We start from the raw sequence: 72089 nt of genomic DNA on the forward strand, positions 1-72089 counted from the left end.
AAGGCAGCCCGAGGGTAAGCTCTGTTTGGCCATTTATTAAAGGCAATGTAGCTAGGGGCAGGTTGTGCTCAGTCAATGCAGCTGACTTGGAACTAAGCTCGCATCACCTCATCATGTGGCAAAGCTCGGGACCCCTGATGGGCAGGTATAAATTAGTAAACGTGAGTGGTGAGCACGAAATGAGCCAGATCTCGTGAGTTAGCTGTACCCTATGGCTGTGACCTCTGCGATCATTGACTCTTGCTCGCTTGTTCTTCCAAGAACTCCCTTCTCTTGGTGACGTGAAGCTGGCGCCGACAGCCTCAGTAAGGCTGACGGTGTCAGCGTAAGTTAAATGGCTTTCCTGATAACTGCCATAGCCCTTATCAAGGCATCTGGGACTCAGTCATGTGCAAAACAGGGATCCCGATTTCAGTAATCTACGTCAGTGAGGCGATGGGGAGGAAAGTATGAAGAGTTAAGTCCTCCTAGAATGCAATCCAAACGGTATTTTGGTAATGGGAGATGGCTCCAGTATTGATAATGTCAGCAGTGGTTAAGAATGTAATCTCTGAAGCATGCTTCTGTCTGAATCCTGACTTTGCCGTTCACTAGCTCAGTTACCTTAGGCTAGCCTCTTAGCTGGTTTGTGCCGCTGTTCCTTACATGAGTGGTTCTCAACCTGTGGGCTGCTTTCAGAGGGGTCACCTAAGACCATCTGTATATCATGTATTTACATTATGTTTCATAACAGTAGCAAAGATAGTTATAAAGCAGCAACAAAAATTATTTTATGGTTGGGGGATCACTGCAATGTGAGGAGCTACATTAAGGGGTCACAGCATTAGAAAGGTTGAAAACCACTGCCTTACGTAGGAAATGGAGTGACAGACGGTCATCCACAATACAGTTGTGATAAAGAATTAGTTAATATGGATAAAGTTCTTAGACACACTAAGCCATTGTCTATGGATGTGAGCCTTGAGCACATTACAATCCCACCCCACCCTCACCCATTACTGTTCACAAAGCTGGTGTAATAAACAGATCATACAGCATTGTTGCCATTTACTGTTTGGCAATACAACAACTCAGTATCAAGGCCTAAAGTACAAATTCTCTCAAATGTTGAACACACATGAAGATAAAGAGCTCTACATCAATCCTTCTATTCAAATATTTTACTGGTAAATAACGTGAGCAGCCTTAATTTCCCTACATCTTTTTGTTGCCTGCCACTGAACTCAACATTTTAAAGGTCTCAGTAGGCATACATCACTCAGCCAAACCACCCACAATTACCAGAGGCCTTATCCACGCCTGGTGTGCCACAGCTCCCCCAAGTGGCAGAAATCAGTATTCTTTAATTGGGTATTTTGGGAAGAAATTCAAACACTGTGGGCGTAGAAACAAGTTTTACAATGAGCGTGTTCCTGACCTGGTTCCCATCTGCTAGTGAAAACCTCCTGCTTTGTCTCAGACGTCTGCTCCCACGTCTCTGCTCTCTGAGCAGAGGAGCGAGGACAGTTCTGAGAACTGAGCATTATGGAAGAGGCAGGCCTAGGGGAAGTGGGGGCGAGAAGCTTTGCCTAGGAGCGGTGGTATCCCTGCCACTTTTTTCAAGAGTAAAGGATTGTATAGCCACAGAATGAGGAGGACAGCAGCATCCACAGACTGGAGTGTGCTGGGATGTAACCCCATCACTCTGGAGATTCCTAGAACAACAAAGACCCGAGAGTCTAATATTCCACATGCACACTAACACATCTCCCTCTCTTTCCTTCTTATTCGAACCACCCCCCCCCCCCAACTTAGGAGAGAACCCAAACGTAAAACCTCTTTCAAAGGCAATTTTCCTCAAGACCATCTGTCTTTACATCAACCCACAGGAAACATTTCGGCTGTGTAAACCAAATATCAAGTGTAGGAGATGAACTGGTACAAGGGTGGTGTCCGGCTGGCATGACTATCCACGAGTATATTTCTGATGCAGATGCGAAGCGTTGGCCTGGCTGCTTATGTCCACCTCACAGGTGCATCTGAGAAACAATCTGTGGCTGCACTAAGGCTGGTGACCTGCGTGGCACGAACAGCTGGAATCACTGAGAGTGGTGGATTGGGCTTCACCTGAAACCCTCTGGGGAAACAGCGAAGAAGTCCCTGTCCCCAGTGCCACTGCTGGTCTCACAGGAGGCAGTGACATGCCACCTTATTAGCAGCTCTAGCCAGTACAGCTCTGAAGACCGCAGCCCAGCTGCTCTCTCCCTTCTCAAAAGTGCAATACAAATTAATTTGCCAAAAACATCCAAGAGTCATCTTTGCACTAAATGATGCATGATTAAAAAAACACACATGCTGGCTATTTCTACCCTCGCCACATTCATTACCATGATTTGCTAAACATTTATGAGCTCATCACTATTTGAGGGTAGCAACAGCTTGATAAAAGCCAGAAGGACCTAGAAAATGCACGGTGCTGCTCCTTTTGGGAGGCAGAGCCTCAGATTTATCTGTTGCTATTTTCAAGCGAAAAATATTCCAATGTAATCTCAAGGGCTAGGAGAGCAGGCTTCCCTAATGACGCTATTGGTTCTCAGCTCTCAAGTATGTCGTGATCTCGTGTGATAAGGATTTGTTACAAAATAATAATAGAACAAAAAAAAAGTAGTAACTAAATATGGAAAATACAGAAAAAGGAATTTAATCAGAAAAGAGGGAGAGGGACAGAGAGGATACAGATCAGTCACAGTTTGTCTCTGCTTTGCTCCAGCAAATGGGAGACACCACACGCAGACCACAGGGAAGGATGTCTTTGGAGTGAAAGGAAGCAGTTTCTTTTGACTTTGAGACTCCCTTCATCTCACAGAACTAAGAGGCTACTTGCTTTCTTCGAATTGATTAAGTATTGAAAGGGGGCTTGTCCTTGCCTGGTGTGTATGTAGTCCAGAAATTCTCAAGAAAGAGAGCCGCTGCATCCCCGCCAGACCCAGGGGGAAATGTCTGAGCAGGGTCAAAGGTCACTCAAACGTTTCCTCCTGACATAAACATCTTAGGCTCCTGTTTACAGAAGGGTCAAGATGTGGCCCTGTGCCTGCCCACATTCTCTGTGGCGTTCTGAAGAGAAAGGCCAGAGCTGGCTTTTACTTTGGAGGCCGTGGAAGACTCCACTGTAATTAAATAGTACAACATCAAAGTTGGCTCTGCCTCCAGCAAGACAGACTATGCTAGTCAAAGGTCTTTGTTTCCTTCCTTAGAAGTCACTGGATTCTATTTTTCTGTAAATGCAAAGGAGGAAAAAGCCCTACAAGGCAGAACAAGACCAATGTTGAAGAAAAGTCAATAAAACAATTTGCTCTTCAAGGGCCTAGCAGAGGCAATTTCCACTTTGATCTTCCATATCTGCATCCTGGTTTTGTACCTGATTCATCAATTTTGAAGACGAACCTCTATATTGAACTTTTTGATTATAACCTGTTTTGTTGGCTGAGGGTGCAGGCTTTTAATTATCTCCAAGAAGAATGTCCTTATTGGATTTCAAAAGCGAAGGTGTTCCTACATCCAGGGATGAGAAGCATATAGAAGCCTGTATTAATTCACAGGAAAGACAAGAACTTTCTTGTAAATCATTTGTACTTGTGAGTCAGTGAGTACATTGGAAGGCCCAAAGAAAACAAGCATTACACGCTGAGCCTGTCTGGCAAGATGCCAAAACATCAGGGCAATGTGGTCACATGACTTAAAGGTGAAATCAATTATCTGCATGCCTATGGGGCCTGGTGCCAAGTAACCAACTTGGTAAATGTTTAAATGTTTGAAGCTTGGCAATCACCTACTGTCTGGAAAGTTGCACTTTCTTTGCATTAAACCCTGTCCCTCCTGTCCTTCTGGGGATTTTTCCTTCTCTCCAGTTCCAAGGATTTCATGTCATCAAAAAGTGAAAACATCGCTTCTTTCTTCTTCCGATATCCAGGAGATTAAGTTGATTATGAGCATCTTACTGGTTGAGACAAGAGCAATGCAATTACGTACTTGAGGATTTCCTGAGGGAAGAGGAGGCTGCTGACTCAGAGCCATGTTCCACGTTGTCGGCGACCGCCACTCTGAGATTCTATTACTCAAGACACTCACACATAGTCTTGCCTGAAAGGCTCTAACAGAGACATACCAGTGAGTGAAGGCTGCCAAACTCCGAAACAATGGGAAATAGAAACTTCCAGAGACTTTCTGAGAGAGGGGGGCAGCAGAGGGGTCAGAGTGGCCCCTGCCCCACAAAGACAAAGCATCTAAGGAAGTGAGAGAAATGATGGCCAAAGGCAGCAGGCTTTCCACATTCCGTGGTCCCTCCAGGCAGTGTCTGCATCTACCTGCCATCCTAGGCAAACCTTGGAGAGTACGCCATACACGTCTGTTAATGGACAGATCACGGCTAAGTGTTTGAGAGAAGCTGAGGGGGATGGGTTGTTGAAAGCAATGACTTCCCAGTAAAGCTAGGTTTATCCACAAAATAAACCAAGCACAGCCATTTTGGGAGGAGCCACTGCTTGCCATGGTCCCCTCAACCTTACCTTTGATGAGGCAGGAGCCTAGAGTAGAGAGTGAGGCCCTGGAGGTCTCACAGCAGTGTCGAACCATCAGCATGTGAAATAAACCAGTAATTGACCGAAGTCATTGGTACAGACAGGTTTTTTAGAGTATCCCTGGAGGTCACCTGTGGCTCACTATAATACTAAAGCACACTCCTGGGCAGAGATTCCAGTGAGATATGTTACGTATGAAGTTGTATGTAGAATTACATACACCAGTCAGAATGCAGGAGGAAGCCTGTGCCGTGCAAATGACCCAAAGGCTTCATGCAGTCTTGTCTTTGGGCTGCTCGGCTTTTCCTTTGTTCAAGCATGCTTCCTCTGTTAGAAGTCCATCTTTTTAAAGGCAAATGTCCCTCCTTCTGTTACTACTATCCATGCGTTTCTGCCCAATTTCTAATTACAAGTCACAAGCCAAAGGAAACACTGTGGAGGTGTCCACTGCCTTCCAACATCCACCGATATCATTGGCATCTTCTGCCTCCTCCACAGTACAAGAGTGTCACAGAGTGAACTAACACCATTTGGACCGATGGTAGCTGCTTCCTGGAACTGTTGAATTAGATGGAATCCAATTTTCCAAAGAGCAAAGTTAAGTGATAATAACGTTGTCTTACAACAAACTGGGAAACCACATAATTGCTGCTGCTAATCTGGGACCTATGACGTCAATGGCCTAATCCAAAGAAGAGGGTCAAGCCGATCAATAGCATAAGGCTGATTTTATACTCTGCCTCTCATGCGATCCTGCAACCAACTCTGCAGGGCAGGAAGAACAAGGACAGTCGCCTCACATTGCGGACGCATGAAACAGGCAAGAAACAAGGCTCACAGGCTTAAGGCTTGCTCGAGGTACTGCGTGTGAGCACAAGACAATAGAAGTACAGGACTCTGCCCTCCACATGTCTCGTCCGGTGTCCTCTCCATTTGTTCACACTGACTCCTAACCTTGAACTGTGAAGTAAGTGATAAGGTCCTACTCACAGCGTCTTTTCCAATCAGATCCTGCCTCCCATGGTCTTAAGCTAGGAATTTCATCAGCTGTAGCCCGAAATTCGAAGACTCCTGTGCTCAGGTCTGTCTTGTGCTGGACTGGTAGGAAAATGCCATGCTCACACCATCTGGAATTCCTAGTGCCAGTTTCCTATTTGCAAGAAGGTAGCAAATCCTTCGCCTGGTTTGAGAAACCCCTCATTAGAGAAGCAGGTTTAATTGATTTAATTGTGGAAGCAAGGACTCTTAAAAGATTCCAGAGGTTGGGGAGGGTAAACAATTTTCAATACTATTATAACAGGTGAGAGGTTAGTTAGAACACACACACACACACACACACATATATATATATACATATATATATACATATATATATGTATATATATCGAATAAACATTCCCTGGGTATTGTGCGTGCCAGTCATTGATGGAACAATACTGAACAGAATGTGGCATCCACCCTTCGTACTTGACAGTGGGGGAGACACACATGAAGCAAATAATTATCAATAATATAATTCAATTGTATAAGCACTTCAAAAGCAGCATCAATTATCAATAGTCACGGAGCTAGAAATAGAACATTAATAAACATATAAAGGATTAGAAGCTTTTGAGAGTTCTGGTGTTGAATAACCAGCTTGTTTACTGCAGAACGCTGCTGAAAGTGGAAGACAAATGAGAAAATATTTATTTTGGGTTTAAAGGAGGTGCCTGAAAAGGGTTGGGAGTCAAATCCCTTAAGGTTACCAGCTTCCTGTTGTAATCATTGCCCTGTTCTCCGCTAGGTATGAAAAGAACAAATAAATGAAGTATCGCACTGCCAAATGGAGGCCAAACGTAAGAGAAGCTGTGACAGTGATACGGCAAAGTAAACCACATTGTGCTACAAGAGAGTCAAGCGAAGTCTCAAGATGCATTATTCACTTGACTCTCTTTTGTAGCACAATGAGGTTCACTGGGTGATTGACAGGTAGACGTGCATGAGGCTTCTACAGTAAAATGATCCTTCGCTTCATCATCATGCAGCTCAGCAAAGCCGGATCTGTGAAGCTGGGCACATGAACTCTAAGCTGAAATCCATTGGAGAAGGAGAAGCATAATGGGACCTAGCTGGAATTTCAACTTCACCTACTCCAGAAATGGGCTGTGGGCAGGATCCAGTGAACACTACCCTTTGTTTTAAGGTTTGCTTCTCTCCTTTTTCATAATGATCAGGTAGCATGGTTTAGGGGAGTTACTAAGTCTTCCTCTAGACCCAAGGACAGATAAGTGTGTTTACTCTGGACCAGTTACAATACACCCCACCTGTCCTTATCATTTAAGACAGGGCTTGACATACAGGGTGTACTCTATTAAAATAGTATTGTGGAATCAATGCAGAGAATTCTTGGATTGTTGAGGCTTAGGGGATGGGGTATACTACCTTCTAAGAGTAATAATATAACAAAATCCCAAAGGGGGTGGGGGTTATCACTCAGTCTTCACATAATATTTTTAAGTGCACTGTGCACTCCACAAAGTAAGGTCTGAAACAAGGTTGATAGAAATATAAGTAGGAATCAAACATGATGTTTATTCCTAAATACCATATTTTCCAACAAGAGAAATGCTTAAATATTATTTAATGCTAAAATGTTATGAATATATAAAATGGAACATATAAGAGAATATGGTCATTTCGAAAGAACACAGAGGACTCATATCTGTTGGCGCAAGGACGAAGAAAGTCTTCAAAGAAGGCTCCGTTGGTTTTCATTTTTGCTTTTTCCTTTGAGTGCAGGGTAAATATGATCTCCACAGCTAAAACTGGGGGTAAAAATCTTTATTTAATCCAGTCAAAGAGGATGGAATTGAAGTTCATCAACCTCAGTCTCACAATAGCAGAAGAGAAAGAAGTGTGTGAGTCACTGAAAATTACTCAGAAAAAAAGAGAGCAAGAGGAAGTAGTTCATTGGCCCTTTGCTTGCCTAGCATGTGCAAAGCTCTGGGCTCAAATTCCAACACAGAAAAAGGAGGAGGAGAAAGTGAAGGAGGAGCAGGAGGAGGAGGGGGAGGAACAGGAACAGAAGGAAGAGGTAGAGGGGGAGGAGGAGCAGGAGGAGCAGAGGCAGGAGGAGGAGGGGCAGGAGGAGGAGAGGCAGGAGGAGGAGGTGGAGGAGTGGGAATAGGTGGAGGGGGAGGAGAACAAGAAGAATTGTTATTTAGGAAGAAAGAAGCACACATAACCGGCACAGTGGGAAACAACAGCTCCATCATTTGAAGCATTCAAAGAATCAACCAAAGGCTCTGAGTTTGCCCTGGAAAACAAAGTCCATGGAAGAGAGTATTTCTAAGAGAAAGAGAAGGGGAGGGCAGTGCTGGACTGAGTACCACCACTCAAGGATGTGACTTGTCCCAGGAGTCACAGCAGAACAGACACACAGGCTAACAGAAACGAAACAGTGAGTTAGCCAGGAGCCTGGGGTTGGAGAGAGAAGAGCAGGAGTGAGCAACTGTTTTGAGAAGAGGAATAAGGTTAGCGGAGCTATGGAGGGTGGAGCAGAGACACCTCAGCCAGGGGGAAGCTCAGACTGAAAGAAACACAACCATCTGTCTTCTCGTTAAGGCTCCCTCCACTGTCCTCATTTCTTAGCTCACAACGCCTCTGGGAGTGACGTTCCACACGGGAAAGCAATCATATCCACAGTGGGGCAGGAGTTAGACTTCCTCTTGTGCTTTTCTGCACCGTTTAAACGTTTGTGTAATGGATTCAAATGGAAGGTAAACTTACTGTTGGGTTCTAACTCATGGTGGGACAAGGTCATTGGCATGGCGAGCTCCTGCAGGTAACAGCTGCCCCCACCAGCCTTCCCCACCTCCTAACTCCCCTTGAAGCTTCCTCAACCCTCACCAACATCATCATTCCCAGAGAAAATCATTTCCATCTCCCATGAAGCACATCTCTTGGCATCCAATTACCACACTCCAAACTTAAAAACCCTACATTTTTGGAGTTTTGCAACACTGAAGAACGTCTGCATGATACAACAAAGGAGAAACCAAGAAACTAAAAGGATTACTGTAGTGTCCCTGCCAAGCATATTGATAAACATTCCATGTTTTATAAAAACTCAGCAAGTTAAACGTTGCTGTTTTTATTTTCTGTAACATGAATCTTAAAAGGTCTTATTAATAAAAACAAACCTGAAGCCAGGTATTGGGGTGAATGCTGGAAGATCAGAGAAGCAGAACAAGCCACAGCTACCTCACCTTGCCAATTCCTCAGCTGATACTGTTTCCTCAAACTGGAAGCCTCTGTGTCCTCATCCAAATGGGTCTCAGCTGAACTGCTGCTCAAACGCCTAAAAGCTTAACCAGCTCTAGTTTCTGGTTTTCATGCTTTATATACCTTTCTGCTTTCTGCCATCACTTCCTGGGATTAAAGGCATGAGTCACCATGCCTGGCTATTTCCAGTGTGGCTTTGAACTCACACAGATTCGGATGAATCTCTGCCTCCCAAGTGATAGGATTAAAGGCGTGTGTGCCACCATTTTCTGGCCTCTATGTCTGTCTAGTGGCTGTTCTGTCCTCTGACCCCTGATAAGTTTATTAGGATGCACAATATATTGGGGGACACATTATATCACCACAATTTTATCTGTATACTGCTAGATGGTGTAACAGGAATTATTGGATAATGTTAATATAAAAATATTGGCTGGAGAAGCAAGTGGGAATAAGGTCAAACCCGATCCAGCTTTGGATAGCGAAATGGAAAACAGAAGAAAGGTGTGTGGGAGAAAGCCAGCACAGCTCTTGGGAAGTAGCAGCTGGTACCCAAGGCATCATCTGAATATAAAGCACTTCATACTAAAGTGTATGATGGAGAATGATCAAGCTGTCCCAAGCGATAGATCTTTGAGAGTCCTTAGTGGTGGTTTTCTCAGGTGATGTGAAGGTAGGCAGCTGCTGTGGTAACTAACTAAGAGGAGTTGAGAGGCACCAATTGTAACTGTGAATGTGACAGTGACACAGCTTTGCCGACCAAAGTTAGCCAAAGACATGAAAATTGGAGCTGGGTGAATGTGTCAATAGCCCAGTCTCAGATTGATGCATGCAAAGCAGAGGTGCAGGTAATCCCACTAAGTCAGTAAGCTCACTAAATTACCCCTAAATCAGTGGGGTTGGCTATCATTCCATCGTATCATTATAAATGTGTCAGCCTATTTTATTCTATGAATTTTTATTTAAATTCCTCATAGATTCCTTATGTGATGCTATGCCAAAAACCGTAATTCAAGAATCAGTCTCGATAATCAGATGGCGATGAGATACTGATGAATGGGGCAAGACGAAGTTTTCCTGCTTCTCTTTCTCACATAAATGAGGAACGAAAAAGGAGGAGTCCAAGTTAAGCAATTACCCAGGAAGCCAATCCAATTTCTTTTATGTGTTAATTTCACTAGTAATTCTAGAAATATTTTTCTCAGAGCAAATCCAATATAAGCCAAAGTCTGCGTTTATCACAACATTAAGTGCTGATCCTTCTAGGACTTGTTTGTGTCCTACACACACACACACACACACACACACACACACACACACACACACACACACTTCAGTGTTATTTACTAAGAATGGATAGCATATGCTTTTTTTTTTAGGGGTGAATATTGACCCCAGGGTCTACTGTATTCTAGGCAAGCACTCTATCACAAAGACACATCCCAGTATACCATGTGTTTTCTTAATATGTCTTTAAAACATAATATCAAACTATACTAATCTATCCCCTCCTTCTAACACCTATGTACTATGTGTATCAGGGTAACATTAGCTACTTTAAGAAGTGAATCCCAACATGGCATGGCTATCACAGTAGAATGGTATGGCTTACTCATGCCTAGTTCATTGCGGCTGATCAGCAGGTTGTATCTCCCTTCAGACTCCTGTAATGCTTCCATATTACAGTCTGATGATTGGATCCAGTCAGCAGAACATGAAGGAGGACTCCCCGGAGTTTGATGGAAAAAAGACTTTATGTAATTTCCCTTTGCTGGAAATGATCCAAACAAAAGGAAGATGTGGCTTGAATTTGTCTTCAGTTCTATTCTATGGGCCACATGGTAGGGTAGGGATTGAAGCATTCTGGTGGAGGGGAGCTGGAAGGGTATGGCTTTACAGTAGTGCCCTGAAAGAATACATTTGCCATTGTCAACGTGAACTGCATAGGAGACCTCAGTGATGGGGCAGAAGTGATCTCCATCAATCTCAAATATGACATACACCATACAGCTCTCAACATGTGATGTTATCAGTTTACTAATAACATATCTACCTCTTCCCTCCCAAATCCTCTTTGACTCTGGAGGACCCTCAAGCATATTAGTAGGTGGAAGAAGAAAGAAGTACAGGCTGAGAGAACTGGAGTCTCGGGGAAGGACTGAGTCAAGCTCATGGCTGTGTGAGTTGGCTTTGAAGTTTGTATTCCACATGATCTCCACAGACAGAAAAACCTCACGTACACTGGCCATGTGAGACCAGGAGAACAAAACAAAGGCTCTTCCTAATTTTTCCGAGTTTCATCCCTGAAATTTGTTCTAGACTTCTAGTTTCCTGGTATTTTATGAAATGGAGTAACAGCTGGCAAAGACACACATTCTAGTTTGCAGCAGGCTGAGCAATATGAAAGAGCCATGATCATGTGGACAATGTACACACGGGGCTGGCATCGCAGGGACAGCTGCTTCTGTCTATTGACCTCTGGGTCCTGTGAAGATGGACAAAAATAATTCACCTCCACAACCTGCCAGACCTGAATTTCCAGAGAAGAAGGAACAACTTGGTGACCGCCTGAATTCAATGAACACACCATGTGCGCCTGCATTAAGTACTCTGTCTGGTTGATTTAATGTGCCTCTTAATGAGTCATTCATTTTAACTGCTGAGAGTGGGCCAGTGAGAGAGGAAGTAGTAAGTGTTGATGAAAGCAACCAGATTCTAAATATATAAAAATTAAAATTTATCCGGGAAGTGAGTTTGTTCAATGCTCATATTTTAATATTTTATGGAGATGTGAAGTATGTATGTAGGGTGTGTGTGTGTGTGTGTGTGTGTGTGTAACATTTCAAGCAATTATTGAAATAAGCTAAATGAAGCCATTTTACCGAATGAGAACCTATAACTGTGCAAAGTAAAAGTCGTTGTATTACTGTGAGAGCCAGGTGTTGGTTGGTGTCAGCATTATACTTCAAAGCCAGCTGTTCTCCCCCAGTAACTGTGCCATGAAATAGGCATGAAAGAGCGGATACAAGCGAGGCAAGCTGGAAAGAGTGCTATTACCTGTAATGAGGAGCTGGGGTGTAATAACCTCGGGTAGTGGAAAGTGATCCAAAACAAAAGTATAGTGGAGCCAAATTGACTTGGGTGCAGATGATTGACAGTCTCTAGTTATCACAAATGCTCAGCAAAGGATGGCAGCAAAACCCAGCTCCATTTAAAGTTCCTCTTACCTGTGGAAAGGAAGTTGAACAGAGAAACCATCTGAGGGCTGGCTGCTTCTTTGGGAGTAACTTGCAACAGTTGGGCAGTGCCAAGAACAAACAAACAAACAAAAAGCCAGCCTAACAGATGTGCCAGGGACTTACGCATAGAGTTTGTCTTCTACTTGGCTTGCCAAAACTGATTCCCTTGGAATCTTGAAGATCTCACTGGTAACCAAGACCAGTTTGTCTTATGAATGAGACACTAACTCTTAAGAATTGTCCGTGCTAGAAAATGCAGCAATAACCAGCAATCTCTTCTCAGAAGTCCAGAAAGAGTCCCAAGATTCCAGAAACTCAAGTCCTTACAAATAGAACTTGTTAGAAGTCCTACATTCTGAATTATGTCTCACACATAAGAGTGAGTATTGTGAGGGTGAAGGTACCAGTCATTACCAGTTTCAGTTCTGGTAGCCTCACTAGTAGACACCAAGTAGGCTTCCTTAAATTGGTGTATTAGTGCCATTTGGCCCATCAACAGTGTGTGTGTGTGTGTGTGTGTGTGTGTGTGTGTGTGTGTGTGTGTGTGTGTGTGTGTATGCTGTCTGTAACTTGTGTATATAGTCCAGGCTGATCTCCAACCCAAGGTGATCCTCCTGCCTCAGTTTCCCGAATGCCTGAGATTATAGGCATAAACCTATCATGCTCAGCTAAGGCTATAATATTTCTTAATATTTTACATTCATCAATACAGTGGTATATGGTCAACTTTTCACACTTGCAGACAGATAATTGATATTCTTGGTGAATATGGGAGAGAACCCATGTCTTCCCAGGTGTATGGAAGATCTCTGCCATATTCCTTATAAGCCACACTGAATTCTTTTCACTTAAGTGTGGACAGTGGAAGGCATGGGCTTGGCCACATTTGTGCATGTACTAAATGTGATCATAAAAGATGTAATATCCCCCCAAGCATCTTTCTACACACTCATTTTTTAGTGACAACTGTACCTTGTTCTCAGGCGTAAATAAATTAGCATGGCAGTTTTTAGCACAATGTTTATCACATACTATGTAGTGTACTTTTTCTCTAGGGTTCAACAATCTATGGTTTATTGATTTTTCAGTTAATACACAAACTAGTATTTTATGACATTCTTCTCCGTGTAGCTTTGTACTTTGCTCATATCCACACCCTTCATTTTCTTGTTTTACTCTCCCACCTCTTGTCCTTCTGGTCCCTTCCCCACTGCAAATAGCCTCCCTTCTGGATTTCCTGCCATCTATATAGATTCCGTACATAAGAGAAAATAAGTGTTTGTCTTTCTTCCCTCCCCCACTCTTCTCACCTATACCCCTCAGTCACTTTGTCCCTGCAAAAATCATGCTCCATTTTCATACAATATCTAGATTTAATATAGACATAGTATATGAGAGAATGTATGTGATAATCTCTTTATGACTTTGGCTTATTTCACTTAATATCATTACTTCCATCAATTTTCCATATAATGTATTATTTAATTTTTTTTTAGATTTCAACAATATGTGTCTGTGTGTGCACGCCTGTTTGAATGTGCATCACATGCATAGGTGAGTACATGTGCCAACAGAGGCCAAAAGAAAGAGGGTATCAGACCCCCTACAACTGGATTTTCAGGTTGTGAGCCTCCTGATGTGGGTGCTGGGAACTGTACCTAGGTTGTCTGCAAGAAAAGCAAGCGCTAAGTGCTGAGCCATGTGTCTAGCCTTGGAGCTCAGCAATATTTTTGAAGGAAACAAAAGAGCAGAAGAGAAATAAGACAGGGGCAAGGAGGGAAGTGAAAATAAGGACGGAGTAGAACAGCTGAAGTCATCTAGCATGTCCCTCTCGCCTTGCAAATGAAACAGGATCCAAGGAACCAAAGGCAGCCAAGAAATTGGTGTCGTCCTAAAAGAGATCGTTTGCAATAGTGTAGACTACGCGTTGGTTTGTAGTAAATGGTGCTTAAGCTTGTGCTATGGCAATATTAGAAAAGTTATATTAAAAAAGGAAAATTAATGTTCCTAGACTACACTTCTCTGGAGTCAGTGTTTGTGTGTTCTCCCAAAATGCATATGTCAAGACACCAGCATCCAGTGTGACGGCACATGAAAGTGGGGGCTATGGGAAGTAATTGGGGTTAGCTGAAGTTATCATGGTGGGGCCTCAAGAAGGGGTTAGTGTCCTTAAAAGAGCCACCATAGAATTTGTACTCTCTTGTTCATATTTTCTCTCTTCCTTTCCCTCCATTCCCCTTTCCCCTGCCCTCCCAGTTTCCCTCCTCTCTCTCCATCTTCTTCTCCTTATTTTCTTCCCTCCTCTGGCCCTCACATGTGAGAAGAGAGGGAGGGAGCCTTACATAAACCCCAAAGAGAATCCTCATCACAACCTGACCATTCTAACACCCTGGTTCTGGGTATCCAACCTCTACACCTTTGAGAGAATATGTCTCCATTGTCATCGATCTGCAGCATTTTGTAGTGTCCATGAGAGCAACCTGAACCTCGTGCATACATATCCATAATCAGACTTGGAGAACCCAAGGACACTTCTTGACTTCCCATTTGAAATATAGGGCATCTCCTCGCTCCCCACCAACATACCAAAATCCTTTGTAACTATACACATGCTTTGTGACCTGTTCAGTGTCTACAGTTTCCCAGACCCTTCTCCAATCAGAATCATTGAGAATTCTCTCTCTTCCCCAAACCAAAGTAATTGTAGAATTGTTTTCTTTTATTTACACAAGCTTCTAATGAAAATGTTTTACATTAGCTTCCCCTGGGTTTTAAGTTCTTGGAATGTAAGAGTCTAGATCTCATTCATCTTGTAATACTTTGCTGTACCTTGCATGATTTCTACCACCAAGCAGCTTCCCTATAAATATCTGTTGGATATAATGGAATCCACTACTGAACACTTATTCAGCCCCTAGATAAGGCTCTCCTGCCTGACAGGAGAAGATTGACAGGTCCCAATAGGGCCAGAATGCTGCTTTTCCTCTCGAAGATTTAGGAAACTGCCCGCAGATTCCACCAACCTTCCAAGTATCAAGAAATCGATGACAGCAAATAGTGTTGTCAAAGGGCCAGGTCGTGGGGGAACATCCACACAGGGGGATCCAGTGAATGGTCCACAGCTGCAAACCCACATAGGCTTATCAAGTCCTCCATCACCTGGCCCCACACACAGAAACAGGTCAGGCTGAGGCAAAGAGCAGCTAGCTGATGTCTTCACTCCTGGAGTGATGCCTGTGCCTGCCGGTAAGTGAAGAAAAGGTGAATTTTCTCCATTCTGAGCTGCAAGGCCCAGAGAGGACCAAACAGACTCCTGTACACCTGCAAGACAAGGGAAGAAGAGGCAGGGTGAGGGAGGAGCAAATGACTAGCAGGCTGGAGTGCACAAATGAGCACACTCCAACTGTGCAGAAGAGAAAAGAGGATGCCGCTCGGCACGAGGAATACATCATCGTTGTAATCCTCACAGGCAGGAAGGAGCTTGCAGTATTGAGATGTGAAGTAAGCCTAACATGACTAGCCTTGCAGTGTACATGTTAGCACACTGGAACTGGAAATGAGCTGATTAGAAACTCAGAAGTCCTCTAGTAGGTGCTTATGTGTGAGCTGGCCTATCACGCTTCTTCTCAGTACCTGCTCTGTCCACTTTGACGCCCTCCTCTGCCACCACCCCATCCCCTCTCTGCTCTCCCCTCCTTGGAGGGGCACCAATCTCTACAGAAACACTTTCTTCTGAAGGTAGCAAAATAGATTAAAGTCTTGAGCAAGCTGCTTGGAACCCTGGGGTGAAAAGACTGAATGGAAATGGAGAGAAAAGAAGGAGCAATAAGCAAAGTTAATTTAAGGCCTGAGAAAGGCAGTCTGGCAGTCTCAGGCCCGCATTATCTCCCCCTGCAGCTGCACCGATTCACCCACTTTCATCGCTGGCATAAACAGTCCATATCTCCAATTACAAGTGCCTGGGGAGCAAGCATTAGTATGCTGCATACAGTCTGGGGAAAGGTGTAAGTCTGAGTTGCTGCCTGCCTTAGAAGTCCCTAGCAGACATGTCCAGGAACAAAGGGAAAAAGCCAAGCCTCTCTCAGATGTCAGAGCTCATGTCTGAATGATGAGGTCAAGTGCTTGTGTCAGAATCCAAAGAGAAAGGGAGAGAGAAGAGGCAAGAAGACGCAATTGGCCACTGGAGTAATTTCATTAAAGTGCTCCGTAGAGAATGACCTGACCGCTAAGAGCTTTGGTCTAATTTTAGGGGGAGGCAAAACAGTAATAACATGGATGAGCATGTCAGCTGGGAGCCAAGTACACAGGGAGACGCTTGCATACCCTCTCCTTTTCCCTCACATTTTAATTATCAGTTCCTTTTTATCACCTTTTTATCAGTTTAAAAGAGCACGGCATTGCATCTAGAACAGAATAATTCAGTGTATCCTACCTGGGACTCCATCTCAAACCAAGCTCTCTACACACCACAGCTGCATGCAGCGACTTGGTCTAACAAGACTACAGGCACTTCATTTGTAAAGACTCTCAGTCAAAAAAATGTAAGAAGGAAACAGATGAAAAATAGGAGAGTCTAAGTGGCTAATAATGGAACTAGTTAAATAAATCACAAACACACATTATAGTACACATTGTAAAATCAATGATTTAGTGCTGCTTTCCTGAGCGAGTGGCTAATGTTTAGCTACAAAATAAGAGCTTCACATGGGGAACTGGTAAGACAGCTTTTGAGATAGCTTTTGTCTGATAAGATGCAGCAGCATGTCCAACCGGAATGGAGAAATCAGTCCTCTTGCATGCTGTGGGGGTGTGTACACCTTCACGAACACATTGATATGGGCCAGGACCTCAAAACAACCTTAATTCTTCACTGAGGTCTAAGCCCCTGCCTCTGATGAACCCTGGGAGACTCTGGGGACAATATTAGTTTATTTTGGTAGCATCTATTTATCTCTTCCTTGCTAACTGCCATCTCAACAGTTATGTTGCATCAGTCTTTCCTGTTCAATATAGCTTCAGGTTTTTTTTTTTACCTTCTTGGCATAAAACATGGTTCTGACTAATAAGAAGTGAGAAAGCATTGGCATAGGCCAGTATGAAAATGAGGTAGGAAGGAAAAATCAGTCCTCACAAACCTTTGGCCCACATGTAATGCTGAAAAGGAATGGCCATCTTGTGCTTTGAGACATCAGAATCCACACGCAGGGCACAACTGAATAGGGAGCAGATCATTGGCTCCTAGTTGGTGCAAGGAGGCAGAGTAGCTGTCATTTACCATTTGTCTTTAATTTGGGTTACATGCAAAGGAAGAAGATTATGAAAAGAAAATGTCATTTGGGTTCTCTTTGGTCTCATCCAGTCAACTTCTAATATTGATAACAGATACCCATTAAAATCTTGGACAGTCAAAACCATCCTCTTTCTCCATCTTCACCCAAAGAGAAGCCAAATAAAATAGATGGATTGGTTTATTTACTGGGTTAGATAGTCATATACTATACACCATGCATTCTCTATCTATCTATCTATCTATCTATCTATCTATCTATCTATCTGTCTATCTATCTATCTCATACACACACACACACACACACACTCAATTCATCTACAGCCCTCAAAACCTAAGTGTGTAAACTCATTTGGAAACAGGGTGTTGGCAGATACAGTCACACTAAGATGAGGTTACAAATATGTGTAGAAACCCTACTCAGTGGGATACTGTGGGAATTGAGTATAGAAAATTGTGAGAGTTAATTTATATGACTATGAAAGATCAAGCTGCTTATTAATGAAGAAGTGTAGGGTCCCTGTAACCTTTTAAGGAGAGGAAACTTCAGACTCAAGAGACACTGGAAACAGAATAGCATATTTCGAATAAGATGTTCCCCAGGCAAAGGATGCTAAATATCATATCAAAAGCTGGAAGAGGAATTCAGGACACACTGTTCATCATGGCCTCTGAGGACCAATCCCATTGACACCTTGATTTCAAGTAGTTTACCTTTCAAACTTGAAGTGAATAAATTTCTAGGGTTATTTTGTTGTTTTTAATTTTTTACTATTTTTATGTGTGTGGAGGGGTTATGCACATGTAAGTCTGTGTACCATGTGAGTACTTGGTGTCAGAAGGCAGTATAAGATCCCCTGGAACTGGAGTTACAGACAGTTGTGAGCCTCCCTGTAGATGCTGGAAATAAAGCCCAGATCCTCTATAAAAGCAGTCAGTGCTTTTTAACACTGAGTGGTCCTCCAGCCCCTAGAGTTCTAAGCCAGTGTGTCATACTATATTTAGACAGTCCTAGGGAGCTACAGCAATTGCTTTGTCTCCATTTTATTTACAAACATGGACTTTTATATCCCATGGGACACTCTTAAACTGATAGTAAAGAAACTGCATTCCCATCTTGAGTCCTATGAGATATATCAGAATTCAGGCTTCCTGGAAATTTTTCACATTATGGTCTTCCCTCTTGTGGAGGTGACCAGAGAAGAGGACTCTCATGCTGCAGAGTTGTAGTGGTGTCCTTCACTGGAGGAGGGTTCTGGACTGTCAAAGTGATAACGCTGGGCCAGTGGAGGCGATTACATGACGCAGAGCTACATGATTTCAGAATATATGTTAATTTAACACAGGAATAATAAATAATGACCAGACTATCTATACTCCTTTGTCTGATGATGGCCCCCTTTTGGAAAACAATAAATCCGCATATATACTATACACATCACAAATGTGATGAATAGGGATGGAAACTCTTTTAGTGGATTCTGGATAACTTACCCAGAGAATTGTAAGAATAAAATAATGTAAATACTTAAGAGCTAAACTTACTACAACAAAGCAAGTATACTATGTTTCTATTTGCCTAAGAGAGAAAAAACTAGATGGCAGGTACAGAAATAAAGAAAGTGAAAAATAAGATGAGAAAAGTACCAGTAACCCCTTTTACCACAGAATATCTCAAGAGTGTCCTGGCTAGTTTTATGTCAACTTGACACAAGCTTGAGTCATCTAAAAGCGGGGAGCTTCAGTTGAGAAAATGCCTCCATAAGATCCAGCTGTAAGGCATTTTCTTAATTAGTGATTGATAGGGGAGGACCCAGTCCATTGTGGGTGGTGCCATCCCTAGGCCAGTGGTCCTGGGTTCTATAAGAAAGCAGGTTGAGCAAGCCACAGGGAAGCAAACCAGTAAGTAGCGCTTCTCCATGACCTCTGCATTAGTTTCTGCCTCTGGGTTCCTGTCCTGACTTCCTTTGATGATGAACACTGATGTGGAAGCACACTTTTCCTATTGTGGAACCCTTTCCTATGATGTGGAAAATCCTTTCCTCCCTAAGTTGCTTTGGTCATGATATTTCATTACAGCAATAGTAACCCTAACTAAGACACAAGACAAGTAATTTATCTAGAACCAACTGTGAGGTTTTGTTGATGCCTCCAGATCTAGCACTGAGCATACAATGAATCACAGTTCTCAGAACAAGAGCCAGAGACCATCTTTTCTAAATAACTCTACAAAGAAAGCAAATATTTCTTCCTTAGCATATCATTATGCAATCTATGTAAAATTCGTCTGTCTTTGAATGTTCTTAGTGAGTCCCCCAATCTAAGCAGTGTGCCAGCAGTCCTTGATGGAACAGCAGTTGGTCTTGCTGGAATAGAAGGAACCTCATTCTTTCCTTTTACGTGACTGAAACTCCTCTCAAGCTTGTGAATCCATGTCTCTCTAAACACTAACATCTAAAGACAAGGGCAAGTTCTAGACTGCTAGATACAGGAAAGAAGTACAATGCAAGAGTCTATTTGCAACCAGAAGGCAATTCCTGAAGGTAGATGGTGGTGGACTTGTCCGTCTGGTAGAATTCTTCGGAGAAATTAATCAAGACTAAAGAAAGACAGGAATTGTCCCCACTGTCTTATATTGAAAAGGCTACAAGTGTGAGCAAGGAGATGTGCATGTTATAGCTGGAAAAACAGAAACATGAAAGTGAATGTTAAAGGATGCTAAGGAGGTCGGGCGGTGGTGGCGCACGTCTTTAATCCCAGCACTCGGGAGGCAGAGCCAGGTGGATCTCTGTGAGTTCGAGGCCAGCCTGGGCTACCAAGTGAGTTCCAGGAGAGGCGCAAAGCTACACAGAGAAACCCTGTCTCGAAAAACAAACAAAAAAAAAAAAAAAAAAAAAAGGATGCTAAGGAAAAGGTATTAAAAAAAAAATTAGGTTGAGCAACTTTTTTTTCCTGCACAGAGAAGTCATAAGAGGGAAACAGACAAATCAGTACTTTATGGGCCCCACACTTAGGAAGAAATTCACCAGCTCTATCTAGCCTTTTCCTCCACCTAATGAAGAACAGCCTCTCAGCCTTTCCTACCGCTGTCTTTGATGTCATCAGAGGTCTGCTCTGATTTACAAACACCTTCGAATGGCTGTTCTCTGTGCTTAGTTAAACTCTACTCGTGACTTTCATTATATGAATGCAAAGTCTGATGCCGAGGAGCAGACACAGCTCCCTGGATGAGCAGAGTAGGACCCTCCACCTCTTCAAGTTGCCTCTAGAAGGCCAGCCTCTCATCTAAAGGCTGGAGTCACTGTCAGTGGCAAGGACACTGAGGCTGGCTCTCACCGCAGCAAGGTCGGCAGATGCCAGGTTTCTTACAGAGTCATTGGAGGCTTAAGGATAGAAGCCTGGTGTGGAGAAAATAGAGAAAATGTCACCCAATGCAGGCAAAAGGGGCAGGCAGTAAGTGACTTTGTTCTCCCAGATTTAACATATTCATTTGCCAGTGTAAGCTCACTTAATGAAGACCTAGAGGCCATCTTGTATAACATGAAATATTTATGAGGGTGTTGTATATTACCAAAGGCTGAAACCAGAAAGGATCACAAAAAGAGAATACGGAAGAGGAACAATTAGCATCAATAATTTGTACTACTTCCAGATGGCCAAAGCAAAGAGCCCTTTTACAAGTCAAACTGTAAACTATGTAAATTGGTCAGGAAAACACATCACTAAAGATTCAAACTGGAGGCCATATCCAGTGGAAACTCTAAATAATTCAGAAGCAAGTTCTTAAGTGGAAACGGAGGACTACAATGGCATGCTCTGACTTTTCCAGGCCCCAGCAGCCAATGGACAGAAGGAGACCCACACAGAACAGTTCAAACCCTCCAACTCTACTGCTTTATAGTTTACTTGTATGCAGCAGCGTCTGTGGGCATCAGGAGTCTATCTCTATTTCAGCATTTTGCTCTCATAAGAGCACATGTGCTTTATTTGGTTTTGGTTTTGGTTTTTCTTTCCTCCAGCTGCTCTTTATTATATTTATTGTGCATATTTATTATATTATATGTTAATAGATACAAAAAGAAAAAGAAGCAAAGACAAACTAAAAAAACAAAAACAAAAACAAAATCTGAATGTAGCATGTAGTTGCCGACACTAGGACCAGAATGAAAGCAGGAATGCCAGCTTCCCATCAAGGGAGCCTTGAATTCTGTCCTTTGTCATTTACTCACTCTGTGTCTAAAGCACCAGATTGGACTCTGAAGGGACAGGAAGTTCCCCAAACTGGTATGACTTTGTTGCCCAGCCTGGTAGCAGTATATATATATATATATATATATATATATATATATATATATATATATATATATATATATATATATATATATATATATCTCATGTAGCTGAGCTTCCCAATTATAAAGTTCATCTGCACCATCTGCCTGTGAGTCACCTCTCCTTTAGACTCAGATGTAAATCTGCAGGCCAGAAAAGCAGAGCGGTATTTGCAGTAAGCATCATGCTGTTTCCTCCATCATGTCTCCTGCACATACAGACATATAGATGGAAGCCTTTGAAGAGATCACAGTCCTCTTATTCATGTATTTAGTAATACAGTGGACCATGAATGGCCTACCAGCCTATCAGATATGTCCCTCATGACCTGTGTTCTAACAGTGCTCATGAGACATTCAATAACTCAGTCAAAAAGTACTTATTAGAAGTCTATTGGTGCTGCCGGGCGGTGGTGGCACACGCCTTTAATCCCAGCACTTGGGAGGCAGAGGCAGGCGGATCTCTGTGAGTTCGAGGCCAGCCTGGGCTACCAAGTGAGTCCCAGGAAAGGCGCAAAGCTACACAGAGAAACCCTGTCTCGAAAAAAAAAAAAAAAAAAAGAAGAAGAAGTCTATTGTATGATGTACAACACTAAAGTGATGATAAACAAAAGTAGATCTTGTTTGTATTCTCATGAAACTTAAGAGTCCAGTGAGAGAAGCAAGCACTATTCAAAGACTGATACTAATTGAAGAACATGCACACATAATGGCCATAAGAACAATAAATGGAAATAAACCAATAAAAGCTAAAAAAAAAACACAACAGAGGACACCTTTCCATCATGGGGAGGGAGAAGAGTTCCTGACAAAGTAGCTACCAAAAAAACTGGATAGAAAATGGGAGGTGAACTCATGCCTCTCCAGCCAGTTCCAAGAGGAAGAGCAGTATCAGACTAAGAAGTTGGATAATGCTCAAGACTCTGCAGGAGTTGAGGTGGAAAATGACCCTTTCCCATCATATGCTCATGTAGTTGACATTAGTAAGTACTGCGATGACCATGCAAATAAAAAAATATTTTTATATTGAAAAGGTTAAAGCCAATAGGCAAAGTATGAAAACTCAGTATGATAACTATCTCAAAGGTCTAAGGAACCCCAGACTGGATAGACAGCATCATTTTCTGGCTGGAGAGGCGGCATCACTTGCTGGCTGGAGAGGCAGCATCACTTGCTGGCTGGAGGTCATGGAGGAGAAGACAAAGAAAATCAGATCCAGGGAGAGCAAAGGGCTTCAGCAAAGCCACAGTGGCCCGAAGCAGCATGACTTCCTCAGAGGCCACAGGAAGGAAGTTAAGTTTGGCATCTGAGAAGGCTATGAACAGATGGAAGTCAAGAATGTGGCAGGAGATGAGTCCCGACAGGAGAAAAATTGGAGCCCCCAAGAGGAGACGTTGTATTTATAAAGCTACAGTGGAAGCTTATCCAGAACGGAGTGGCGAAAAAATGATGGAGGAGTGAAAACAGACAGGGAATGACTTCCTTGTTGTTCCTTTTGCTCTCTCTCTCTCTCTCTTTCTACAACAGAGAAATGAACTAAGATTCAAAGCAAACCCAAAACCCAGTGATTGATCCTGACTCTGCTTTGTTGTTTCCACAGATTTATTTCCTGGTGAATGTTAGCACATAAAATCCCAGGATGCTTATCAATGTACATTACATTTCCTCCAGTTTAGCAAATTGGAGTTTATTTGCTTTCATTACACGGCTTTGTATTTTGCTGGGCAACAAGCCATTCTGGCACTGAGAGGAAAAAGTGATGGGTTTTAGCAATTGTGTGGCCACATGTATGGAATAGATAGATGCTACATAGGGAACAGATTTTCTTTAGTACCTTGGTTTATTCATTGAACACCAAAAAATGAAAGCAACATTGGAAAAATGACAGCTCTTGCTATTACGCAAGCCAAACATTTTTCAATCATTTCCCATGTATCTTAATACTATGTCAGAAAAATTTAAAAGCTTTATCAGCATATGTTTATGCTGTAAAGCATAAAAATATATTAAACACTCATGAACATCTAGTGAACATAATTTGCATTTCTCTGATTGCTAAGAGATAGAAATGTAGTTTTCTGTTTATTGGTTAAACATTTCCATACTATTTGTCCATTTTTCTATTTTGTTTGTATTTGTTTTCTATCAATTGGTGGGAGCTATTTGTATATCCCCAAATAGCAGATGTTGGGTGATAGTATACAGGACAAATTTTTCAACTACTTTTTTTTCATTTTCTTTGTGGTACTTTTGATAGAAAAACATATAGCATTGAATTTAATATAGTTTAATTAATAATTTCTCTCATGGTAAGAATATTGTTTAACAAAACATTCTCTACCCCAAAACTAGAAGAATCTTTTCCTATACTTTTCTCCAGGAGTTTTTCTTTTGGCCCCAGTCTTACCTGCTTCAGTTGACTTGTCTACACAGTATAAGTGAGGTCTTCAGCTCCCCTTCCTTCAATGGTCATCCACTCAATGGTCATCCATCCATTCAATGGTCATCCATTCAATAGTCATCCATCCATTCAATGGTCATCCATTCAATGGTCATCCATTCATTCAATGGTCATCCATTCAATGGTCATGCTTCCCAGTGCTACTTCCAGAGCAGGTCTTCAATTCCCCCATTGAATTGTGGGGCCTTTTGTTGTACATGTTTTTATGGCCTTTGGTAACTACTGGTTTCTCTTTCTTGTTTTTTCCTGATATCACAAAAGTTAGATTAAATTTTCTTTTTGTTTTTGTTTTTCAAGACAGGGTTTCTCTGTGTAGCTTTGTGCCTTTCCTGGAACTCACTTGGTAGTCCAGGCTGGCCTCGAACTCACAGAGATCCGCCTGGCTCTGCCTCCCAAGTGCTGGGATTAAAGGCATGCGCCGCCACCGCCCGGCTAGATTAAATTTTCTAAACATCTTTGTTAGTAAGAGTCAAGATAAGACTAGGTATTGTCCAAATGAGACACTTACATAGATTTAGAAGAGAAAGGAAATTGAAATTATTCATTCCCAGCACCAAGGACAAAGACAACACAATTTGGGGGGGGGGGGTGTTCATTTTACAGAAGCCACATCCCATGCAGCCCACAGTCTTTGGGTAACAATTTGGGGTATGGTGTTCTCACTTCTTCTCCCATGGTCTGCAACTTGCATTTTTTGAATTCATAAGACAAGAACTTGGAAACCACTGACTGAGTGAAATTTTTGTATCCAGAACCCTAAGTCCTGAGATGAGAGAAAACTGTAGACATTAAAAGCCTCTTGCTTTTTCCTATAGTACCACCTTGCCGAATCCGTTTACAAAGTCTTAATATTTATTGAATTTGCCTCAAATTAAGCTAAGCTTTTTTTTTAATTGACACAACCTGCATTTTATATTTTTGTAAAGATTTATGCATTTGTCTTGCAGGGGCGGGAGTTGGGGGTGGGTTGGGGTGTGAGGGAGGTGCCTGTGTGTTTATGTGCATTATGTGCATGTAGGACTCCACAGAGACCAGAAGGTGTTAGGCCCCCTGGAATTAGAGTTCCAGGGGGTTGTGAGCATTCATATGGGTGTTAGGAACCAAACCTGGGTCCTCTGTAAGAGCAGCAAGTGTTCTTGACTTTTGAGTTATCTCTTCCAGCCCTTGGATCTACAGTTTAGAAGAATGGCTTCAGCAATTTGTATGTATTAGTTTTTGTGGGGTCAGAAATAAAAACAATATGATCAGCTGAAAAGGTGTGTAAGAAATCAGCTGAAGGAAGACAGCAACAATTGGGAGGGAATAGTTTTATTTAGCAGTTAAAAGGTACAAAGACGTGTCAGTTTAGGGTTAGATTTCCTTCTGGACTCTCCTTCAGAAATGCCTGAGCAATCTACTGAGAGACGATGTCTCTGAAATGAGCTGAGGGCATGTTGAGGTCGGGTGAAGCCCTACTCACGTGACCTGAGTCTAAAACTCTCACGAAGGAATGAACTACATATAAAGATTTATGAGTCATCCATAGATAAATAATTGCTGTGGAAGACAGCAATACAAAGTGCACACACAGTTGGGAAGACGCCTCTGAGAGAAGGCTTTTCTAGAACTCCCAGGAAAGGGAGCTGGAGGGAGACTGGGGAAAGTACCCAGAGCTAAACATCAGCGAAGCCGGGGATGGAAAGCGTCGTGAAGCCAAATGAGGAGAAAGAGTAAGAGGGAAACGATTAACGGTGTCACACAATAAAGGGACTGAACTCTGTCCACTGCCTTTAATAATGGGAAGCTGATCGCTGGAAATAATTTCCCTGATGTTTGAGGGAAGGAAGATAAATTATTGTCAGTTGAGGAAAAGCTGTCCAGCGGGGATGGAAACGGCAGATGTGAACTGCAAAGCAGATGCTGGAGGGGGGTGTAGAGTCAGAGGACATTCTTTTTTTTATTTTTCAAGAATATGTTTATATGGTGAAGAGAACAGCAGACTACAGAGGAAGGGAAATGGACGACAGGTAGCTCAGGGCCTGTTTGAGCCCAGAGAAAACTTCCAGTGCAGGCGGTTGGAAGAGTGATCCCGACTCTGGCCCAAGAAGGGACAATCGTTGCTGGAAAATAGAAGAATGGTAAAAGCAAGAGTAAAACTCCCAGAGTGCTTTGGGACCTTGGGAAGGAGGGTAAAAGGGGAAATGCATTTTGTTATTCTGAGTGAACATGAAGGTAGAGTTCTACACTCAGAGTGAGAGAGGATAAAGCAGAAGAACAGACCGACGATGACAGAGTGTTGAGCGAACAGGAAAAGGCAGATGGCTAGCATGAAAATGCCTCCAGACATCCAGCAAGTGCAGCCTCGGTCGGAAGGTGTGTCAAAGATACTGGACAGTCTTCCCCGAGCAAGGCAGCCCCAGAAGCAGTCTGTTCTGTTTTTGTCCTGAACTTTTTCACACAATTCTCATTGGTAGAATGAAATTAGAAACAAGTTAGGTATTTGCACCTGACTTTGATTACAAAATAGACTAGGCTGAATGGCTACAAAATGTAGCTCAGACTGCTACAATAAGAACTATGAGGCCAAACAGGAGGGAAAGACTGTGTGTGATAGTATACGGTAGACTTAAAGGGCAAAGGGATGCATTAGACAAGAAAAGAGTCATTAACTTTCCTGTTTGGGGCTACCGCAGAAGGCAGTGGCATGTGGCTATGAGCAACAGTTAGTATTCAAATGATGTTAGTGAGACAGTGCTCTGTTACTAAGGACAGCTGAAAAGGATATGGGGGAAGCCACCATCCTGAGATGAATTTGTACAGAACAGTGATTAACCAACTCCAGCCACCGGATCAGATATTGCGCTCTTTAAGAAACTTAATAAAACTGTAGGACTTATTGATTTTGCTTTTCCTCTAGGCAGAAATATGCCAAGAATATACACAGAGAAAATAAATAATCTCAAGCTCCTGCAAGAAAGCTTGAGAAAATGTGGAGTTATAACTTCCCAAAGTGAATTCAGAAATAGGGCTGGTTCAGCATGCAGCTAATATTATAAAGATTAATTTCCAAGCACTTGTGCTAACAAAGATGAAACATCTATCATATGACCTGGAGGTTCCTTTTCTCTAAAATATACCCAGGAGAAATGGAAACAGGGCATCGACTCATAACTTGATGTACGGAGAAGCCATCTATGAAGCAGAATCCATCAGGAGCCCCAGGAGAGACTCTTCTGGAGTGTTCAGGGGAAGTAGTTTGATACCTTGTTAATCACTGAGACTCTAACAGAACAGCTGTTACTAGAAAATGTGACGGGATGGGAAGGAATACTCCAGAGAATGTGTCCCTGGTTGCTCTGGGTGAGGTCTACAGACATGTGCTGTGTAGCTCAGGAAATAGCACTGACTAAGTCAGTCCCCTGTCACCTACCGTTACAAGTAGTTTCTCAGTTGAGATGGACTATGGAACAACTAGAGGAAACCGTTCTATTTGATCTATCCAGAACACCTGGGAATTGAAGTCTACAGCGGAAATTAGGGGAAGTCACATAAGAATGTGAGATGAACTCAGAGAAAATGAGAAACTGATTAAAAAGAACTTTGTTGTATCCTCAGTTATCCCCTCTTAATGTTTTTTCTATTCTTAATTCAAGCAAGATAAGAGGCAAAAAGATAGATAGATGATAGATAGATAGATAGATGATAAATAGATGAGATAGATGATAGATAGATAGATAGATAGATAGATAGATAGATAGATAATAGATAGATAATTTTTTGTCCCCATTACCTTTTCTCCTATTCCTCTATGCACTACTGAGCAGGAAGACACTGTTCTGGAATAATGCTTCATTACTGACTTTTACTTGCTCATCTTGAAAGGAATCTGGGTGATTTATCTGCCTTGTAGATAACTGTACCTTAGCAATCGAGGAAGAGGTGAAAGCATCCTTAATCTTATTAGAGCTTACTGAAAGTACCTGTAACAAATGTCATATTTAATCGGAATCTAATTGGAGTTTAATAATGACGTATTAAAGGCCTCTGTCTTCCCGCCTAAGACCTGGAAGAGAGCAAAGACATTGGTCATTCCTGCATCTTTAAGTTGTTCTGGAGATCCTAGGTAATACAATAGGAAATATAAGTCTAGAGGATATATGGCATGAAAATAAAACAAAGTACTCAGGTGCCCATTTCCACTGGTGATATAATTATGTGCATTGAAAACTTCTTAAGCTACAATTATCAAATGAATAAATAAATGTAAAAGTGTTTTGATTATAATTTCAATACTTAAAAATCAGTGAAGTTTATGTATACAGTAGCAGCATATAATTAGGAAGTAATTTTTTAATCAAAAACCTGTAAAAATAGCTTAAAAATCCTCCAATGCTTGTATGCTTAAGGAACAAATAAGGGGGTGTATCTAAATGTCACACAGAAAAAAAAAAGTATCGCCAGAGCAAGGAGGCTTCAAAACACCTGAAACCTGACTAGGAAGTTCATTATAAAACTTCTTAAATACTCAGTAGAGTTTGAATCAAAACCCCAACACCCATTGTGGAAATGGTCAGAGCCAGGGATAGGAAAGAGGAAAGACTGTTTTGAAGAACAAAATGGGTGAGTCTTTCCTACTAGATATTAACATATTCTAAATCTTCCACGACTCAATGAGCAGAGTGTGGGCACATGATTCGATAATCAGATACCAATGGGACAGAATAAAGACTCTTAATTAGACCCACATTTGTACAGCTTCTTTCTATTCTGCAAAAGTGTCATTATAATGGAGGGAAACAATCATCTTTGAAACGAACAGCGCTGTTCCGACTGGACATGATATGGGGAGAAATGTGTCTTTGTTTCATTACAGATCATATATAGAAATCTGTTCCAGATAGATTGTGGGAAGATATAGATGACAAAATAATTCTATAGGAAAATATATTCATGGCCTAGGGGAAACCAATGATTTATTAAACAAGATACAAAGAAATTGCTATTCAGAGTAATTGAAAAAGTATTCACAGGCATGGAGAAAGTGCATTGGATTGAAAGCCATGTGGCAGTAACCTTCAAAACTGTATATATGCATATTCTATGAACCAGAAATTCTATTTCCAGAGGTATTTCTAACTGAAAGCCCACATGTGTACCAGAGGAGTGTACAATTACTCATAGAATAATTATGTGATAGATCCACATTGAAAACAATTCAAATACTCATAGACACCACAGTAGCTAAATTACCCAGAAGATATTTTAACAATAGCTTCTTACAGGAAATGGTAAATATCAAACTACCACTGCATGCTGTGGTGTGGTTGAGTAATTTTAAGAAAAAGAAGCTTGACTTAGAACAATGAATTCATAAAACTCAAAAGATATGTCAAACTAGTTTGTTTTTATGTTACTTTTATGTGTATGAGTGTTTTACCTGCATATGTCTGTGTACCATGTGTGTCTAGTGACTGCAAAGGCCAGAAGAGGATGTCAGATCTCCTGGAGCTAGAGTTATAATAGGCTGTGAGCCACCATGCAGGTACTGGGAATTGAACCCCAGTGTTCTGGAGTGTTCTTAACCACTGACCCATCTCCCTAGCCCCGGGTCAAACTAGCTCTAGTTTACTGAGCTAGAATGGTGGTTAGTTTGCAGAGGTTATAGTTACTATTAATTTACATGAAAGAGGCTGCCGAGGAGTTCACAGTGTTTATTTCTTGGTGAGAGGTATGTTGGTTTTGTAAGACGATAGCAAGCTATGCATTTGAGGTTAGTGCTTTAGTGCCGGGCAGTGGTGGTACAAGCCTTCAATCCCAGCACTTGGGAGGCAGGCTCTGGATCTGAGACCATCCTAGTCTACATCGTGAGTTAAAAAAAAATAGTGCTTTATATGTGGTTCATATTTCAATAAAAAAAATCACACGCAAAATAAGAATCACAAATGTAATTTGTACTTTTGTAACACCTATCTCCCTAAGACTCTTATGCCTTCTCAAATTCAATCATGATGAATTTATATATGTGCTTCTTTCTCTTACAGAATATATAAACATTTGAAATTCCTCAGGACAAATCATTGGTGAGCGTCATGATGCCATAGCAATGTCATCGAATGCCAGTGCATCAACAGGGGCCTTCCATCTTTATGATGTCAGACAACCCTAAGTTGGTTTACTTCGGTTTCTTCATTTATTAAGAAATAACAACTGCAAAAACCAGTCCGATGGTATAGGCCTCTAGTCCAAATGCATAGAGACAGAGTCAAGAGGATCTGAACTTCAAGGTCATCTTTAGCTACACAGTGAGTTTGATTCCAGCCTGAGATATATGAGACCTTCTCCATAGAAGGATGTAGATATCAACACAGACAGATATGTGCATGTATCAACCCAATAACTACTACCAGTTCCCCTGCTCTCTTACTTTGCTATTCACCTTTGCTCAACCTGTCCTAGAAAATGCTTTTCTTTCTCATCTTAACACTAAATGCTTGCTCTCTTCTTAAAACTGTTTCCAGCTGCTACCCAAGTAAACTATTGCAATCCTTCCTACTTTCTCTATACTCTGTACACACCTACTGCTGTGCTACCAATGTTGTTCCATAATTCATGTGGTAAAATCTAATCCGCAATGTCGTAGTATTAAGCGGTAGGAATTGTGGAGTCAATTAGGTCGTAATTTCTCTACTTTCATGACTGGGATTGTGTCCCTTGTCAGAAGGCTTTAGGGGGGTTGCTTGTTTTCTCCATACCTTCTACTGTGCAAGGGTATAGAAACCAGGTACCAATACAGAAGGAGAAAGTGTGTTTTCGCTACATACCAAACCTACTGATACTTTGTAAGTTTGGGGCTTTTTGTATTCTAGACCTGTGAGAAATAAATTCCACTATTTATACATTACCTGGCATAAGATATCTTGCTATGGCACTAAAATGGACAGAGATACGTTCTTTAAATTTGATCTTGTTAACACACACTAAATATCTAGAGCAGCAGTTTTCAACCTGTGGGTCATGACCTCTTTGGGGGCCGAAAGACTCTTTCACAAGTGTTGCCTAAGATCATCAGAAAGCAGATATTTACATTACAATTCATAGCAGAAGGAAAATTATGGTTATGCAGTAGCAACAAAAATAATTTTATGGTTGGAGGTCATCACAACATGAAGAACTGTATTAAAGGGTTGCAGTGACAGGAAGGTTGAGAGCCACTGAAGCTTCTGAAAGACAAGGACTGTGGTTTTCATGTTTTCTATCTCAAAATCTATCCCCATAGCTGGAACATTAGTGCTTACTGAATATATGAATGAATAAGTGAGTAAGTTCTTGCCCTACATATCTAAGTGACTGGAACAATGTCGAGTCCCACCTGACCTGTCAAACAGTTCTGAATAGGAGAGTGAGGATTGAGGAAAAAACTTATAGACATAAAAGAAAAGACAGAGACACAGAATAGGTTTGGGAGGGCTCTGAGTCAATACCACAGCAGCCCTGAGTTTATTTCTCATAACCTTTTTATAGCCAAAGCAAGGGGGGCAAAAGACCTCCCCTCTCAAGGACATCATGGTTCAAGGAACAAATAAGTGCAAACACCTTCTTAATTCTCAAGACATCTGGTAAACACACCTTTGGCCAAACATCATGCTATTTGGCCTTTAAGAGCAAAATATCTAGTAGCCATGCCTTTGGCCAATCACCCTGTTATCCAGCCTTAAAAAGCAAAGGCAAGCTTGAACTCTCTGACCTTGAGTCAAGATGGAATCAAGCCACAAACTGGTGTCACTGTGGGCTCCCACGGAACAATCTATAGGATCATTATGCACGAAAAAATAAAAAATAATTAACAGGTATTAATTTTTGCACACCAAACACATGGAACTGGATCACAAAACTGTGTCTGGTTCATGTTCTTTACTCACAAAGGAACACAGAACATGCTAGTTGATTTTTGAAAAGTCTTGATAAATGAAGGGTTTTTCAACTATTTACAAGCCTTTCTTTGAAATTCAGGAAATTTGCAAAGACAGACAACTGACTAACCAAAATAGCAATCCAGTCAGAAGTGACAATAAAACCCTTGTCATGGTGACAGAAACAAGCAGCCCCCAGGATGGAAATACAGTCCCCCATCTACCTGAAACCTCAACTGATAAATAGATAATGTGATTGGAAAGCCACTTGATCACCTATAAAGGAGGCCATTAGACTCTCTGCAGAACTCACACTGAGGAATAGAGATGAGGGCAAGTCTCTTTTGAAAATACTTTTGTTTCTTTTGTATAGAAATACATAATTGGGCTGTTTGCTCTTTGTAAAATCAAAACATAGGTTTTGATTTTAATTTGTTTTAAATTGTCTTCAATTTATGCCATGCAAGCTTATTTTCACTCTATTATAATAAAATAGAAGCATTGTGATCAAACTGTGGTATATCGATAATGTCATTGATGACAATACTGTGCTTTTCCTCGGGGCCACTTAATGTTGCTTCTCATGACCCAGGAAAAACAGAAAATGTTTATGAAGGAGGACTGATTGACTCCCCGGGATTGGATCTGGTCTGTAGAAAAGAATCCCTCACAGTTCACATCAGTCAACAGTTCAAATCCAGCCTAGGGCAAAGAGGATAAAAATATTTACAGGTGCTATGGCCTTAAATCAAGTTAAATCCCTAACAGAGCTCCCGGAGGCAGGGATTGGCAACTCATTTCAGCGTGCTGTTCACAGCCCTAAAGCAAGAACACGGTTTGCAGGTATCAGGAGTCTGAACCACCCTTTATCCCAATATCCGGGGGCACTGTGTGGGCATCACCAGTGTCCTTTCAGGCACCTCTCCTGAGGAAGCAGGAATATATTCACTCACAACTTCCTGATATATAAATTATTGCTGTCTACCACTGGGATTCTGGAAAGCAAAGCTAGGGATAAGAAAACTAGCCAATGCTTGCTTTCTCAAAAAACAAAGTGAGAAAACAGAAGACAAAAATTAAGTTCAAAATCGTAAAACTTCCTTTATTCATAGTCATGAATACACAGTCATTTTCCTGATAAACTTCAAGATTTTGCTCAGGGGGGAAAAACCACTCTATTATAAATGTAATAGAATTCCTATAAATATGATGCATGACCTACTAACTCACACACCAAATTAGATGCCAGAGACATTGCTGAGTCACAAATACTTGTCCCTGAACTTCTGTAAAGATATCAGCTATTGCATCAAAATGATGACCAGCAGCAGTAAATCATATCACCATCACGCCAGACGCACCTCGCGGGCAGATAGATACACATCACTAGGTAAATTAAAATGCTGATCTACGACAAGTGCTAAAATTTGCCAAACACAATTACACAGACTCTTCTATTTTCAATATAACCTAATTTCAGCTTCGTTTCTGAGACGACTTGATCACTTGACCATAGTGAATAAAAGCAGAGTTGTCGGGATAACATCCAGTCGTCACTCTACGCTCTCTTCCTGGATGCCATCAGCATGAGCTTTACCAAGAACTATCTACTGTTTGGTAAACTTCGTCAGCAAAACCAATGCAAAGAAAGGGTAAAATAAGGCACTGTGGGTTAATTCCTGCAGCTCTGCTTTCCAGAAAACATGAAACAGGCTTTGACAGGCTTTATGACCATTTCTGTATGTGTATCTAACAATTCCATTATTGCAAATTGTCTTTAAAGAGGTCTGTGAGAGATGTTATATACGACTACAGTTTTAAATGCTATACTTTCACAGGAGAAAGGTGTAGGAGAGAGAAAGAGAGTGAGGGGGGGGGGGAGAGAGAGAGAGAGAGAGAGAGAGAGAGAGAGAGAGAGAGAGAGAATATGCAGGTCATAAAGGAGTGTTGGATCTCTTAGAACTGGAGTCACAGGCCTTTGTGAGGCATATGTGGGTGACAGGATCTGAGCTGTGGCCCTCTGATAGAACAATAGGTGCTTTTAACAGCCGAGGCACCTTTCTAGCTCCTCATTACACATTTTTAAAAAACAGTACTTAATATATATTGTCTGGCTATTTTTTAAGAAAAAAAATGTTTATAAATATAGCTTTACTCCAGACTTAAGGCTACAAATTAAAATATGTGGATTCCATGAATGCCACTTAGTCACAATCTAATCAAAAACCTTAATACGCCACTCCAAATATTTCTACCAAGGGAGAGTAGAACAGTACAGAGTATCAGAGTTATTTCTATGTACTAGAATGTTCCTAAATATTGTATCAAGATCATGTTTATATTTTATTTTCTGTATGGAGAAAATGAGAGAAGAGTTCTAGAGCTGGGCGTAAGTACAGGTACACCTTTTTATGAGTTGTAATTATTCTAGAACATTTGAATTAAAACCCATATCACCGCAACAAGGATGAAGAAAACCTTTAGTTTTAATTGTGGAAAAAGCCTAAAAAGGTCTTTAGAGTCATCTAGTGTGGAGGGTGGACAGGGCTTCTTAAAGTCAGACAAGTCCAAGGTTAATCATAGGTGTCAATTTGACTAGATTATTATGCCCAGATATTTTATCAGATAATATTCTAGGCATCCCTATGACGAGTTTTGGATGGGGATAACATTCAAGTTGTGAGTTTTAAATAAAAAAAATTGTCCTTCATAATGGGGGGAGCCTTACTCACCAGAGGAAGGACCAAGCAGACTAAGACTGACCACCTCCTGGCAAGAGGAAGCCCTGCCTGCAGATGACCAAGGGGAGTCGCCCCCACCAGCCTCAGTGGCGGGTGTGTGTGTGTGTGTGTGTGTGTGTGTGTGTGTGTGTGTGTGTGTGTGTCTCCTGACTGCTAGGATACCCTCTAATGATGAACCTGGTAGCCTCGTGCTCAACTGCTTACAGTGGATTCTCTTCTCTTTCACGATGAAGCCCATTGCCAACTTTCTTACTCGCTAATCCTCCTCATCATGGTCATTCTGAGACTTGGGTCACTTCACAGTGCTGTGCCAAGAAACAGTGTCAAAGCACGGACTCCCAAGGTCACTCTGATTCATACATTTCTCAGTTCCCGCATTACTTAGCCAGCTGGCCTGTGTTTACTTAGAGCCAGCGTATATGAGGCCCTCTGCCATATGCCACAGTTACAAAGACCAAGATGTACTGGAAGGAGGAATTTACACTCTCTTCAATGATTTGACAAAAACAAAACAAAACAAAACAAAAACCAGGTCAACTTAGTCCTGAGGAGACCCCAACCACACAACTCAGATAAACAAGCCAGGAAGAGAAGAGGGTTATATGGAACCGTCTAAGGCAAATATTATCTATTTTGTGTCAACTCGGTGTCGGGACCTGGAAACAAGATTGCGGTCACTTGGTCACTTGTCATAGCTGAGTACCTTCAAAGTCTGTGTCTTTAGACTTACCGCCTGGTTTTTATTTTGTCTTGTTTTACTCTGTGAGGTTTTAGACTATTTCATGTGTTTTAATCTGCTTGCAGTCACTTGAAGACAAAGTATCAATCAATCAATCCAGACACTGACAATTTACACAAATATTAAGTCTCAGGTTTGTACAACTTTAACTTTACATAAGCCAGAAGTTTCCCTGCATTCATATTGCAATTTTTATTGTAAATTGGCCTTCTTATGCTGAGGAACTGTCCCTGTACCTTGGCCAGAGTTGTTTGATTCTTTTTCTACTAATAGGGGTAAAAGGGATGGAAGCAGTAACCTAGTACATAGTAGGTATGGGCTAGCTCAGAGAGCAGTAACCTAGCACACAGTGGGTGTGGGCTAGCTCAGAGAGCAGTAACCTAGCACACAGTGGGTGTGGGCTAGCTCAGAGAGCAGTAATCTAGTACACAATGAGTGTGGGCTAGCTCAGAGAGCAATAACCTAGTACACAGTGAGTGTAGGCTAGCTCAGAGAGCAGTAACCTTGCACACAGTGAGTGTAGGCTAGCTCAGAGAGCAGTAATCTAGTACACAGTGAGTGTAGGCTAGCTCAGAGAGCAGTAACCTAGCACACAGTGAGTGTGGGCTAGCTCAGGAAGAGTAATCCCTGAAACTGAAACAGCAGATGGGGAACACAGGTACAAAACACTGATCCTAACTTTGTATATTCACATTGAGATATTCCGGGGTTGGGGATTTAGCTCAGTGGTAGAGCACTTGCCTTGCAAGCACAAGGCCCTGGGTTCGGTCCTCAGCTCCAAAAAAAAAGAAAAAAAGAAAGAAAAGAGATATTCCTTCACCTCAAAATTTTACATTGTGACCCATGACACCAGGCTGTCCAGTCTGTGGCCACGCGTGACCTCTTTTTCTATTTCCATGCCTTGTGCCCATGAAAAGATGACTCTAAATGCTGCTGACAGACACAAGCATGAGTGCCTAGGACAAGGACTGACTCTAACACATTTTGTTCCTTTCTCAAACCTAGTAGTGCCTGGACTACAGTCAATCCTTAACCAGTTTTCAGGGATAAGAAACCACACAAGCTCCAGGGAATGACTCATTCAACCAAAAGACTCTTAATTTTGTCAACAGACCTTGACATGGAAATGTGGGGCTTCCTTGAGCTTGAAGATCTTTCCTCTTACCTTTTGGCTTTAATTGGAAATGAGGCTTCCAAATCCTCCCAGTCACATAAAACAGCCTCTGAGTTGGGGGCCTCTGTGTTCTTGTCCCATAAATACAAAGAATGAAAATCACAGACCGTGGAGGATGAATTGAGGAAGAAGTGTATTAGAAGATCCATAGGTAAGTGCTTAAGAGGAAGAGCTGAGAGAACTACTGTCAGAAGGTATGGGTCCCCAGAAACAGTGTACCATTGGGGTACACTGCCTCAGAGTAAACACAACTTTACTGGATGGAGACATTGGGGGCAGGGCGTGAACTGGCCAATCCAGTTGGCCCATTTACAAAGTTTCCAGGTGCCTCTCAGCCTCAGTCACATCCTCACTCTAAGAGGTACTCATTTAAGGGCAAGAGAGATAAAGAAAAAGCAGAACTTTTTGGTGGCATCCCTGGCTTCTGGCCAGGGCCGAACCAAAGACATCTTGGCTCAAACACTTCTGATATCTCTCTGGTATCTGGCAATAACATTTCTAGCTTTTAACCAAGAAAACACATTCACTCTCATAGCCTTGCTACCCTAGGCTGCCAATTTCCATCTCCCCGTCTCATAACGCAGTTTGGTTGTCTTCAGGGCTATTCTTTAGATACTCAATGGTTAGGATAAATTCAGGAAAATTAAGGGTGTAAGAAAATTTTGTTCAATTTTTTTAATGTATAGTTTTCCCCTTAGGAAATGCTTTAGTGATAAATTAATTTCTCTGAGCAAGTTCGGTAAGCTGCAAAGATGATAAAGTTATCTTAAATTGGTTCCAGATGTCACCCTTTCTGTACAAGTTATTAAAGCCAGGATAAGCTATGATGGCAATGAGGGAGGGAGTGAGTGAGACGGGAGAGTTCTTTTTTCAGTAGATTCTGTACTATTCAAATAAATTATTCAAATCGTATCTTTCATTTGATAAAGGAATGATTTCCTATGTAAGATTTCAAAGGTGTAAACTTTCCTTTAGAAATGTCATTTGATTTGGGGTGACCACCACCTATGGAGACGTAAAGCTGTGTATAGATTAGTCAGGTCTTACAGGCTTCAAAGACATTTTAGAAGCCAAGTTGATTAAAAAAAATCATTTCTATGTGTAGATTCTTATTCAAATAACAAGTGCAGAATCAGGCTGCATTGATAATGGAAAGGTCTTATGTGACTAAACATATACTAAAGTCTAAGGTAGCCATAAAACTAGACTAAGAGTGAACTTGTCCTGTTGCCCTGAGGATGCTACACGGTCTTTCAAAGGGAAGACAGTGCTGGGAATGAGCTGCGTGGGACATGGCTGATACGCAGCCACCTGCGGGCAGATACCACAAGGTAGCCTTCAGCACTCAGTGCTTATGGCTGACAGTAAGAAACAAAACTTCTTAAAACTTGACCAACTTATATGCTGGACCTCATGAGAGTTTAGAATCATGATAATAAGGTCAAAAGCTGAGAATTCTGTGATCAGCCTAAGAGTCACTTTGAAGTTGATCCAAACGCTAAAGCTATTCCATGTAGATGAAGATGGATATTCCAGGGGTTGAGACTGAGAGATGGATAAGATCCTATAGTTTTGTGTTTCCTGTACAGAACCAGAGGAAAGCCTCGCTGTGAGCAAAACCAGTTCTTGCCTTCTTCTTCTTCTTCTTCTTCTTCTTCTTCTTCTTCTTCTTCTTCTTCTTCTTCTTCTTCTTCTTCTTCTTCTTCTTCTTCTATTAGGCTCACTAGTGGTCTTGAAAGTAACTTCTATGAATCATGGCCAGCAACCAAAAGGCTTCTTAGTTTAAGGGTAAGGAAGAGCATTCTGACTCCTGTATGAGAAACTGGGGTGGGCTTCAGATGCAGGGAGGTATCCTTAGTAAACGCAGTGTGAAAACAAACGGGAGGCTAGAGAGTTGGGTACTACCAGAGTCTCAAGTCCTGGGAACTACCGTAAGTAAGTTCAGGTTTATCAATCTGCCTCCCAAAGGCAGTGTTTGGGAAGGGCACTGCTGAAGTCTTAGTCATTTCCAAAGGAAAGACCATTTCAATTGTTCCCTACTGTGTCTCAAGACATTTTTTCACGTCTTATTTAGAATTTTACGTCATTTATATCTCTGAGAAACATAATAGCAAAGGGAACTCTTAAAAAGAGTCCTAACTCTCCTTCAGAGAGTTGAGTGCAAATGTTTCCCCAGGTTGGCCCATCCTCTTTAAGGTCTATAATTGGCAGTGTGAGCTTCCACTAGGAAGCCATGACAGTGACTGGAAGTCCCCATCCCAAAGCACCAGCACACATTTGAAGTGTTGTGGTGCTGAAATGGGACTAGAGAACTTAAGATCCTCATTGTTCAGCTCCTTTCATGCTCCAGAGGGCAATGCCAAAGCAAAGAGGGACCTAATCCTGTCAATCAGAACACCTCATCCCTCAGGGCAGTCATTAAGTTAGGTGCAAAGTGAGGTGTTTTAACTCCTAACCCCAAGGGCTACAGTCAGAGCCCTTGAGCAGTCACTTGGAAAGCATAGCTTTCACCGATTTATTTGTTACGGTTATATTCTTAGTTCTTCTAGTGTCCCTTCCCACAGGGAATGGGACTCTAGGCACAGAAGGATTTCCCCATCCTGCTCACAGTGTAATTTCTTTCAGGAGGGGACTAAACATTTTATTCCAATGCTCGAGAGACAAACACTCCTAAGAGAGCTAAGGTTTCCAGCTAAGAGCTTCCCAGAGGCTGCTCCATGAGCCTTCCCAGATCCCTCCAAGAGGTCCCTGAAGGTCCCCTCTAATGTGCACACCACAAGTAATCCCCCTCTTACACAGGAAGGGTCTGCAAATGAGAAAAGACAAACTCAAGGGTACAAGGACATCTTAGGAAAAGAGAAGGACAAGAGGCAGAAAGTTGGATTGTGGCTGGTACGAGGCTCCTCCTGCTTCACACAGGTGCCTCTCCAAGTAGACCACTGACATGGTTGATTCCAAGAATATCCCCCAAAGAACAAGAAATACCCAGAGGCGAGGTCTTTCATCTACCTGGCAAGGTTTATGCCAAGACTATTATGATCACTGAAGGGGAACAAAGACATAAAATAATGCTTTGCCAGGAAATCAAAGCAAGAGGAAAAAACCCTTCATAGCTATAATGAGGTATCTGGCCTCACTGTATTTCAAATTGAGGTTTCCAGTGCAGGTTTGTTCTCTTTTTGAAAGGGCTAATTATACTGATGCTCCCCCAAAAAAAACACGTAACAATGGGTCTATTAGCATGTTTTCCAGAGAGCTGGTATGATTTAGAAACTACACCAGTTTCATTCACAAATATATACATATACATATATATACATATACACACATATACATACACACATATGCATATATATGTATATATGTATATATATAGTCGTCTATTTTCAAGCCCTGAAAGTGAGAGACCATTCATATTTATAGATCCCCATGAACACATAGAAATATGTAGAGAAGCTGCCAATGTCTGCCTTTGGCTGCACTTCCAAGGAAAATGGAAGAATCATTCATGCACAAAGAAGTATATGAAGTCTTTGGATTCATATAGAACAAACTTGGAAAAATGCAGTGATTTCAAGTGATACCAAGGTGCAAAGGCATATGTTTGTTTACTTGTTTACTAGATTTATGAAATTGTGCTTTTTAGTAATTACAGACTCCTGAGGGAACCCATGCAAAATAATGTTTAATTAAAACAGACAGCGAATGACATTTGCCAGATACCAGCATCAGTAACTTGCCATAATAAGAAGAGGGCTTTTCTCACTGGGACTTTGCCAGTCAGGCCAGGCAGAGAATATTTTACAAATGAAGACCCTGCATGGGAACCTCTGCTCCTCTGGCCCTGGAGGCTGGCTTTCTATACTTTAGCTGAGATGTTTCAAGGCTTGCTAATTGTGAGGATGACCCAAGGGGAAAGTTACAGTTTCTAGGAATGGGGCAGAATTATTTAGTGATATACAGAGAACTGTGTCTTCCTTAGGAAGCACTCAGAAAAGGCAGCTGGAGCCCTTGAGGCTTTGAATCCCCACAGCTCACACCAGTGAACAGCCTTAGATGTCATTCTGCATTCCCAGGGGATCTGAGAGGTACTCACAGGTATATTACAACTAAATATTAATAGATCCCCCAGGAATGGGCAAGGCATAAAATCACCTACAGTGCTACACACCAAACCTTCCTAGCCTGTGTTGAAATCTAAGTTCTTATTTAGAGAGGCACCCTATTGGTCATCTCTCTTTGACTTAAAGAAAGAGATCCAGATAGCATTACTTTGTGTGTAAGAAAGGAATGGAATTGTGGAGGGAAGACAATGCGACTGACTAGATTTAACTGCAAGGACCTGTTTGGGAATATAAGCTGAGAGGTCCATTTGTAAAATCCTAGGGCTGTTACTTTGAGGTATTCTGCCCCATTTGTGGCTAAGATATTTCTGGATATGAGGACTTTCATTGTTTTTGCCTTCTGAGCTATCATTTCCTCTTTTCTCAGTTTTCTTTTGTGGTGCAAACTCTCTCATGTTCAAAATCTCTGTGGTTCACAAAGAGGAAAAAGCCATGTACTGATAAGTTTGGCCCCTTGACTTATATAATGGCCAGAGCTTCTAGGTTGTGTGATCAAAATGATTGGTTCCCATGTGTAAACATACACAGGACCAGTGAAAGCGTGAGGACTGGATGCTCATCATTACTAGGAGGAAAAGGTTCCTCCAGAAAGCTGAGTAGCTCCTCAGCTCAGGAAATGATTGGTAGTCCTAGAAACAGGAATGAGCCAAACTAGTCAAATTCTTATTCTGCTCATCAGGATGAATTGGTTCCCTTTGTTTATGGTCCAGAAAGTACTAACAGAGTAAAGGATCTACAAATGTCCCTTAACGTATGTGGGCTGGTGGGGTGCTGGCTTCAGTGAGAAAGACAAAAGGGACCCACGTTACCATGGACCCCTGGTAGGTGTTAAGCATCATTGAGTCACTATTAGTGTTAATGATAAGTTGCAATTATAAACACTTTCTCTGATTCATATTTCCCTATAAATACACAAAGACCTAAGGGGATAGGGCAATGTGACTCCCTTATCGACTGCCATTGGATTCTTTTTTGCTGCTTTAGTCTACCTTACGGAAAATGACTATCACTCAAACAGCCAGTCCACTCTCCCATCAACATCAATCATCTGGAATCACTGGCACCTGGAGAAAACCTTACAGATGCAGCTCGTTGTCCCAGCTCCTCAGGCTGAGGCCTTAGTGGGGGGGGGGGGGGGGGGGCACTGAAACAATGTCTATCAGACTTTTCACCACCATAAACCTTGTGAAGTCTAGATGAGTCTGTAGCCATTTCTGTCTATGCCTCATGGTAAGGACTTCTACTGCTGGTCCAACAGGACTGCTTTGACGGGTGATGACTGGTTCATGTATACACTCCTGGGAATGGGATTTGTGCTGAAAAAACAAGTCATTGTTTGGTCCAAACTACAAGCCAAATGGCTATGATTGGTGTCTAGAGGCAGGACTGAAATTGTTCTAATACAAAAGACTGTGATTAGTACAAAAGAAATAATTGCCTTGGCCCAAACACCTCTTCTCAGGCTGCATCAGGAGGCTGCTCAGGCCCACTTAGCAAATGGCCTGGGAGACACACTCCTGCAATTGCTCCCCTGGTGCTACATTCGGCCGATGAGGGGGCTGATTGGTCTTTCCTTACCTACTTTCTGTAGTTCTGGCTGAGTAGGTCACACAAATAAAGGAGAAACGGGGACAGGAGAGCAGCAGAGCAGTTAGCAGGGCAAGACTGAAAAGGGGCAAGGCCTGGGGCCTTCTGACAGCAGCGGCGTAAGAGATGAGTAGGTGGGCATCAAAAATAAAGAGACAGCAAGGGAGGGCAGAGAGCCAAAACCGCAGAAAGGAGAAGACCTCAAGGAGCCAGAGAAGAGTGCCTCCAGGTCTCCTTACCATCAGAGTTCCAAAGAACTGTCTTGTCATTAAGGCCAAGGGTCTCAGACCCAGGGCAAACAGCTATAGCATGGGCTGGTGCTAAGTGCTGAGGATTTCTGACTTCCCAAGAGCTGTAACACCAGATAATGTTAGGAGTTGAGGAATCCCAAGACCTGGAGGCCTCCCTGGATGCTAAATCACCAGCCATAATGAAAGGCTTAGGAGTCCCCAAATCTAGGCCCATTCAAGAGCTATAATATTCATGGGACTTAGGACCCCAACATTAGAGACCTGAAGGAAGGCTCCAAAACAGTCTTATATAACATTAGCAAGACTTACTGGCTCAGTACCAGAGAAATGCAAAGATACCATCTGATGACGTGCCAAGACTTGCTGATGCAAAAGACTGAGGGACGCAAAAGCTGCCGAGGACCAGCACTTAAAGAGCTTCTCCTTGCCGACCCACAGTTTCTATCTCGATAAAGAAAAACAAACAAACAAAACCAACAGATTGGTAACAGCATGGGCCCTTCAATGCTCACTTTTCTTTTTTTTTATTTTAAAAAAAAATTTTATTCATTTTACATACCAACCACAGATTCCCCCCTCTCATCCCCCCTCCCACTCCTCTCACCCCTGCCTTACTCCCTGCCCCGGACCCACCCTTCATCCCCTCCTCCAAAAAGATAAGTTCTCTCATGGGGGAACAGCAAAGCCTGGTATTATTTGAGTTAGGACCAAGCCTCTCCCCCCTGCATCAAGGGTGAGCAAGGTGTCTGATCATAGGTAATAGGATCCAGAAAGCCAGCTCATGCACCAGGGATAGATTCTGATCCCACTGCCAGGGGCCCCTCAAACAGACCCAGCTACACAACTGTCTCCCATATGCAGGGGGTCAAAGAGAGGGAAGAGTGATTATGTGAGCAAGAGGGGGGTCAAGATCATGATGGGGAAATCTACAGAGACAACTGAACCAAGCTCATAGGAACTCACGAACTTTAGACCTACAGCTGTGGAGCCTGCATGGGACCAGACTAGACCCAATGCTCACCTTTCACATAGAGCAGCTTGGAATTTACATATTACTGACACAAAACTCTCATATACTTTATCTACAGATTACTTATAATACCTAAAATTATAAATGCTATGCAAATAATGGTTGCATTGTATTCTTTAGAGACCATCAAGAAAAGTCTAAATATATACAGTGTGGAGGTAAGGCTTTGCCAAATCTTTTTGGGCTGTGATCAGCTGAATCTAGAGACAGGATCTGTGCACACAGAGAGCCAACAGCGACTGGCAGAAATGTGAGAGGCAGAGCAATGGGCTGAGAGGCAGACTCCCAAAACTTATCCTCACAGGGGCACGAACTACAGGTCAACAAGCAAGTTATAGGCTTTATGTCTGTAAAGTTGGGGAAAGAACTAATAGTAAAATGTTTTAAAAGCATTTTTACAACCATTGTTTTGAATCAATCTTCCCTTAGCTCCACTCTCTGAAGTAAATAATTAAACCAACAGCAGGGATAAGTATGCTCCAGAGCAGCTGTTCTCAACCTGTGGGTCTCGACCCCTTTGGGGGGGTCAAAAGACCCTTTCACAGGGGCAGCCTAAGACCATCAGAAAACACAGATATTTACATTACTATTCATAACAGTAGCAAAGTTACAGTTATGAAGTAGCAACATAAATAATTTTATGGTTTGGGGGTTACCACAGCAGGAGGAACTGTATTAAGGGCCACAGCATTAGCAAGGCTGAGAACCGCTGCTCTAGAGCATGTTTCCTATAGTGCTTGGTTCTCACTGTTTCCTGTGACTATCACTTGAATCTTCACATTGCTCTTCTTAATGTCCTACAACCTAAAAAGGTTATAAACTGTACCAGAGAGATTAATACATCCCCCCCAGTTACACAGCCCTATAGAGGACCTGGGATGGGGAACTGGCCGCCGAGTCTTGATCTCACATCTGGCTTCCAGAAGGCTGAGACAGTGAGCTTCTGTTCCGGCTGAAAGTCTGTGGTTCTTCATCATAGCAGCTCTAGAACGCTAACACATGGGGGAGTAAGTATATGAATGTTCTCGACAAAGGAGTCGAATGAGGACAGTACTAAAACAGTACGAGGCAGAAGACAGAGCTTCAAAGAAGAAATGATCCTTCAGCCAAATGCTCCAGATGCTGTGGTAGCGTGAAGGACAAAAATGTCCTCTGAATGTCATTTGGCTTCGCCTCCTTTTTAAAAAATAATTTTTTTAATTCATTGTACATACTACCACAGATCCCCCTCCCCTCTCATCTCTCCTCCCACTCCTCTCCCCTCCTCCCAACCCATCTCTCATTCCCTCCTCCAAAAGGGTAAGTTCTTTCATGGCAGGACAGCAAAGCCTGGTACATTCAGTTGAGGCAGGACCAAGCCCCTCCCCGCTGAGCAAGGTGTCCAACCATAGGTAATAGGATCCAGAAAGTCAGCTCATGCACCAGGGGTAGATTCTGATCACACTGCCAGGGGTCCCTCAAACAGACCAAGATACACAACTGTCTCCCTATGCAGAGGGTCTAGTCCAGTCCCATGCAGGTTCCACAGCTGTAGGTCTAAAGTTTGTGAGTTCCTCTGAACTTGGTTCAGTTGTCTCTGTAGATTTCCCCATCATGATCTTGACCCCCCTTGCTCACATAATCCCTCTTCCCTAACTTCAACTGGACTCCCGGAGCTTGGCCTGGTGCTTGGTTGTGGATCTCTGCATCTGCTTCCATGAGTTACTGGATGAAGGTTCTACAATGACAGTTAGGATATTCACTAATCTGATCACCAGGTTAGGCCAGTTCAAGCACCCTTACCAATGTCTAATCTGGGGTCATCCTTGTGGGTTCCTGAGAATTTCCCTAGCACCAGTTTCTCCCTAATCTCATATTGTCTCCCTCTATCAAGACACGGCTCTGCCTCCTAACACTGTTGAAGTCAGTGTTAGTGCAATGGTGGATGCAGAGCCTAATAGCAAGTGGGGAGAGTGAGGAGGGTTAGCCTCCTTCCAGAGCTACATAGTGATAGAAAGAGCACGTAACTGTAGGCATTTAAAGGAGTTTTCTTTAGGAGAGTGAAGTATTACACCTATCAGCAGGGGGCAAGAAAGAAGCCACACAACAATTAACGATACAATATGATTCAATGGGAAGTTGTAACACGGCTGTGTTCCCTATGCAGCTTCTCTGCTTAAGGAGAAGCCCAGACATGAACCACAGCTTCCTGTCTCATCACCACTACATGGGCAACCCTTCCTGAACCAGCAACAGAATTGTCTTTCAGGCCCGGATGACTCTGAAATCTGTTAAGAGACAGGCTCTAAAGGAGATGCCAGGCTCCAATAGTAGGGTGCATGCTATTGTCCTTACACACCCTCTGCCTCCCACCTCTTCTTTCCCACAGGGTGAGTCCACCTGCGTCCTTTTCTTTTGTATTATTTCATGAACTAATCTCTGCTGAAATGGCAGCTAGACTGCTGGAAGCAGCTAAGCACATGATGGTCCCCAGTAGAGAAGCTGAACCATGGGGCTCGGCGACTTCCAAACGAATCCTTGGAAAGAAGAGAGCCTGTAGCTGAAGATAGAATAGGCTGAGGAACTTGTCTAACCTCCTCGGAATAGCACACAGACTCAGCCTGAGCCTCCGCCACCTTGCTTTCTTCAAAGACACTCCTTCATCCCCAGTGCAGTATTCCAGCCTGACCCTGAGATTTCAACAACAAACAATTCATGGCAACGGGAGCAGATTTGGGAGTCAAAATGCTGGTCTTGCCACCTTTTAATGAAGCAGCCTGAGGACAGCTGTATAGCATTGCTAAGTCTCAGGTCATCGTCTCTCTAATAACGTGTTAATAAGATTCACATCTAAGGACTGCTATTACTGTTACTCAGGAAGACGATACAGCTAAATCTGCTCTCACCTGACATGCCATTAACTGTTCTTCCAGTGCCAGCGTTCTCTGTGTCCCCAGCACAAACGACACTCAAAAAAAATCAATACATAAATCAGTTTGTTTTACTCCAGTTTAAGATTTTGATAATGAAGAAATAAATGTGCTCCTACTTTTCAAGACATAGTTTCTGAAAATACATGGCTGGAACATGTGGATGAGTCGGAGAAGACACAGATGATGGATGGCAGCACTTGGAGGAACATTTTCCCCTTGCTTTTTGGAATTCTACTATGGGCCTCTTTCAGTGTTTGAGAACTTCATCCATGCACATTTGATTAGGGACACAAGGCAGGTTGGGACTGTGGAACCTCATGGAGAAAAGGGACTGGAAGGCGGGGCAGCAGCTTTCTTTACCCACTTGCCTATAGTCTCTGCTGTGGTGGTCTGCATGAGACAGGACCCTATACACTCAGATATTTGAATGCTTGTTCTGCAGTTTGTGGAACTGTTTGGGAGGGATTGGGAGGCATGGCCTTGTTGGAGGAGGTGTGTCACTTGGGATGGGCTTTGCTGTTTTAAAAGTCCATGCCATTCCAAGTCATTCCCCTACCCTTGTCTTGTGGCTGTTGTCTCTAAGATAACAACTACATCTCCAGTACCATACTTGCCTGCCTGCTGCCATGACAGTCATGGACTCACCCTCTGAAACTGTACACAAGCCCCCAATTAACTCTTTCTTTTATAAATCACCTTGGGCATGGTGTGTCATCACAGTAGTAGAACAGTGACTAGGCCATCTCCCCTCTGGAGATGATTTTGGTCCACAGTAAGGAGAGGGCATGGTTTAGAAGTGAAATGCAACAGGGTTTGCCCATCAGATTATACTTCTGAAGCAAGCAGAAGACCTCAGTAAATGCCCCAGAAAAATCTAACCTCACAGACTGCAATAACCAAGACAACCACTTCTTTCAATTGAAGGATCCTGTTGGCCAAAGCTACCAACTCCAACACAACCTGCCATCATGGTAATGTTTGTTATTAGATATCAAAAGACATTTTGGTGTGATCTGGCATGGCAGTGGGTGTTTGTTGGTGTATTTTACTTTGTTTCCAGTTTACGTCTTCCGGAAAGGAGGGATGACATGTCACATGATGGAGTAAAGACAAAATTCCCCGGGTCACAACAGAAACATCCTCCCTTTTTGCCTCACAGACAAAAGCCTCAGATCATTGCACACTGGGAACACAAAACAGGCATGTTTTAAATCTCACTCACTCTCCTTGGAGGCTGTGAGAGACAGCGCTATATATTTTGATTTACAAAACGAAAGATGCAAATGTATAAGAACATTTGTTCAGTACTCAACGCTATGGCAGTTGTTTTACGCATATCACTTGCCTTCTCATTGGACCTATTGCCAACTGAGTTCAATGTTGGTAACAAAAGAAATACTTTCATTACCTGAGAAACCTGAGCTGCTTCTGTGGCACTGGTTTCAAATTGAGTATGATCCATTCAAAATGCATATTATTTATGTTTTTTTTCATCTTAGGTGTTCTAATCATTTCTCTTCTTTTGTTTGTCTAGTGGACCACTTTTTTTAAAAATAAACTTCTTTATATAAAAAGAAAAAAAAAAGGCCGGGCAGTGGTGGCGCACGCCTTTAATCCCAGCACTCGGGAGGCAGAGCCAGGCAGATCTCTGTGAGTTCGAGGCCAGCCTGGGCTACCAAATGAGCTCCAGGAAAGGCGCAAAGCTACACAGAGAAACCCTGTCTCGAAAAACCAAAAAAAAAAAAAAAAAAAAAAAGAATGAAAGTATAATATTGATATTTAAAAGTAGAAAATTTTAAATAAAAGTAGTTGAGCATCAAATTCATGTCATAGAATATTGTTTTGAGCCTATAACGATTCTGAACCCTGACCTGAAAGAAAAAAAAAGACATCCTAATCTCATGGGGTTTATATATATGCATGGTTATGTTTTCACTGAAGCAGTGCACAAGAAGGTGTAGATTCATATCTGAAATTACCATTTTTCACCTGTGTTTTCAGAAGGAAAGTCAAAATAACTATTGTAGACGAAGTTTTCCTATGTCATGCCTGACCTGAGGTCAGGACAAATCTCTCTCACCCACCACTCCTACAGTTGCTCAGACCCAAGTAAACACACAGAGGCTTATATTACTTATAAACTGTATGGCCATGGCAGGCTTCTTGCTATCTAGTTCTTATATCTTAAATTAACCCATTTCTATAAATCTATACCTTACCATGTGGCTCGTGGCTTACTGATATCTTTACATCTTACTTCTCATGGCGGCAGCAGCTAGCAGCATCTCCTGACTCAGCTTTTCACCTCCCAGAATTCTCTTCCCTGCTTGTCCCGCCTATATTATACTTCTTGCCTGGCTACCAGCAGCATTTTATTTATCAATCAATCAGAGAAACACTCACAGCATACAGAAAGACATCCCCAGCAAACTATCCTACTTAAAAATTTAGTAATACATTTTTAGACTGCAAGTAGCCATTTGGAGCCACATTCTCAAATAACTTCAAATTTTGTTTCCCATATATTATTTATGTTTACCAAAAATTATATACTTATATATAAAATATATGCAAATGTATGTGTATACACACATATTTAAATAAAGTTATGCCACTTAGGGTAATAATGCTCCTCCCCAAGGCAATAAACTATAAAACAAAAATCCCATTTCCAGTTGCCAAAAAGGGGAATCTAAGACAACCCCAAAACAATATACTCTACTGGTGTTGTTCATGGGTGACTCCCAGAACTTGGTATGCCCAATCCCTATTGCTGAAGACACATTATATTTCAAATATAGAACTTCTAAAAATCTGACATGGAAGCTTCCTCCATGAGAATGAGCTCCCATAGGTCTGGAAGGAGCCATGCAAGGTGCCAAGGGAGAAAGTAATTAATAGTCCTGTGCAGCCGCAAAGCTTATGAACCACAGCCAGAACCAGGATGGCAGAATATCCCTGAAGGTGCAGTAGTGGCACTTACATGCTGAGGGTAACCAACAGCCATCTAATTGCATTTAAGGCTGGTCGATAGGAATTCGTTCATGCCTGACATGGTAAATCTAGGTCACTGCCCATGGTTGGTGAGACCCTAGAAGAGAACCTACTAATGAAACTTTCCTAAACAAGTATAATTCCCAGCTACCTTTTAAATACTTATTTTTATACTCTTAACCTTTATCAACAAAGTGTCCTTTTACAGAAGAGGGTGATCATTAAAGAAATCCACAACTAGTTGAAATGTAGAGTTGATACATCTACAACACAACTCCTGTACTAAAGACTCCGGGGACAGTTCAGAGGACAGGACAGAAAGATAAACATAACAGATGAGGGGACAAATGACAGTAAGAGCCAACGGGCCAAGATTCCTACTGCTTGATAGTGTCTTCTATAAATGACAGGAAACTGTACCCATGAAATTTCAACAATAGCAGCCTAAACAAGGCCTGAAAAATGATGATACCTGTTCACAGGCCAGTGTGAATGAGGGAAATCTCAGATCACAACCCTAGATGGAGAGCTGTAGGAAGTTAATGACCTCTGCCAGAGGAGAACCAGTGTTCCTGAGGTCTGAGCCCCCTCATTGATTATTCAATATCAAGTGGTCAGGTCTAAAACCATACAAACATACAAGCAACTCTAAACTAACTCAGAAAGCTGTAGTTATATATTTATAATACACACTTACACAAAGATAATAATGAAAGAATGAGAGAGTGTGTAAATAACTAGGCAACATTTGAAATAGCAACATATTGTTCCACCTTCCCCTGTAACCATCTATGCAGTATCACTGGAAAGATAACCAATAATGGACTTATTTTCCTTTAAAATAGTTTTTCAAAACACAAACAAACAAACAGGAAAGAAAGGCTTATTGCCTAGAAAGTAGTGTCTTTACAAAAGGAAAGCAATAAAGATATTGTCTGTTTTACAAACATTTGTTTTCTTGTTTTCTCTTTCTACCATTTTAAACTCCAAACTGGAGGTAGGAGAAAGATTGGGGGGTGGAAGTTAGAGATTATGGGGAGAAGCCTTTGGGAGGAATGAACAGAGAAGCCCTAAGGCACTGGAGAATGCTTTTTTTGAGATAGTGAACATTTTCTGGAATTAGATAATGGGAATGGTTGCACAATTGAATCTACACCATAAATCTACACCAATTTTGCTTTTTTAAGTATTAGTCCTGTGTTATATAAATTATATCTCAGTAAAAAGGAGATATTCTATGTTTGCACATAAATCACTTTTATATAAAACTAGTTTCTTCATGGTCCATGATACCAGCTGAGGTTGTCAGTACAATGAAGCCAAACTGACGGGATGGGAGCAGATTGTTCTGCCATTTTTCTAGGTCTTTGAGTTGCACATCAAATCTAGGGCTTATCACCCCACACTTGTTCAACCCATGAAGAAGCAAGACGAAAACACACAGGAGGAAAAATCCTGGGATTCTTTTTCTAGAGATGTAAAACACATTAATAAAAAGCCTCCATGGACTAAAAAAAAAAAAACTAGTTTAAGGGGGAGAGCTAATCATCACCAGGTGTCAATGTGATTTCCCAGCCGGAACAAGCTGGTAGCCATCTTGAGGCAAATTAGAATTCTTCTGGTCCTCTTCAAGTGATAGTTTATGGTTGGAGAAGAAAGTTGCTTTATACACACACACACACACACACACACACACACACACACACACACACACACACCTGCCCCCAGTGGTTCTTAATAAGCCAGCTCAAATAGCAGGATAAATGCTACATAATCTACCTCATCCCAGCTCTACACATTATCGGAACTGAAATAGTTGCTGTGCTGATACTCTAACACTGCCCTAGAAAACGATGGAAAGGAAAAGATTTCTCCTTTAAAGTATTCTGATGCTATCATGTAGGTAAGAGAATGAGAGGCTCTGGAAGGAGTTGTGTGATAAAGGATTTAGATGTTTTAAAGAGACTGAAGAGTAAAAGTGTGCAAAAGAAAGTGATAAAGATACCGGAATCACATACCCACCTACACAGCCCATAGAATGACAAGGGAGGAGAGGAAATGTCCTTGAAAACGTCCTCCCAAATTCAAAAGCAAGCCTTGGGTCCCCCAAACAGAGGGAAAACGCTTAAATAGAAAGACTGTGGCACAAGTCTGAGGCGAAGCATGGGTCCTTTTCTCACGGCAGTTAAGTGTGCAGTCCCTTTGGAGTGTGAACAATGTTATTACTCTGGAGGGGTTCCATTAGGATGCACACTGGTTCATATTTTAGTTCAGTGCAAAGGTTCTGAGGAGTGTGACTTATTTCTGAAGAAATAGAAAGGGTTTTTGAGAAGAATAGAAGGAGTCAACATTATTATGGGGCATCGACATAGCAATTTACTTGCAAATGATTTTCGAAACTGCTGCTAATAATACACCTTATTGTATATAGTACTCTCAACAAAGTCGCCTTGGGTAATCAAATTAATACAAGGCAACGGAAAGGGAAAGGGAACAGGAGACCCTATAGCATTACCAGCAATGACTATAATTAATACAAGCACATAAAATAATCCAATGGGACCAATGGACAACCCTGGGCAATAGAGCAGTTTCCCCTAGATCTATTCATTTAGCACGGCTGTACAAAAAAGTAAGGTGAAGGGGTACAAGAACACTTACTAAGGAAAGAAAGTGATGCACAGATTGAAAGCTCAACAACGAGGCTTCATCTGTGTGCTTGTCTTGAGAGTGACTTTCTTTGCTTTTCACTGATCAGATCATACACATTCTCACACACATATCCCATGTCCAGAATGACTCAGCCAGTGGAATGCCCATGTCACTGTCGTCAGAGCTGTGGCATCTTCTCTACCTGAATGAGGATATCAAGGTCTTTCTGTGAAATGTAGAACAGCACAATGATAAGACAGAAAATGCTTGTGATACATTGAAAATGATGAATCACACACATGTATACATAAAAGCATGCCAGTCACATTGGAAGCATGCTTTCTTTTAAACACAGTATGTCAGTAAAGGATGAAGCCTCTAGGTCCTGTTGTACACTCACAAGCAGTGATAGTTCCCATCCTTCGGTGAGAGAGCAGATTTTCTGTCTATGGAGAAAAATGAAGCAAGCCCCCACCCCTAGTGATGCTTTCAGAGACCCACAATGCAAGAAGTTCTCACTGAGGTCCGTTAATCGCCACATCCAAGTCCTTTTGTTCTCCTAGACTTCCCAGGTGGCTAATTGGCATTCTTCTCCAATGTGGCACCCTTGACCAAGTGGCTGGTGAAGAGGACCCTTGGTGCTAGTCACACCTATCATAAACTGTCTTCAATGTATCTTCACTCTGGCCCTCAGCCTGTCCACACTGGCTTCTAAAGAACACAGAGGCCCACATTCAGAGCATTTAAGCAGAAGCACGGACACGACAGTGACGGGAATTCCTGACACTGTGTTGCTCCAGAGCTTGAAACAATGGAAAATGTGGGGGCTGGAGACACTTCTGGCCACATAATGGAATTCCTTCTGGAAAATATAAAGAAGAGCTAGCACTGCCTTGCCTATGGAAAAGTCATAAAAATGTGCAGAGGCTAAAGCGCCCACAGCCTAAATACAAGACTAGTCTATTCTTGCATCACGCCTCTGCAGCTGCTCAGGGGCCGCCTTCGACCACTACCAAATATACAGTATATTATCAGGACTCGTCCACAGTCCCACATTACTTGCTCAGTTCTATCTGCTTTTGAGTAATGACGTCTTCTCAGATGTAGATCACTTGTTCCACCTGTGAGTCTTCCACAGCTAGCGGGCTTCCAGGCTGTGGAAGTCTACAACTCCCCCCCACACACACACACTCACCGTGTCTGTGATCAGCTTCTTCGGTCTTGGGTTTGCCCTGGCTACCCCACCAGGGCCCAGTGAGTCTGTCGCCGACTCTCTCGTGAGGTGGGAGACTATTCCACATTATAAACTAGGAGGGAAAGAATTCTAAAAGTAAAGTGATTGGGAGCAATGTGAGAGAATAAAGGGCAAGCATGGTTTATGGGATTGCTGTTGGGAACCCATGAGGGGACTAAAGGGTAGATGAGTGAGCAGGAAGTGAGGTTGACACAGTGACGACACATCACACCTGAGGAGCAAAGACACAGAGAGTAACTCCTTGAAATGACAGTGGCTTTAAAAGGCCAGCTGAAAATTGTAAAGACTTAGGATTGTGTGAAAGGTTTGACCTTAGAAATGGAGAAGGGTCTTCATTTTCAGAAACCCAGAAAGTGTAAGACAATGTGGAGAATTTTTTTACAATGCAAACAAGAAATTGAGGCAATTTTTGTTCATCCTTTTTGATGTCTAAGTGAAGCAAATGTATATACCCACCATTTGGTAAACACTGCTCTGTGTGTGTGTGTGTGTGTGTGTGTGTGTGTGTGTGTGTGTGTGTGTGTGGTGTCTATATGTGTGTGTGCATGTGTCTGTGTCTATGTGTGTCTGTATCTGTGTGTGTGTGTTTGTTTGTGTCTGTGTCAGTAAGTGTACATTACCTAGAATCTATTCCTTTGACAAACAACCAGTATGCAATCCAACAATTCAATATTGTATCTGTAATCCTTATATACGATACTTTCATATTTAATAATCTCATGTGCAACTTTGTCCCTTGGATTACACTTACCCATTGGTCTGCCAATTTCCACAGAAACCATTGTTTTTACTCTCTGTTTCTATATATTCAACTAAAAAAGAGATTCTGCATATAAACGAAGTTTTATAGTAGGCATCTTCCTGTATCTAAGTTAGTTCCCTTAAGATAATGTTGTATAAATTAATCAATGTCATTGCCAATGGCAGGATCCCCTCTCATTTTTTTGGTAACTCTGAAACACACACACACACACACACACACACACACACACACACACACACACAAAGAGAGAGAGAGAGAGAGAGAGAGAGAGAGAGAGAGAGAGAGAGAGAGAGAGATTTTCCATTAATTTATTTCATTAACTGAACAATAAAAATGAGTTATTTCCTTGCCTTGGATATTGTCCTTCATTTTGTGGAAATTTCTGCAAAACAATTTCAAACCAGGCCTGGCAGTACACACCTGTAATTTCAACACTCAGAGGTAGGGTAGGAGGATCACAAATGTGATACTAACGTGGGCTGCATTGTGAGCTCAAGGCCATCCTAAGATCATGTGTTTAAAAAAAAAAAAACAATCTGACAGTGCACTAAGGACTAAGCCATGAGGACAGGGGGAGTTGAACAATTCTGGTAAAACATTTGTGTAAGGCCACTGCCCAAGAATCCACACGAAAAAGACTGAAAGAAGAAATGATTGAGAATTGGCACGAATTACCTAGTCAAGCTGAAGATCATAGTAGCGGCGACGCAGATTCCTCAGTAAGGGAAGGAGGAGACAGAAATAAAAGACTAGAATTGTTAGGGATACAAGAAGCTGGAGGGGGTTGGATGTCAGCAGAGAAAGAAAAGCCCTGGAGGCTGGTGTCCGTGAGCAGAGAGCAAAGCAGAAGCTCTAAAGACTAGTACCGATGGAGACTAGTCTCACGTGTCTATCTCCAACAACTATCGTTTTGTTAATTTAGAAGATATCTTTAATCCCCTATACAATAAGAAACCCTTGACAGGATTGCTAGAGAAGACATCAAAATGCAGAGAAAGGTTGAAAAGATGCTTCGGTCACTAGAGTACTTGCTGCTCAAGCATGAGGACCTGAACTTGATCCCCAGCACCCACATAAAAATGTCAGGTGCAGTGGTGAGTGCCTGTACTCCCAGAGCTGGGGGTGGGGAGGGGAGGCAGATAGGAGGATCCGAGGGCCTGCTGGATAATCAGTCTAACCAAATCCATGAGTGCCAGCTTCAGGGAGAGGTCCCATCTCAAAAAAGTAAGATGGAGAACAATTAAACCAAATCCATGAGGGCCAGCTTCAGGGAGAGATCCCATCTCAAAAAAGTAAGATGGAGAACAATTAAACACCAGATGTTGATCTCTGACTTACCTCCCAAGCATCATACAATATATACACACATTCATTAACACACACACACACACATGAACATGTATGCCTCAAAATACAAAGATGGGAAAATGTTAATATGAACTAGAAAACGAAGATCACATGGTCAATAGAGGCCTCTGCACACTGACATTCTGCTCATAATAGCGATAAGCAGTTATGAACTATGAGCTGCATGTGTGGGAACAGACCTTTATTGCTCCAGGAAAACTCAGTCTATCATTTTACATCTTTATCTCCTCACTGTTACTCTCTTTTGGTGTCTCAGTAAATAGGTAAAAGCTACTTGGATGACTAATTCAATTTGTTTAATAGACTGTTTATTTTTACAAATGCCATGTTAACTGCAGTGTGTCATATCAGGCAGTAAAGATATGCAAACCAAATTTTATTTTAACTTCAATATTACCACAGTTTAGAGAGTATGATTGGCAATTCCGAAGCATGAGGAAAACATTCACCAAGGATTTCAAACTTATTTCTAAATTCCTCTGTTATTTATTCCATCTGTTCCCTGGGCTGTACATGCATATTTTTAACATGCTTCTATTTCTGTCAATTGATAGTTTTCTTGGAGGGCTATTTAGTGAGTTCAATCAATATCTACTGCCTTATGGATTTTTGGGGGGAGTGGGGGTGGGGAGAGATTGGCTGACATTCGGAGGAGAAAGAATCCAAAAGAATTGGTGTTCTGAGAGTGACCCAGAAGTTAACTTACACTACGTTGATGTATGTCTGTGTTGTACTGGGAATACAGCTTGAATTCCCAGGGATTCTTTGACAAAACTACAGATGCTTCCTTGGTCAATTCAAGGAAAAACTAAGTCCTTAGTTGAGTTTTCATGGTTCTGATTAAAGCTCCTGCTTCTCTCTTTGACAAGAGTAACTGACAGCGCCCTTGCCTCTCCACAAACAACTGAAAAATACACAGAGCAATTGCAAGCAGATATTGGACAGCAGGAAGCCTCAGACTGTGATCTTGAAAGAAAGAAAAGAAAGGATGAGGCCTGAAACACCAGTGTTCTGCCCAGAGGCACTTTTCAAGCAGTGCCATGGGAGGAGGGGGAGTCCAAGCTGGCATGACACTCCCACTGAGCTGAGGGCAAAGCAGGGTTGGGAGATGCTGACATGAAGGGATTTTACAGAGCCAAGCTCGGGAGAAGAGAACTTTGTACATGGGGTCATCACTGAATATCCTCACTGGGATGCTCTTGTGTCTTCGCTTGAACATCAAGGTGTGTGCACATTGCATAAGATTTCATAAGGTGGGTGAGCTGCAACTTTGGGGAACCCATGAAATTACAGTCGTTGAGCTCAAATCTAGAGGATGTTTGGATCCTGGCCAGAAAGAAATGAAAAGTGCTGGCTGACTACATTAGACTCTTGGTAGAGATCCCAGGTGTAACTTTCTTAGAAGAGGAACTAAACTAACCCCACAGGAAAATAATCACTAAGCAGACTATCTGTCCTTTCAACTCACTGTCACCTCTACTCTGGACATGGCAGAAAAGGGTCTCTGAGAAGAAAAGCAGGGGATTGTGCAAACCAACGCTCAAAGCCAAAATCTCCTCAAAATACCACAGTAGACTAGACGGCCTGTGGCCTCTCAAACATCTGTTCTGAACATCTGTTGGAGTGACATAGATTCATGCAGTTTTTAAACCATGACTTACTATTCCTATTTTATTGATCATTAGTTCAGAACTTTTCTGGTAATATGACAGGTGATTGTAAAAGAGAATACCAACCCCCCCCCAAAAAAAAGAGACATTAGAAAAGAATGAAAACTCATAGATCAAAATTTAGAAAGAAACAGAATTGGGGAGAAAAATGGGTAAGTTATATATTGTCCTAGAAAAAGAGAAACTGATTGTATCAGGATAGTGTGTACAGAGGACTGTCTTCTATTTACTGGTAGTGTGAAAATTTCCTTAGAATCTATCTAGACCAGAGCTTGGGGCCAGGTGATTACTATTAATTATGTTGTTAATAAATTACTAGACTTTATAAGATTATATAGTCTTAATAACCAAAATAGATCAATAGAAATGCTTTATAATGGGCTTTTTGGAGCCCAGTGCCTATGGTGGGACACTTTGTGCAGCCTTGGTGCAGGGGAGGGGCTTGGACCTGCCTCAGCTGAATGTACCAGGCTCTGCTGACTCCCCATGGGAGGCCTTGCCCTGGAGGAAGTGGGAATGAGGGGTGGATTGGGGGAGAAGGCTGGGGGCAGGAAGGAGGAGAGGGGGATCTGTGGTCGGTATGTAAAATGAATAGAAAATTTCTTAATAATAAAAAAAGAGAAAAATGTTCTATAAAATATCTTAAAATTATATCAGTAAATTGCAGCGAGCAAAAAGAATAAAGATAATGGATGTGGGGAGAGAAGAGGGATGGGAAGGGCAGAGGGAGAAGAGGGAGAGAATATTTAGAATATTTTGAGCACTCAGAAAAATAATAAAAAGCATCATCAAAATTGATTCAAGTATATTGAAAATTGTGCCATGACAATTAATAAACTAAATTAGGATTTAAAAAAATCTATTCACAACTTAAATACCAGATCTAGGAAAATTTAAGGCAAAATAAATTCAGTTGTTATCAACAAGTATTATTACCAGTAGGCCTATGGCTTCAAAAAATAGAAGAATTTGTCAGGCATAATCACAAAAATATAGAAGAATTAAAAGATGAGCCAATGAAATGTGGATACATTTAAATGGCTATTAGATACAAAAGTGTTTTGTGCGATTTAAGATATGTCTAAATGTGAAAATGCTTGACCATAGTAACATAAAAATACTAAGGGTAAATTAATTAAAGGATTCTCAGATTCTAGGAATCCAAGGAAATAGTAAAGTAATTATTAAATTAGCTATAAAAAAGCAGAGATGGATATTATAATCTCTATGAGTTGAAAATTAATGAAGAAGTAAAGTATACAGAAGGAGGAAAGACATATTTTTTAATATATTTGATTAATCCAACAAAAAAAACCATGAGGGGAGAAGAACATATGTGACGTGGAGGGAGAGAAGCTGATCGAAGGGAAGGAAGCAGCCAACATGTCTATATAGCTATGATGCCTATGAACCATGTCAACAACCAGTGTGGCATGATAAGCCCCCAGGTGTAGTAGTGGCACATATACCTTGGCAGTAACCAAAAGCTCTCGAATTAGACTGAACAAGAGGGATCACACTCAACAAGAGGGATATAATGCTTGGCACTGGAGACCTATATAACTACTCAATGCTAGTAAATCATAGTGATTAGAATTTCCTAAAGCAGCACAATCCCTAACAATCTATAAAAATTTGTCCTATATACTCAGATAAGTATAGTCTTTACCCTTGTGGCTTTCAAAGAGATGGAGACAGTATGTGTGTGTGTGTGTGTGTGTGTGTGTGTGTGTGTGTAGACAATATATATACACATATATATGATTTGTGATAATCTCTGTTGGCTCTCTTTCCATACACATAAATATATAAAAATCTTTTCCCATTCTGAGTATGTTCTTCATTTTCTTATCTTTATGACTTTTTGTTTATTGGTTTTTGTTTTTGTTTTCTTTGTTTTGGTCCTGGGGCTTACACTTAGTGCCTAGTACATGCTGGTACATGCTATGTAAAACACTCTTCTTCAGAGTTACATTCCCAGACCTTTTAATGGTATATTTTGATAAACAATTCTTTAATTTGAACATTGTCAAATTTATCACCTTTTATTTCTAAGATTAAGGATCTTTTTGTTCCATATAAAGAAATACTTGGTTACTCAAAGTCCATAAATATATCTTCTTTTATTTTATTGAATATTTTCTTAATTTTCATATTCAGAGCTGAAATTGTTTTGTGTGTTATATGACTTTTTATTTTAAATTCACAATTTAGAGTGAATTAATTGACCCAGAACAATTTTTGAGAGACAATAAGCACTATATACAAAAATAATACAATGTAAAATTCTATTTTACAAAGTCAGAAGATATAGGGAAGGACATTACACACTTATCAAAGAAAAAATCCACCAAGAGAAATCATAATTCTAAACATTGGCACACCAAACACACGGGCATCAAAGTTCATAAAGGTAATTCCACTGCAGCTTAAATCACATATTGACCCTTGCACACTGATAATGGGTGACTTCAATACCCTACTCTCACCAACAGACAGGTCATCCAAACAAAAACTAAACAGAGAAATTCTGGAGTTAAATAATGTCATACGTCAAATGGACCTAGCAGGCATTTACGAAGTCTGTCGCCCAAACACAGATTATACTTTCTTCTCATCAGTAACAGAAATTTCTCAAAATTTGGCCACATACCTGGACACAAATTAAATCTCAACAAATGTAAGAAAATTGAAATAACACCCTGCATCATATCTAACCACCTTGGATTAAAACTGAATATCAACAACAGAAAGTTTACAAACTCATAGAAACTAAACAATTCACTCCTGAATGAAAAATAAGTCAACACAGAAATTTAAAAAGAAGTGTAAAACTTTATAGAATTGAATGAAAATGAAAACACAACATCTCCAAACCTATGGGACACAGGGGAGGTGGTTCTAAGAGGTAAGTTCAGAGCACTAAGTGCCTACATAAAAAAAATATATGAAGAGATCTCATATTAGTAACTTAGTGGTATACTTGAAAGCTCTAGAACAAGAAAAATAATGCCCAAAAAGAGTAGATGACAATAAATAATCAAAATCAATAAAAAATAATAAAAATACAAATAATCGGTAAAACAAATAATTAGTTCTTTGAGAAAATCAGTAAGAACGACAAACCCTTAGCCCAATTAACTAAAAGACAAAGCTCAACTCTAAAGAACTCAAGAACAACAACAACAGACAATATATCCTGACTCTTAGAGAAGCTTTAACTCATCGGCACAGGAAAAGACTTTCTGAACAGGACACCACTAGCACAGAAGCAAACATGGATGAGCAAGAACCTCTGTATTAGGTTGTAAAGTCCTTTGGGCATATGCCCAAGAGTGGTATAGCTGAATCTTGAGGTAGATCTATTCCAAGGTATCTGAGGAACAGCCACACTGATTTCCATAGTGGTTGTACAAGTTTGCAGTCCCAGCAGTATCTATTCATGATAGTCAGAAATTAGAAACAGCCGATATGTCCATGCACAGTGAAAATGTGGTAATACACAATGGAATATTATACAGATGTTAAAATAAATAAAGTTATGTAAGTTAGGGAAAAAAAATCATCCTGAGTGCAGTAACCTCAGCCTTCTTTGTAAGTGCTATGATCTGTATAACCACAGTGGATAGCTACCTAGTGAGTGACTCGGGGAAGGAGAGGACTTCCCAAAAAAAGGGGAAATAGAATACATTGTTATGAAGAGCAAAGCGGGAGAGTGGAGTGAAAGGATTAAATGGATATGGTGATTAAATGGATAGGGTAATGAAGGACTGTGGAGAGGGACAACCAACATTAAAGACCTTTGGAAGGGCCATAAGGAAACCTGGTACTGTAGAAGCTTCCTAAAATATCTACCAATGTGAAAGAAACATAAATGGATTCACCAAGTAATAGGGGAGACAATGTATCAACTAGACATCTGATGCCACTGAGTGAAACCTCTAGTGCCAGGCATGGGTTATATCTAGTTGAGTCACTCACTGGCCGAAGGTGCCCATGGAAACTCCCAAACATAATCAAGCTATTAGAAAGGCTATTTCTTTTGCTCTGTGTAAACTGATGGTAAGACTCTATTGTTGAAGACAACATTTACATATTTCACTGAGCACAGAGAAATCAGGTTGTTGCCTACTAGAGGCTTCATCCCTACTGACTAGCGTTTATGGAACCAGAAGGTACTCTGCTTGTTACCAGAGGAGAAAGGCAACCAGCAATCCAGCTATAAACCTTGCAACCTACAGTGGTGACCTGCCTGCAAGATATGCAATTACAATAGTGGAACAAACATGTTGGGTGTAACCAACCGTTATCTGATTAGATTGAAAGCCCACTTCATGAGATGGAACCCATGGCTGACAATGACTGGGTGGTCAAGAATCTGAGACTAAAGATTGACCATGGATCTAGGAGAAAACCAAACACTGCTGCTCTATTAAAGGAACGTAGCAATAAAATGACTCCTAATGACATTCTGATGTACCCATAGATCAGTGATTGCTCAGCCATCATCAGAGAAGCCTCCTCCTGCAGTAGCTGGGAACTAACACAGAGACCCACAATAAGACAACATGTAGAGTGAGAGTCTTTGGTCCATCTAGTCCTGAATGAGATGTCTTCATCAAACCCTTCGGGGCTTAAGAAGCTACGAGGAAGAGGAGATAAAAAGAGTGTAAGAGCCAGAGGGTTTGGATGACTCCAAGCAAACAGTATCCTTCAGACACAACAGGACTGGTATACATATGAACTCACAAAGACTGTGGCAGCATGCAGAGGGCAAGCATGGGTTTAAGCCAGATGGGGTCCCAGCACTAAGAAAAGAAAGTAGACATGGGCTCCTACCCCTAACAAAGAAGCTATGTGCCATTGGTACCTGGATGCAAAAGAAAAACTAGTCTCCAATGGAGTCTCACTGTGTATATTAATCACTCTTCATTGTAGGCCCCATGCTCATGATGAACTCAATGGTCTGTCTTTCTTTCTTTCTTTTAATCTTACTATTCTTTTGTTTGTCTGTTATGGTTTCTGATTTTGTGCTTTGTTGGTTGGTTTCATTTTTTGTTTGCTTGTTTGTTTTTTAAAGAAAGAGAGAAAGAGAGAGAGAAGGGCAAGCATAGAGTGGGGTTGGGGAGAAGGTGGGAAGGATCTGAGAGGAGTTGGCAGAGGAGAAAATGTGAACACAATATATTGTGTGAAAAAAAATTAATTTAGAGAAAAAGCCCTTCAAATCATCTCACTTTCATTTCATAAAAAGCTGAGATAACAGGGACATGCTCCTGGCTCAATTCCAGTCTTAAAGTGCAAACACAATACTGTTTAACATGCTGAGAGAGTAACTGAAATGGACCAACTTATTTATTATATCTGGTAGACTTGAGTATATTTCTTTTTTCCAGCACAATAGAAGCATTGTACCAAACTATCTCAGCTTTTTTCATTTCACCCCTCGGTAAAGAACATTCCCTACCGATATTCTTTACAGTTGGCTTACTCAAAAGTTAAGAGCAGGTGAAAAAAAGAGGGAGCAGATGGCTCAGCAGGCAAAAGTTCTGGTCTCATGTGCCTGCTGACTTGAATTTAAACTGCAGAAATCAAGGAAAAAGCGATGCAGTGGCGGAGAGCTAGAATCCCGGCACTCCTGTTGTGACATGAGAGGTAGAGACCCAAAAGCCAGAAGCTCAGGGGCCAGCTAGTGTGCAGTTTGCAGTGCAGAAACACGAAGAAAGACCCTGCTTCAATGAGGAAGAAGGAGAAATGACCCTTGTCCTCTTACCTCTGATCTCTGCATGTCATGGTGCAGAAAGGCAGGGTGAGGGATGAACAGAGTTGGGGGGGGGGGAGAAAGGGAGAAAGAGTATGTATCTGTGGGCTTTTCTTTCTTTGTCATTATGTGTTAATATAGGAAAGTAAGTAAAAACACAGCAGGGCTCCTTGGTCATCGTGTTTCTAGAATGCCCTTGGTCATCATGTTTTTAGAATGTCCTTAGTCATTATGTTTCTAAAATGCCCTTGGTCATCATGTTTCTAGAACGCCCTTGGTCATCATGTTTCTAGAATGCCCTTGGTCATCATGTTTCTAGAATGCCCTTGGTCATCATGTTTCTAGAATGCCCTTGGTCATCGTGTTTCTAGAATGCCCTTGGTCATCGTGTTTCTAGAATGCTGTTGGTCATCGTGTTTCTAGAATGCCCTTGGTCATCGTGTTTCTAGAGTGCCCTTGGTCATCATGTTTCTAGAGTGCCCTTGGTCATCATGTTTCTAGAATGTCCTTGGTCATCATGTTTCTAGAATGTCCTTGGTCATCATGTTTCTAGAATGCCCTGGGTCATCATGTTTCTAGAATGCACTTGGTCATCATTGTTTCTAGAATGCCCTTGGTCATCATGTTCCTAGAATGCCCTTGGTCATCGTGTTTCTAGAATGCCCTTGGTTATCATGTTTCTAGAATGCCCTGGGTCATCATGTTTCTAGAATGCCCTTGGTCATCATGTTTCTAGAATGCCTTTGCCTTCTTTCTATGTTAGAATCAAGTTCTTATCTGAGTGGAAAGTGTAGCACCAAAGAACTGTAAATGTCCTGCTTAGATACCCTACACACCTGCCTTTTGCTTTGCCTTCAGTTTTCTCACATGCTGTGGGCCCACCAGCACTCTGCTTCTGGCAAATGTAAACATTATATACAAATGAGAAGCAAGGGGCAGAAGACAATATAAATCTTATATTCTGGTCCATTCTCCATTTTCCCATCAGACTTCATGTATTATATCCAAGATCGAATTATAAAATTATCAAAAATAATAGAAATAGTGAGCATTCATGTCTGCAGTAGATTAAATGGTGTCCTCAAAATTATATAGCTATGCCCTTATCCCCAAAACATTTAAATGTGGTCTTAGTAAGTCCAGAATACTAAATCTGATCATTTTGATCATCTATATGGGCTAAAATCTAATGATAAAATACATAGAGAGACAGAGTAAAGAGAACTCCATGTGAAGACAGAGACAGATCCTTGGCTTAAAAAGCATGAGCCCACAAGGAGGGATGCCTAGATCTCCCAGGGAAGGGGAAATAGAATAGAATTCAATGGTGGACAGAGTGCAGGTGAGGATGGGAACAGGAGGGATTAGGTGGTGGGAGAGAATACTGAGAGAGAGAATGTGAATTAGAGGGTGTTTCAGGGCTGAGGCAGAAATCTACTGTAGTGGAACCTCCCAGGAATCCACGAGGGTGACCCTCGTGAAGAATCCTAGGAATGTGGGATATGGAACCTGAACTGGCCATCTTATGTAACCAGATCAGTGTCTAGCATGTTCATCATCAAAGAGCATTCATCCAGCAACTGATGGGAGAAGATGCAAAGGCTCACAGCAGTTCTTTAGGTGGCTCACAGAATCCTGAAGAAGAGGGTGAGGAAGGATTGTAGGAGCCAGAGGGATCAAGACACCACAACAAAACAGCCTGCAGAATCAACTAACCTGAGCTCATAGGAGCTCACAGAGACTGAACCTACAATCAGGGAGCCTGCGTGGGTCTGACCTAGGTCCTCTGCATATATGTTATGGTTGTGTAGCTTGGTCTTTTTGTGGTACTACTAATGGTGACGGGGGCTGTCTGTGACTCTTTTGCCTGCTTTTGGGACCCTCTTCCTCCTAGTGGGTTGCCTTGTCCAGCCTTAATATGAGGGGATGTGCCTAGTTTTATTATAATTTGATATGCCATGTTTGGTTGATGTTCCTGGAAGGCCTGCCCTTTTCTGAAGAGAAAGGAAGAGGAGTGGATCTGGGGAAGAAGGGAGGTAGGAAAGAGGGACTGGGGGGAGAGGAAGGAGGGGAAACTGTGGTCAGGATGCAATATAATATATAAGAGAGGAAAAAAAGCTTGAGTCCAGAAACACACCAATGGCCCTGTCAACAATTTCTTTTCACTTTTTAACACTTCAAAGGCCCTTGACAAAGCCTAATTTTCTCATAATCCACTTAAGAGAGTACATACATAGCCACTCTTCCCATAAAGACTGTACAGAATTTCAAAATAAAAAGTAACTAAATGTTCTCAATTCTAACTGTACCTCTGCTTAACTCCCAAATAATGATCATTTAGTTATTTATAAATTGCAAAATGTATATTGATTGGTTTACTCATTTTTGCTGGGGAACAGTGATTTGTGTTTAATCCATATCTGTTTTAGAGTATATGTTGTGAAATAGAACACAGCCATGTCATCAATGTGTATATGTGGATATATATGACTTATTTGGTGATAAGCGTAAAGTTATTGTCTTTTTCTTACCCTGGAATATCTCATCAACTTGTAAATGAAGTGATTTCTTGACACTTTATTGCTGTGTTCACCTTTCTCCAGATGTAGCTGGATTAAGCCAGATTCTACAGTTATCCACATCATCTTCTAAAGGTTCTATGGGATTTTAATTCACTTAAAACAATGGGCAGTGCAGTGAGAAGGATATATGTTAAATGATTTTTCTTATTATGTTTTATTAATTTATTCTTGTATAGGACATGGTTGCATGAATACCATGGAACAGTCTAGCAGTCAGAGGAAAGCTCTCAGGAGTCAATTATCCTTCACCTTGTAGAAGGTGGCAAGATCAGGTCATCAGGCTTGGTGGCGAGACCTTCACTCCATGAGCCATCTTGTCTACCCTCAAATGGAGAACTGTGTGAGCAAGTGTCATCCAAAACAGTTAAATGCCACTTGTAGCCTTCCTTGAAAAAATGAGACTTTTTAAAAAAACTGACAGGTGCTAAAGGACAGACACTTGAAGATGTTTTCTTCTGGAGCACTTGGGTGGAGCTCAGGATGATGATGGGGATGAATGGGGATGAACCATGGGCAGCATCCCAGCCACCTGCCTTTCTATTGGATAAGCATACACTAGGGATTCAAGTGTACTTAAATGAACAAGACACTTGGCGCTTACAGGAAGGAACCAAGGGCTCAGGTTTCATGACACATAAACATCACAAACAAGTCCTAGTTAGCTCCCTCCTTCCAGTGAACTGATTTATCTTCCACGGCATCTTATACTGAGAGTTGAGGGTGTTGGGTGTGTTGATTCTTGTATGGTTTGCTTATTTATTTCTCCAAATAAACGTTATTTTTCATACTCATTAGCAAAAGAAATCATCTTAAATGAAAGGGCAGAAAGATTGGAGAAAGATCTGGGGGGAAGAACTTCCTCGTGTTCTAGCTTTATGCACAGCCCTCTGCTAGACACTGGCCCACCAAAGCACACAGCCACTTTATGAAGTAAGTAGAAGTTTCCCCATGTTTAGATCAGAACCCGTAACTCAGACACGTTATATGGTTTTCCAGGGTCTCCTGCTGACAAGCAGGCACACTGGGAGATGACTTCAATTCTCTCTGATGCACCATCCCACCATATGCCCAAAGGTTGTGTGTATCCAGGCTGTGTTCACAGGGCTGTGTGGATTCTAAGTCACAAATAAAGAGAACGGAGCTGGCACCGTGATCAAGACATAACTGCACAAAAATGACAATTGAGTTAGCCACACATGACTCAAATCCGGAAATCTCATTTGTGCTCTCATCTGTGACTAGGGTAGTTATTTATTCATTAGTTTTATTATCTCTTTGCTTGTTCCAGATGCCACAAAAGGGTGGCCTGGGGGCCAAATCTGACTCACAGACAATTTTTATTTGACTTTCCCCAGTCTTAATTTTGCACTGTTGCTAACATTTTAAAATGTTGGCTGCCAGCATTTTTAAAATAGCAAGAGCTCTCACAGGTAAAAGTCAGACTTCCTGCCTCCCTTGGAAGTTCCGCAAATTTGGCAATATTGGGTCTCAATGCCCAATTCAAGAAGATGCAGACGCATGCACTTTGAAAAGGACTGACCTGTCAGGCTCACAACCCCCCCCCCCCATTCTGCTTAGTTATTCTCCCTTCCTGCATGGCTCCAATGCTCTGTTGGATATGCATAGTCTGCTCAAAAACAAAAATGCATAGAGGTATTTCTAAACTGGGAGTCCAATGAACAAGATCCTTAATAATAAGAGTCTCAATGTTTCCAACAAGACTAAGAAATTCTATTTATCTCTTTCTTTTCAGAGCATTCTGGGTCTACACACCTTAACAATCAAGTTGTGCAGCTAACCATCTTGTCTCTACTCAGGAATCTGAGAAATAGTCAACAGCCTTGTCTTGAACACATCAGGGAAACCTGTTCACTTTTCAAGTGGCTCCAACTCCTAGAACTTTTCAGTGAAATTGAATCCAAATGCTCCCCTCCCATAAAACTTGCCATCTACTGATTTAAGTATCACTGCATCACCTGATGACCCATCAAATATTTCAGAACTACTACTTCCTCCCTCTGCTAAGCTTTCTCCTCTGCCTTTAACATCAAGTGCCTAATACATCTTACAAGAAATAGCCGGTGTTGCCCACAGTGAGGTGTGTTCGACTTCAAAGTTGTGTGACATGGGAATCAGTGCGGGACTCCATCAAAAGGGAGGGGTGAAGTCTATAGAGTTTCTCATTTTGTATTATTACATCTTAAGAACATGAAAGTTCTGATGATGAAAGATGCTTTTCCAAGCTGGCAGGATGGGATGGAGAGGTTTGGGTAGTAGGGTGGTGATTAAGGTGGGTGAGAGCTCTGTCTTCACCTCTGAACTACATATATTTTCTGCTTGTTTTCAATTCAACAGCGTCTTAAGGATATTTCTGCCTTGTTAATAAGTGTATATTCGTAGAATCCAAACAGTTCAAAAGTAGTCTGCTATTCTAAACTGCCTCTCATTTTCCAGAAGTGGATTCTAAGAGTGTCTGTGTTTGAGCTAAATATCTCTTCATAATAGTCATATCAAAAGGAGTATTATCATCCATTATGGTGCTTTCCATACAGGCTCTGAGAGCATCAAAGCCATCTCAAGTTAGGACAGGTAAAAATGTCTATAGGACAAAAGATAAAAATTGGAGCTATTACGGGGACAAGGGGACAGTCAACTTCCTTTCATGTGTATGATTTCATGTTTATGTATGAGTCTGGTTTTCAACATATAGTTACCATTGGTATAAACTTAAGGAAGCTAAAAATTAATATGAAAGACAGTGACCCAGTCCTTTTAAATAGAGCTTAAGTACAGCATGCATTGGTGTTAGAACTATTTATAAGAGTTCTAGTTATACAAAAATGGGCAACCTTTGATGAATGAAAAATAAAATTAATTAATAAAGCTCATAAAACCTCTTTCTAGTTAAACATTATCAGATAGAAAGTTTTTCATACCAAAGTTGACCACAATGTTTCCATCTCAATAAAGTTGTCTACTAGCTTCTGCTAAATTAAATACCAAAAGCCATTCAAAGTGAAAAATATTAATCCATGAGAGTTCAGCAAAAGATTAAGGTAGTAGGCCTCCTAAGTTAAGTGTAATTATGTTCCTGGACCAAATGAATTTATTTCCAGGTTCTGGTAAAACACAACAAACAAATCAAATTATACAATTTTCATTTTCTGGAAATTTTAGCAAGAAAGTATTACCCATCCTGCGGTTCATGATACCTACAACTCCTGGAACTTTTTAGTGAAATCGAATCCTAATGCTCCCCTCCCATAAAGCTTGCTATCTACTGATTCAAGCTTGAATCTCAAGAACATGCATCACCTGCTGACATACACCCAAACAGAATTTGATGTCAGTCTGGTACCAGTTCAAGGAACTATGATCTTTAATTTATTTTTCACAATTGTATTCACTGTACTTCTTCCCACTTATCTCAGCTCAGGGGTCATCTCATTATACTGCCTGTAAGTCTATATTCTGAAGAACCTGGCTCATTGGAATCATAGTGTTACAGTTCATAGGCCAGGGATGAGAACTTTCCCTCCCAGATTTAGTGAAGAGGCTTGATCATATGAACTTGTTTCCTCCTATTAGACTGGAGAAGTAACAGCCCGTGATCAGCAATTCTTGCAGAATGGCTCTGAGGGGAGGAAAACAGTTCTTAGGGTGCTGCTGATGGGGATGTAATTGATACTAAATGGAAATGAACAATAGTTTTTCACTCTGGCCTTTTCCCTCTCTCTGACCCTGGAATGTAGGCACAGGTGGTCAGAAGAATGATACTTCTACCTCTCTTCAGTGGGTCCCTCTTGTTCCCTTGACTACACAAGGTCAGAATTACATTCTAAGCAATATGGACAGAGTGAGGGAAGAAGGGAGAAAGGGAGGGGAGAAGAGGTGATAGATAGATAGATAGATAGATAGATAGATAGATAGATAATAGATTTTCTCTAAAACCTCAATCCCAAAGTCCCATACATCAGATGGTCACCTAAATAAAAAACACACAGTTTATTCTTCCTTCTGTCCAGGTTTTACTTCTAACTTAACTTGTTTGTGGACGTTCCAGAAAGTGAAACTGGTCATTAAGAAAAGAATGCTCAAAGGACATTTTTAAAACTCAAATATTAATTTTTAAATATTGAGACCCGCTATTTCAATATAATATGAAACCATGACATTAATTCTTTTCTAAATATATTTTATTTTATTTTATTTTTTCATTTTTCGAGACAGGGTTTCTCTGTGTAGCTTTGCGCCTTTCCTGGGACTCGCTTGGTAGCCCAGGCTGGCCTCGAACTCACAGAGATCCGCCTGGCTCTGCCTCCCGAGTGCTGGGATTAAAGGCGTGCGCCACCACCGCCCGGCCTAAATATATTTTAAATAGTTACAATATTAAAAAATAAAAACACCCAAAATCTCCTACTTTACCACAATTATTTTAATTTTTATACATGGTCATTTATTAGCCTTAAACATAAAATTTTAAATTCTTAAAAAATTATACTTGATGTTTAATTTCATCAAAAACCAATATCAGAAAAGACATTATTGTGTAAATTCATGAGGCAGTTTACCAACACACAGAACCATTATGCACAGCACCAATATAATTACTTGTCTGTGTTAGCATGCTGGTAAAGACATGTGTTAACCTGCACAGTTCCCAGCCTTGAGCCAAAATATATATCAAATCAGAAATAAGGAAGCCTGGAGACTGAAGCCTTTTACTGAAAGAGATACATAATCATGTACCCAACAAAACATGCTTTGCAAGTATGTTCAAGGCAATAAAAATCTCTTCCAGTTTTATCTCTGAGGGCATCAAGAAAGCGATTATAATCAGATGAGGTGCAATACTGATCATTCCTGCTCTGAAGACTGAATGATGTACTGAAGGTTTGAACCATAGACAGGGCCACTTCTATATAGCCCAAGGAAAAGTTTTGAGTAGGAAAGACGTTATGGACCTAAAGTCTAGGTCAGTCTGCTCCTGTTGTGGTTAACTTCTTTACATCTATCTCCCTCCAAAGAGTAAACCCCTCAAGAGCTGGAACCATCATGTTGCCCACCTTCAAGGTCTCAGAGTAGGTTGGCTCCTAGTTAGGTACTCTTTAGTCCATAATGTATCAACTCATCCATCCCACATCTACCCTCATCAAACTGTCTTTTCTCTTTGCTGGTCCCATCACAATTCAGTAAATGATATCTCAGCTGTTCAGAGTTCTTGTCTGCCCAGTAATCACCTTTTATATATTTTTTTTTACTTTTATTTCTAAATAGTTGGCCAAACACCTTGATTTGTAACAGCATTTTCACTTCTCACTACCTTACAACTGCCATTGTCTTGGTCCAAGAGAGTGCTAATGGCCTCCTGAGCTGTTTCTGTCACCAACTTTATCCAAGCTCCCTACCCAACACAGCCTCTTCTCAACACAAAAGCCAATCCCTACATCACACTGTCTGCTCCCACTCTCCTCTGCCCCAAGTTTTCCACAGTTTCCATCTGTATCAGTTACTTTTCTACCCATGTGATAAAATACCACACTCAAAAATAACTTAAAAGAGAAAAAGGTTCATTTTAACTTATAGTTCCAGAAGCAAAAACAGTCCATCATGATGGGAAAGGCATGGCAACAGGAGCCTGAGGTCAGCCTACAGAAAAAACAGAGGAGTCGAATTTCTTCAGCTCACACAGGATAGATAGATAGATAGATAGATAGATAGATAGATAGATAGATAGATAGATGATGGATGGATGGATGGAGAGATATAGAGAGATATAGACAGAGAGAGGGGGATGAATGGATGGATGGACAGACAGACAGACAGACAGATGATGGATGGAAAGATAGATAGGAGCCAAGCTATAAAAACTCAAAGCCCACTCCCAGTGATACACTTCTTCCAGCAATGCTTCCCCTCCTAAAGATTCCATAACCTTCTCAAACGGTTTCACCAACTGGGCAGCAAATATTCAGATTCATGAACTTAAGGGAGACATTTCCCATTCAAACAAGTATACCATCTTATGCAGAATAAAAGCCTTAGTCCTTCCAGTGGTCTCTAAGATCCTGTGTTATCTTCACTTTGAGAACTGATGCTTCACAAATCCCTACCCAGGCTCATTGCTCTGGTCTTTCTGGCTTTTTCAAATGTTCCAGACACACTGGCTCCCTGTATTCTTTGTGAATGTGCCAGTCATGTTCATCCTCACGAATAGTGTATCTGCTTCATGCTCACATGAAACCTTGGTCCTAGATGATCTCATACCTGATCACATTCCTTGCGTTCTTTAGGTCTTTGCTCAAATTCCAGTTTCTCTTTGAGGCCTCCCCAGTTCACCTAATTAAAATTAGTTTCTTTGTCCCCACCATCTATTTAACTTTTCTCCATGATACCTGTGATCACTTGACAAACTGTACAGGCTAATTTTATAACTATTTGTTGTTCCATACTAGAATTT

This window comes from Peromyscus californicus, unplaced genomic scaffold, assembly GCF_007827085.1.
Source record: "Peromyscus californicus insignis strain IS unplaced genomic scaffold, ASM782708v3 Scaffold_21__1_contigs__length_65335640, whole genome shotgun sequence".
In the NCBI taxonomy this organism is placed as follows: Eukaryota; Metazoa; Chordata; class Mammalia; order Rodentia; family Cricetidae; genus Peromyscus; species Peromyscus californicus.